This window comes from Amblyomma americanum, chromosome 2 (genome assembly GCF_052857255.1).
Source record: "Amblyomma americanum isolate KBUSLIRL-KWMA chromosome 2, ASM5285725v1, whole genome shotgun sequence".
NCBI lineage: Eukaryota > Metazoa > Arthropoda > Arachnida > Ixodida > Ixodidae > Amblyomma > Amblyomma americanum.
In genome coordinates, this window is record NC_135498.1 from 101,769,988 (window position 1) to 101,841,548 (window position 71,561).

A 71,561-nucleotide genomic window follows, 5' to 3' on the forward strand; every position below is an offset into this window, starting at 1 on the left:
TGGCTTGATGCAAGAGGATGGCGTGATGCCACTCGCTACCGCTTCTCTGTGGTAGCGAGTTATGGCCGCCATGCTCGCACCTGCTGTTTGAATGACTTAGGAAGCAGAATTGAGTAACTTGGAAAGCAGCTAATCCTCTTCTCACATATTTAACAATATAAGTCCCCCTGCTGACCGCTACATGTCTGGCTGCTTTGGACCCTTTAATGTTATTTGCTGTCATTTGCTGCACACATCGCATTATTTCAACGCCATCAAGTACCTAAACAGGGCCGGCTTACGGAATTCTACCGTGACCTTTCCTGTAACGCGTCTCCTCGGTTCGTGATCTTCTAGGCGAGCTAAATATGCGCTCAAGCTCAGTGCTTAAAAAACACTTGGAACCCTGCGTAACTTGACTTTAGTGCTCGCTCCGAAAGTGGTGGCCAAAAAACTGTTCATATATGACTGACACGTCCGTGGGTGCATTGTGCTCACAAAATAGAGAACCTCAAGCTCTATAGATTGTAGTCCACCGTGCTCAGGAAGAGTGTGCATGGCAAAAGCGAAGGAGCTCAGGAAGCGATGAAAGAAATGGTTTTGCGAGACATTTGATCGACGGCACGGTCCCCCTGCTCTTGTCTCTCTGCTCTGTGGTCAGCGCTGTGATCAGGAACATTCACTTCGCTGAAGCTGAATGCTGAGGCCTTAAGACTTCTGACCAAGACTGTAGATGCGAGCTTTTAACGCTTATAAGTGAGCAGAGGTTGAAGTTTTCTAAACAATGAGATAATTGTTACAAATAACTGAATTTTTAAACGCCAAAGCCGAAGAAGTAGCTCTTAAGCAGATCATGCGGCGTGAGCCTTCGGGTCAATTTCTGTTGCCTGAGGTTCTTTAGGGAGCGCGAAAATATTTCACTCCTAGAAAAATGCGGCTGTTGTGGGTGGAACCGACCCTAAGACCTGATTGTCGCATCACGGTTGTTCGAATGGGGCTTATATTTCGTTTTCACTCCTTCTAAATCAAATAAGATAGTGACACATTTTGGTCGTAGCTCTTTTACTTCACTTGCGAGTAGCAGGCACAGAAAAAAAAAGCGCTGTGCAGTCCTCTGGTGTCATTTGTGATGGCATGCGTAGCTGATCGCTCGATAGTTTCAGGGCAACGCAGCCTTCTTACACGTCATGCTGAAGAGTGGCAATCTTCGCTCGGAGACGGAAGGCAAGAGTGGCAGGACCAGACGACAGTGTCGTCGTTGAAGTCGTCGTCGTCGCCACCGCTTTGATCAGTCGGAGCCGAGCTCTTTGGGAAATTCCCTTCCTCGCTCACTGCCGACAGCGCTGTGATCATTGAGAACTCGCTGCCTGACGTCGGCTCTGACTCCTCTTCTATCGTTACCAGCGAGGTCTTCTGGCTGACTTTACCCGGAAACGTAAACCGGCTTCTGAACCTCCTGAACGGCTGACCCGAAAACGACAGCCTCGGGAAGTACTCGTTAATCAAAGGTGAACTAGAGCGTATTTCGGGAGGGCTCATAGTTTCGCCGTAGGGCGTGGCGGCGAGGGGGACTCGCGGTGGTGGTGAGTCGAACAGAAGCGGCGATTCATGATAAGGCATCGAGCGCTCAGATATTTCTACGTTTTTGACGGTTGGCAAGGCGCGCACCTTCATCGCAGTCGTATGCTTGGCCGAGATGAGAGATGAACTGTCGTCGTCACCCCGCATGGATCCGTTGTTGACGCCGTCAATGACGTCGACGCTCTCCTCTTCATCGTCACTAAGTGGCAGCCTCCATGTTTTGCCGACTATAGGCAGACAGTGGCTGTAGGGTCTTCGTGGCCGGTGGACGCGGCATTGCAAAGCCGCCGAAGAAGCAGGTCTCCCGGACGAGTAGCAGAAGCTGCCGTCGTCGGCAAACAACTGCTCGCGAGATGCTTTGCTGTGCCTGTTACGTTTAGAGCGCGTCTCCTCGGCGTTACTGTCAGTGGCGCTCTCTTCGATCATGGTACAGAAAAAATGGGACAGCATCAGTACCGTTGGCAGAGCTACGATCAAAAGGGCGATCGCTACGGCGAGTGAAAGAGCAATGCCGAGCTGGTTGTGGAGGAAGTCGTCGCAGAAGAGGTCCAGCACTTTTCTTGCGGCATCGAAAAGTGGCTTGCAGTTACCGGCTGTCGTCTGGCGTATGGATAGATCTATCAAGCTGCTGGCTGCTCCGTGATTAGTCCTCACAGTTGTTGGCATTACAGTGGACCATGCCGACTGTCCCAGGGCTGCGATGGATCTTCCGCCACCGGAGCACCTCGTCAAGACAACTTCGGGATTGAGCACTGTGAAGAGTAGGCCTCGATCAGCGGGAGGCCACGCCATCTTTGCCAGCTTATTAAGACGCACGAATGTCGAACTCTTGTAAGGCGCACACACATAGCATTCTGCCAGGCATCCGACCGAGGAGCCTATCATCAAGAGAGGCGTGGCAAGGGAAAGGAAGAGCATGACGAGCGTTGCGATCGCCAGCATTGCCACAGTTGTATGACGAAGTGTTTGAACGTGCGCTCTGATTGAAGTCACGCAGCTCCAGACGCCAGTGGTAACACCGAATGAAAGTAAGGCAATCGTCATGCAGAGTAGCGTCATGACAACCGGTGTTGCCACCGAGTCGACGATGACTACCTTAGACCAAATTCTCGTGCGCCGTTCGAACCTGACAATGCTTGCCTCTAGACGATCGATGCTTGCTAGCGTGCGATTCAGCTGAAGCTGCAAGTCCTCGCGTATCACGTCCCTCGCGTCTGGAACCACCGCGCCGGGTAGGAACATCCTGGCAGGAATATTCTTGCAGTGCTTAACCCTGGTCGCAATTGAATCGTTTGCGAAGGCAGCGAGGCAGTTGATCGAAAAGACGCGAGCCACCGTCTCGTTTGGCATGACTCCGTAAAGGAAACTCTTCACGTTTCCTGACACTGCGGCATCAGGCCCCGCTAGTTCCAGGAGCAGCTCGTCCACGGTTCGGTTCGTGTAGCGACGCAATTCCGTCACCGCCAGTTGGAATACCCCCGGAAGCCTCCGCATCGCGTCGGTTAGCGTAACCTGCGAGGCCATCATAATGGTCAGGTCGGCTGAGGCGAAGAAAGCCAGTAGGCCCAGAAACACGCAGCCGACGAGGCAGCAGCGTGAACTGATGGTTCCCTTGGGAAACGGGATGCGGCCGCCGGTGCCGCAGGCGAAAATGGCGACGGGAACTGCGCCTCCTAAAAGAGCCACCACGCCAAGAAGCAGGCCGATGAGGAAGATGCGCAGCGTCGGATGCTGCTGGTACATTACATCTTGAAAATCGACGAGTCCCGTGCGCGAAGCGAGATTGGTGAAGAAGGCGCCCGTTCTGACGTCGTTGTAGCTGCCGGAAGGCTCGCCCAGGAAGTCGGCAGCGCGGACGGCGTATTCGCCCCAGGCAGAGAGGACGCCCATCCACGAACTGAAGTTGTCTCGAGGTTCAGCTGTTGTAGAGGACATCGGTGTCGACTGCAGGCGAGCACTTGCCTCCGAGTGCTGCCAAGAAGTGAGCGTAGAGTACGTCATGGCGCTTGGGAAAGGGGTTCCGACTGTCTTCTGGAGCTTCTTTCTCGCCTTCTAAGCCTGAAAGAACACGCACGTGCTTATTGATCTCTGCTCAATGCGTTCCGAAATGACGACAAACTTACGCAACAAAGGTGGATTGAAATGAGAAAAACATGTGTAACTCATAAATCATAATCAGGGATACAAATTTTAGGCTGTACGAAGTAACCCTTGCATCGCTCTGCAATCAAAATTAAAAACGAAGAAGTTGCTTAAACTTGAACAGGTTCTGTTCACGAATGCCTCTCTTCTTAGGCTAGCATTCCTAGACCAGTGTTCTTACATTTCGTCTGCGGAGGACAAAGAGGACTTGGAAGACCAGCTTAGTAGCAAGATCGAGGTGCAGACCGTTTCGTGAAATATGCATTCCGAATTTCGAGGAAAAGATGAAAGGCTAGGGCGAACGCCATCTGGTGAACATGGGGCGCGATGGAAGAAGCAATTCACGTGGCCGCGGCATGACCGGTCAGCGGGATATCAACCATAGCATGTACGGATGCGCAAGGGAAATTAGTTAATGGGGAATCAATTCGATGCCACGGAATCGCCCAGGCAGACGGGTCGGTGATTGCTTTGGCGTTGGTTTTCCGGAAGGTCTCGTGTGTAATTACGGACTCCAAGACCGCATGTCGTAGCTATACCGGAGGATGGATTGGTGAACACGCAAAGAGAATGCTCAGAACTAAAGAAGATACAGACTTTAAATCCATAGTCATATGAACTTCATGAATACAACTTTTGAGATTAATAAGTTAAGGGTACGCCGAATCGCACAAAACTCTAAACAGACAGAAAGGGGCCATCCTAACAAATTTGCAATAGAATACTTATATAAATCCCGTCAAATTCAGCTATATTTTTCCAAACTCATACGATCCGCATTGCACCTTATGTGGTGATGTGGCTAACTTATACCATATGGTATGGGCATGCAAGAAAAACCCAGCTCTACCAAGAATCAAAAACCGAACAAATGAGGGCAAGGAGGCGGCGCTGTCCAGCTGACATTCGGAAGACCAGATTTTTCTGGTGAACTGGGCAAGCACGGCGGCAAAAGCCAAAGGGCTCCTGGAATGAAGGCGCACCCAACGATTCTATGCATTAAACGTTTTCTCTCTCTCTGTTCACGAACTGTACAGTTGTGGAGGAATAAGCACGCGACACCACAGGCACGTCAATGCCAAGTCAGATATGGCGTTGAGACGCAACATAGACGTTGTGTGAAGAGCCGCCGCGGTGGCTCAGTGGTTATGGCTCTCGGCTGCTGACCCGAAATACACGGGTTTGATCCTGGCCGCGGCAGTCATGTTTCGATGGAGGCGAAATGTTAGAGGCCCGTGTACTGTGCGATGTCAGTGGACGTTAAAGAACCCCAGGTGGTAGAAATTATTCCGGAGCCCTTCACTACGGCGTCCCTCATAGCTTGAGTTGCTTTGGGACGTTAAGTCGCCTGAGCCTGAACCTGAACTTTGTGTAAAGAAAATTCTACGATGTTATTCTTATCAGTGCAGGCTAACCACCAAAATCTCTGTTATGTACTACGTCGTCTAGAGGAATTAAGTATATTCTTCTGTGTGCCATAGCATGCATGGATGCGGAAGGAAAATTAGTTAATGGCGCATCAAATTGATTCCAGAAAATCGCCCAAGTGGAGGAGGTGGCAGCTGCATTGCGATAGTTTGTCGGAAGGTCTCATGTGTAATTGCGGACTCCCAGACTACATGTCGGAACTATGCCAGAGGAAGGATTGGTAAGCACGCAAACAGAATACTCAGTACTAAAGAACACAGACTTTAAATCCAAAGTCATATGGACCCTAGGACACTCTGCACCGAACCCTGGCCAATATTCCACCTTGGGTATGTGCCATCGCTTAATAGGCAACAACAAAACAACGACGACATTCTGCGGATGTTGGAAACGATGACGCTCACGCCGCTGCCCGTGCGCTGTTGCCGCAAGTCTCCCAATATTCGCACGAACACCATTATTCAGCGTCGGTATTAGGCTATAGGGAATTGCTACAACATTTGAGATGAACAAGGAAAGTATGCGCCGAACCACAAACAAATTCTAAACAGGATACCAATTGTCAACCTAAGGCCGCGAGCTTCACACAAATGAAAAGGAAGAATGCCGATCACAGCGCGAGCTTGCACGACAAACAACAGCGAAGTGGAAGCTGAACCATGGCTCCAAATGACGTGTAAGTACCAGTCTTTAATTTTTGCATTCCCGACGTGACTAGCACCTTAACCTGCATGACAAGGACATCTACGGTGAAGATGCGGAGATGTTTGTACCGCGCAGCAAACTGTCTCTCAGCTGTATGCAGCAACGGCCACGTCCCAAAATCACTGAAAGCATCGTTAAACGTGAAGCGTGCTACTTATGATCTTGCCACTGTGGGCCGTTCCTCGTAGTGTCCTCGCGTTGTGACATAACCGAATTCATGCCAGTGCTGAAAGCCAGGCGAAATATTGCCTTTCGCAAATGTTCTCAAACACCAAGAGAGTGTTTCTTTTTTTACAAACGACATCTTGTTTTTTTTTAATTCTGTAATAGCTACAAAGCATAACTTATCGGAATGAGCATGCCGAAAATAAAACACAGACACCTATTCAAACGTATTTGCGAATAGTGAGTGATCATAATCCTAAATACCTTGAATAATATTATAATTACTTATATCAAGGCAGTCTGGCAGCCGTTTCGAACTTTTTAGGCAGCTCGTACTGCGTTGCTTTGTGCACTAGTTGCACAAGATACTCGTTCGACGTTTTAGGTGACGTGCTAGTGAAAACGTTGTAGTGACAAATTTATACGAGACAGAGCATCGCAGCATGCCGCTATTTTTTTATTTGGTTGATTCATTGTCCTCTTGGCAATCCAATCCATCCTGAAAAAAGGTGTTTTGCAGCAATTAAGGCAATATTTGCTCTAAAAAAGATACATGACATAAAAGGAAGCAACCCACGTTATTCCCAGTCGTGCTGTCTATTCTGAACAAAGGCGAGGTTCTTGATTTCAAGTTCCAACACTGCATCTTGGGCAGCTGTCCCAAGGACGTTCTATGCTTGCACGGAAAATTATTGCAGTGGCAGCTGCTAGAGCTTCGCTAGCTCCGAAGCTCCAGGAGTAGCTCCAAAGCTCAATTGAGGCGGGAGCATATAACTCACGTGGTGCGTGACATCACACTGGCTGAACCTTGCTTCTAGAGCTGCTCATTTCAAGCATATATTTTGCCTGTCGTCGCCAGCTCCGAATCTCAGCTGGGCATTGACGTCATCACATGTTCGAAAAAAATAAATGTCCTCAGCTTTGGTGCATTTCACTGGTGCGATAAATTAGAGAATACCTGTTTGCATCTTTCAGGCAGATACTGCACACACCCAGTAAATTTGTCGTATTGGTCCTGGTTCACCTCAGTCGATTCAGTCTGTGCCTAATTGCGGTCACTGGCTTCTGGTATTACGGGAATGCGTATATCACCAAACTTTTAATTTTCTGCCGCAGGCTCCTAGGTGCTTCATATCTCGTGCTTTTCTTTTTCATCAACAGCCCGTCCGTGCAGTACCACGAGCGAAATCAGCTGGAGCCATACGTGACGGCGGTCGTCACGGCCGTCGTCCTGCTGTTCCTCCTGCTGCCGCTGGTTATCCAGCTCCTGCAGATCAAAGGCGGGTTGAGCCTCCTTTGTATGGCAATGAAAAATGATAAATGCATGTGTAGAGTTAACAACTGCTCATTCTATGACCGCGGCAACTTTTCCACCCGGTTCCATATTGCACGGCACATTGCATTTTACTCTTCAGCACAGCGGGTTACTCTTCAGCACAGAGGGTGCTTCCAAAAAGCGGTTTACTCTAGTTTTCTTTAACACAGAAGTCTGCATCTCCCTATCACACTCAAGTGAGTCTTGGTATATTAGCTGGGTTTCGTTTAAACAAAACAGCGATTTACTGGTACCCGCTACGCCGCGTTGAGAAATTTAGTGCTATCGTATCCTGACAACCTCAATGCAGGAGGTTTTGTTGACGTAAAAGAAATGCTGGCGACGGGGGCAGGGCAACGACTCACGGACCATTTGTAGAAAAGTGTACCAAAAAAAGGGGCTGTACGTTCCCATCCAGTTAAGATAACATCTAAATCAAAAAATCTGGCGCAGACATAAAGGTGCCAAACTAGAAAAAAAAGAGTGGGGAAATTCCGGCACAAGCTCATGTTTTGTATTTTAAAATGATTTGCACGCATAAAGTCTACGCAGTCTGTGAGCCAAGTATATCATTTCGGTTTCTTCTGCATGCGGTCGATGCCTATGGGAACCCGATGCAGTAATTATACGACACCTAAATACAAGATAGTAAATAGTATCCGCCAAGTTCGAAGAGTGTGCGCCTTGTGCACCTGCTGGAAGCGAGCCGCCCGAGTTTCGGAGCAAAGGAGTGGGACAGAAGAATGCCCGAAAGATCATGCATTCTTCAGATAAGCAGGATAAACGTGCCTCTGTCGAAGCCACCTTTAAGCTTGGTCTAGCTACAGATGTAATGTGGGGTCGTACGTAGCGCATTGTCTCAGTGCTCTTACGGGTGTTCAGCATGCAGTTTCGTTTCGCATCACGTACAGATAGATAGATAAAGAGGAGGAGAAAAAGGCAGGATTGTTAACCAGAAAGGGATTCCGGTTGGCTACCCTGCACTGGGGAAGAGGGATTAGGGGACGAAAAGGAGGAAGAGAGAAGGGAAAAAAGCATAACACACACACGCACAACGCTGTCACAATTTGTCACTCAATCCAGTCGCTCTCAAGTAGGCAAAGAGTGTCTTGTATGCCTTGAGGGCAGTCTTTGTCAAAAATATACAGCCCAACGGGTCTGCTTCTGAACCGTGCAGCACGGCTCCTCTTGCATACTCAGAGACCCTAATCTCACGAAGGCAAGAGGAACTGAAGTCCTCAATCTTCCCAAGTTTAGAACTGTAAAGTGTGCTAAATATCCCCAGTACGCCTCTTGGAAGCGAACACTTTTGGCTATGTATTTTTGACAAGGACTGTACTATAGTGAGCATGCGGAAAGGTCGCTAACAGATATCTGCTCATATCATGCTTCTTTATATCATTAGTGGCGCCATACATTTAGGGACTTTTTAAAGGAGGCATTCAGTTCACGGATGTGATTTTACGCAGCAGTGCCCAAAGGGAAGGCACGCGTAAAAAAATAATAAGGGCGCCGCCATGTTCGAGTGGTGGTGGTAAAACTTATTGGATGCACTGGGGCGGGGTTTAGAGCAGAGGGGAGGGTTTCACCGCTCCCTTGCCAGTGTGATAGTCCACATTCCGGTACACCATTACGGTAGCCGCTGCCTGCGCCCTTTGAACCAGAGCCCTCTGGGACTCCATGTCCAAGCATCTGGACAAAGTCGCCTCCCAGCTCTCTCTCGATGGCTGATTTACTCTCTTTATTTGCGGATTTTTCTGGCAGGCCCATACGATATGATATGGATCTGCCCGCACCTCATAAAATTTAAAATGCCCAGAAAAAGTTGGATCTATGGGTCTAGGCCCTGCGTTCGAGTGCATATCGCTCTCTGGGCAGTGTAGGAAATCGGCGTTACTGTGCACGTGGACGACCTTATGAACTTGAGACCTGAGTCGCCGCAAACAGCTGCGTTCCCAACGACTCTTACATTGTAAGCTCAATTAAGGTGCAAAGCTAAAGATGAGCTACCGTTTGATCAGTGCACCGGCAGGTCCTAAATCACGTTGGACAGCATCCAAAAGGGCATTCAACCATCTCTTCGACGATGAGCGAAGTGGCCCTCGCAACCTCTGTTCTCTCCTTTCCTCCGAAGCTCTCCAAAACATTAATAACTGTATTGCGCTCTGAGGACGACGTTTCAAATTCTGGCCGCGGAGTTTTTGAGGAAAGGAAATGGCGCTGTAACTGTCTCAGATTTCGGTGGACACCTGAACCGCACCTGAAGGGAAGAGAGGAAGGTGGGAGTGAAAGAGGAAAGAGATAGAGGTGTCATGGTGGAAGGCTCCGGAACAATTTCGACCCTCTGGGGATCTTTAACGTGCACTGACATCGGTCATTCTAATGAGGCCGCCGCGGTCGGGCTCGAACCTGGTATACTCCGGCTCAGTAGCCGATCGCGCTAACCACTGAGCCACCGCGGCGGGTTTTATTAACTGCGCTCAGCTTGATAACGGCGATTTTGAAAGGCAGCTGCGGCAAAAAGGCACTGATGTTCTTTCGAAACGCCGCAGTTCTGACGGGAAGGCGTGCTTCGCTGCAGCGCGAGCGCATAGACAAGCTGCGTTCGCACCGCCTGGAAGAGAAGGACTCGCCGCCGGTCGACCGCAGCGGCATGTACCTGTGTTCGTCGGCCGCCTGCTTCGACACCGGTGAGTTTAGCTGACAGCTCATGCTCCGCTTCGCTTTTACTGCAGTTGTCATAAATGTAGGAGTGTATGCCGCTTTTGGTCTAAGTCGCCGGACATGGAAATCGAGAACTACCTTTCAGTCTCTGACCAATAATGTGTTATCAAGGCGGGTTTGAACCTTAAGAGCCCTATAGGCTGGGTAGTATATGCACTCTGGATGGCCATGTACATGGTACAGGTGGACTCGGCAGTGTGCTCTCTATAGAACCGAGAATTCCTCATTTTTGCCCCGTGATGAACGGAGGAAAAATCCAGAATTCGTTGTTTTACGATGACAGCTGTGAGGGATTGTCACGTGGTAAGCGGCATCTTCATATTCGCAATACATCATACCTTGAAAACTTGCGAGTTCTTGGGTGGTCATATGAAAATGCTATCCAGCGGGACATGGGGCTAGGGATGCGCGCATACATAATACCTCGTACTTTGGGGAGGAGAGGCACAGGTCTGTAGTACATGAGCGGCAAGCGTAGCAGGTAGCTCTGTTATTCGTTGGTGGCCTCAAGCCAAAACTGGATTCATGTGCCCTCGCGGTTAGTAGTAATATTGAAAGGATATAATTGTGTATGAAGGGTATCAAAGGATGCCATCTGGTGGCATACAAAACAATCTTCGGCCCCAGTCTAGCTCGAGTGATGGTAAATCCATCGCTGGAAATAGCGCCACATGTACACAAAATCTGCGCGAATACTCCCCAGTGTTCAGGCAGGGAATGCATCTTCGATGATCGGCAGGCTACTAAAGCTAGAACACCGACTACGCGGCAGACTCGAGAACGTGGAGCTCAGCTCACACAACTGTAGTTAAGAAAGCATTGAAAGCTTTCTAACATCATCAGAAGGAACGAGGCCTTCTGTGATAGCATTCTGTACACTAAAGGACACACTGTAATCCAAGCCATCTATGTGGGCCCGTTCTGCACTGTACATGTACTTGGCGATGCCTGCGCGTAATTGCTCATCCGATTCTTCAGAAACGGTTCCCTTTTTTCAGGGCGTGAAATTTCAGACTTGATCAAGTACGAGCGCACTCCCTGCAAGAAAGCAGACGCATTCCTATGCCAGATGAGCAGTCGTCCTTTCCTAGAGAACCAGAGACTGTTGCTCTGGCAGGAGCTGCTGAGGACACTTCACGGTAAGCGCCACATTCTTGTCTGGGGATTAATATTTTATAATTTCTTTATGGCGGCCCCAAGCTACCAAATGTCGATTTGAAACGCCAAGGGCTCAACATTAAGTCCTGTTAGTCGGCAGTTGATGTGTGTGATGTGTCAGGCACACCTTCTGCACTGGCGTTCTTTTAGCGCTACAGCGTCAAAGGCTCCGTTCACCAGAAAATTCGGTGTCGGCATTGTGAGCAAAAAATCGCGGGTATTGCAATGGCAGGTGGTCCCCAGAGAACAACCTAGGTGGCAGGTGGGCCACTTAGTCAAGTGACCTTGCGCCGTCATCACAGCCTACCCACTGAATAATGATCAAACTGCCAACCGTGACAGGTGACAGTTAAATGAATGACAGGTCACCCGGGAAGAGCAGCCTGGGCCGCACAATTGGCCCGCCGCTGGGAGCAGCTGCCATCGCAGGACAGAGGCGCATCGCTTAACCGCTGCACCAGGAATCTATTAATGTAGAGAATGACCTTCTGTATATATGATAATTAACCCCTTACACTATCGCGTCCTAACCCTTAAGGCGGAGCTACGCTATTTCTCCATTTTTTTTCCACGTTACCTTCACCACAGAAAAATTTAATGTACGCCAGTAGTGTTAGGTCTAGTGGCAGTTGTTGAGAGGAAGGAGATCTAACGCGAACTCTTGACGACCTCATAATTTCTTCTTCCTTCCTTAACCTTGTGCCTAGCTTTGTGCCGAACTCGAAAAAATGTGACACCCCTATCAGGCAGTATGGATGAAGAGGGACATAACGCCTTGATCAGCTCTCTGCAACTTGTCACTTTAATGTATAGGCCTGCCTTTTTTGTCACTTTTCGAAACAATCAGGCGTCAACTGCGTTCTGAAACGTGAAAGGGCATCTACACTTCAAGTTGTGATGTCCTGCCCTTGGAAAAACGATATTTTGTTCTTGTCCTTGTATTACAATTTCTATTTGTTTTCGATATTATACACATGCCCAGAAGAACCATGTAAAAGCAATGATGTAACATTATGAACAAACTTCGCATTAAAAAGTAGTGTGAGACTCTGAGACTCTGAATTTTATATTTCTTTAACATTTCTCCCACAGACTTTGGCCGTTCAACGGATCCCTTCTTGATGAAGATATATTCGCACTTTCATGTCTGCAGGAGTCACGGTATGCGTTCTGTATTATAACTGCCTAGAAAAATATGGCTTTTTACTTTTTGTCTCTTATTTCGAGCAATGAGCGGTGATATAAAGAGCCTCTCCTTAAGAATATTTTACTCTGCTTAATACCATAATCGAGGCTGCACAATCCGGGTACCTATCACAATCGCTGCAAGCAGTGCGGTTATGTGTTACCTTAACAACCTTTGTTCAAGGGGACTTTTTGTACCGCTCTCGCCATGTTTGCGGCATTCATACTGCCATGTTGCTATGCTGAAGAAACGAAAGGAGCTCTGTTACATTCGGGCTGTTGCTCACAAAAAAAAAAGAACCCACAAGGAGGAACAACCAACTGCAACCGTTGGGTGGGACATGAAAGCATTTTGTGCATTCATTTCGCGATTCGCCTTTGTTCACGCGTCAGCATATCACGACCGTCAATGAGGTGATGACCAATTGACTGGCCAATTGCGCTCATGGTCAACCTAATACAAATTAAAAACTACGGTCTCTGAAACAATAGTCTCTGCTTAATTAGAATGCTATATTAGTGGAACTTCCCAAGTACACTTCTTCATTAGTATGACGCAGCTCTCACGTGGCTGTTTGCTAGGCAGCAAGCAACACTGTCATGCACGCGCAGTCCGAGTAACATTTGCAATCTGCTAGGAACTGTGGTTATTCGATACCTGCATACTGTGAGAGCGTTAATTTCCTCGGTTAATCTAGGGAACGAAACATATGGCCCTCATTTTTATATTTGATACTTCTTTTCGTAACTTACTGCGTTGAAGAACACATTCAGCAGTCTTTGAGGCCGAGGAAGTCATGTGGGAATACTACTAATTGTTTTTATTACGGATGTTTTTGTTGGTGGAAAATTAAATAGGGAAATATTTAGGTAGGAAATAATTTAGAATAAAGAAGAAAAGCGATCCACACGCTTCTAGTGGGATAGGAACCCACGACCTGCACATGTCGCGCACTTTGCGCTACCAAATCCACTACAGCGGCGGCTGTCTCGCCTTTCACTTTCTAAGTCCCTAATGTTAGGTGCAGGTGCACCTTCAGAGCTCACCTGCACCGAAACCAGCCACAGTTGCGGACGCCCTGGTATACAGGAAGTGTCACGTGTATACTGATCGGATGTGAGCAGCGGCAGGTCGGCGAGAACGCTCTTATGCTGCATACCGAACAATTCCGGACATAAGCATTTTTGAACGAGAAAGAGTTCATGAGCGCAATTTGCTCATGTATTGTAAGATTTCACTATAATAATCAATACATCAGCAGATCTCCCGCTGGCAGGCTTCATATTTTTGCTATGATTGTTATTGCTGCCGTCAAAAGCGTTCCGCATTGGTTTTCTATGGCAGTCTCAACTGCTCAATGCGAGCGATGAGAAATCTTTAAGAGAAATATTTTGCTGCACATCAGAGAATGGACCATTACGTTCAATATTTCTGTACCAGTACCTTACAGGTTTCCGATATGTAATATTTTTGCCCAAGACTGTTGGGCATGTTTCGCATCAAAACTGCCAGAACCGATCGTCTCTCTATGTTACACGAGCAGACATGCATATAGAAGTTGAGGACCTTGTTAGCTTATTGTTGGCGGAATAATATATGTACAGTTATTTACAATGAACAAGGATAGCGGCAGCAAACGTAGACACGAGCAGTTCCAGAGAGAGAGGGAGATCTTTCTCATCTCCGTACACCTCTACTCGTCGCATAGGCAGTATTCGTCGTCGTATGCCCGTTGAAATATATCTAGAAAGAATCCAGCAGCCTTTGAGATCTCAACCATGTGAGGCATAGGGCAATGTTACTTTCTGTGCTACGTTTATTATCGCTTTAGCTGATAGCCGAAAATTAATTGATAAACTACCTCAAAGAAAATCGCGGTGCCATTTTGGACCATTCACGCACTAACTGGCTGAGCACAGTCCTCAGTACACATCTTAAACTAAAGGCGAAGACGTGAGTACACGGTGTCATGAATGTGACACGTCTGACATAAGTGTAGTACGTACTGTCGTGTCAACAATTGCTATATTAACTCGCTATGCAACTCCTGTAGCTAGGATGATGCCATTTTCGATGCACTCGCGGTGAGAGAGTTCTTCTCAAAGGAAACAAGCGATAACTTTTGCGGTGCTCGATTACGCCGTACGAGGTCGATCCGTCACAAACTGCATGCCTACCGCATTCCATGCCTGACCGTGCTGACACTTCTCCCGCGGCAACGAACGCAGCTTCCCACTCGACCGAGCAACCAGTGCTGTCCGAGGTCGCGCAGAAACGCATCCCGCAGCCTCTAGGCCTGGCCGAGTGGCCGGTGGTGTCGACCGCCGCTCTGCCTCGCGTATCCTTCTCGGCCGCCAAGCTGGCGCAGATCTACGGCAGCTTCCCGCTGGTCAGGGTAGCCCTGAGGCTCAAGGAAGACAAGCGCTACATCCAGGTGAGTTCGACCACGAGGAACCGGCTTCAACCCCTCAGAAAATGGTAGTTACGGCACACTGCCTACACCCCTTGGTCTTTCAGAGTCCTAAATTGTGATGACTGTGCCTCTATGAGCGCAGGCCAAGGTTTGCGAAGTAGCACTGCGAGTGGTGCCGCCGGATTCAGGGGTGTTGCCGCAAGTGGTAACACTTGGTCTCTTAGTGTCTATAAGTGACTGTTTGGTTTAATTTTTTATTAGAGGTCTATGCCCCACCTCTTTTGCGCCCCCCCCCCCCCCCAGTGCTGGATGTAGAACGTGATGGGGAGTGAAATGATAAAATAAAAGCGACGTTATTCAAACCATGAAATTCGCTTCTGTGACATTCCTTGTGTGTGCTACGAGGTTCCGCGTTCGACGGCGCGGCGTAGACGGAGACCCAGATGACAGCAGCATCATCAATTACCCAGCCATGCTCTTTGAGTGACGACCAGAACGAAGGGGTTTAAGCCCAACCGGACCCAACCGGACCCGCCGCCGCCGCCGCGGGGAAACGTGCTTTATCCTCCCCAATTGGCGTGGCGGTTCCAGGGGCGGCCCTCCCGAGCACATTCCAGGACAAGGGAACTGTCAGCGGGCCAGAGCGCGCCTTACCTTGAGGAGCGAGTGTCAGTTGATGGATGGAGAATGGAGGCCGGTGACCCGCGGGAACTGTCAGCGGGCCAGAGCGCGCCTTACCACAGCCGACGCTATGCGCTACCTCGAAGACAACCTTCTTTCCCTCGGACTCAACACGTGAGGGGGGCGAGACCATAGTGCGGTGGTATGTTTGTGCGCCCAAGAGAAAGCCCTAGCCCCCCTCCTTCCCCTCCGGCGTGGGCGTCCTCACCCTAGGGAGTGTGGAGAAGAGGATATAAAAATCGACAAGCAGTACGGAAGAAGGACGCTCAGGACGACATCGTTCGCCAAGAGGGCCTTCAGCGCCGAAGCCCGACGGCGTGCAGCTTCTGCCAGCAACCGCTCGAGCCCAACTCCGGAGCCACTCCATCGCCCCCATGAAGTCGTCGGCACGTAAGCTCGGACGCCCCAGCCTCTGATGTATAATCTTAATCATGTGTAATTATTGAATATATCTGTTTGTTTAAACTGAGCCATACGGTGTCTCTTTGCCTCTCCGTCCCGTGTGGACCTGCGCATTATGGGGGTCATCACACTGGTGTCAGAAGTGGGGTCTCAAAAGCAAATGTCCTCTGAATGCTGTGACATTCATGACTTCAAAATTGTAATCAAAAGGGAATCACGGGACTGATCGTGGGACTTTTACCCCCATTTGAGAGGCTTGAGGCACTGGAGGGCTTGAGAAAAAAAAAAATGTCTATCTGAGGGAGCTCCCACTCCACAGCCGTCGCTCGGAGCAAGCATGCTGGCATTAGGAAGCGTCATTCCGACGTTTACGGGAGATAAGACAGGGGTTCCAATCTGCGATTTCTTTTCCATGCTAGAAGAGATTGGGAAAATGGGGGGATGGTCCGATGCTCAAATGCTGGGAATGGCGAGGTGTAAGATGGCAGGAGCTGCTCATGATTTTGCCTGGCGAGACGAAAAAGTAAAATCCACAAAATCATTTGCGGAATTTAAGAAGCTCGCGTTTGAGCATTTCGACACTGAACCACGTCACGTGCGGCTACAGAGGTTCCGTGACGCCGGACAGATGGTAGGGGAGGACGTGCGAACATTTGCGTCGCGGCTTCAGCGCCTAGCACGCGATACGTTAAGCAGGGAGGAGGAAGGAGACCAGCTAAGGAAGAAATACGCGGAGGATCTACTTAAAGAGGAAATGACCGCTTTGTTCGTGGCTGGTCTGCAAGACCCCGTGCGCCGGTTCGTGCTCTCGCGCAAGCCGAGCAATTTCGACCAAGCCGTGGAGGCCGCATTGGATGAGGAACAAAATGAGGCGTTAACGACAGCCGCAGCGAGAGTACGCGTCATAGAGAGAGCGGTGCTCAACCCTGAGGTTGCTCTCTTGACAGAGCGGTTAGATCGCTTAGAACAGCTGCTATCTCAGCAGGTAGAATGCCAGGTTGAAGCGCGCGCCCAACAGCGCCCATTCGCTGGAAACCGGAGACCGCCACAAAGCTACAGGCGCGGTATGCGAGATTTTGAAGAAATCGTATGCTTCGCTTGCCAGGGTCGCGGACACATCGCCAGGTTCTGCCAAAACGTGCGCCGTGGGGAGCCACAAAGAGAAGCAGGCGAGACACGCCCTAAGCAAGCCTACAGCGGGGCTCCAGATACCGAGACAAAAAACTAGTTAGTCCTCCCCAGCCTGAGGAGCGTGGGGAGGGAGCAGTAGATGATGAGGTGGTGGTAGTTTGTGTGGCCGACGAGGCATGCCCTGTTGTGCGTTGCAAGTTAAATGGTTGTTGTATGGAATTGTTGATAGATACGGGGTCAAAGGTGACATTGCTTAAGGAGAGCAGTTTTAACACGCTTCGAAGGAAGGGGGACCGCGAGGTGTTGGAAGCGTCTGGTGGTATGGCAACCAAATTTGTAGGCATAACGGGGGATCCTCTTGGCATAAGTGGACTCTACCGGTTACACTTCTCTCTCGGCGGAATTGCATTGGAGCACCCCTGCTACGTATGCCCGGACACGGTGTCTCTGCCAAACGGAGTGTCAGGTATATTAGGGCAGGATTTTTTGAGAAAAGGGAAGGTAGTAGTCTCATTCTCTGAGGAAGAGGTCAATGCGGGCGGCTCAAAAGTTCCGTTTTTGAACAGGAGAGGGGCTGAGATTCGCATTACCGATATTGACACCCGTCAAACAGTGGGATCATTGGAGAAGGTATATTCGCGGGTTGCCGTCCGGCTGGTCGAGGAGGCGGTCGTCCTTCCTTGGTCGGAGCACATTTTGTACGCGTTTGTGCCTTCAGATGTAGAGAGCGGCGCCGTGGGAGTGCTTGAGCCGGTCGACTCTCTCAGCAATGGCCTGAAGGCAGCCACGTGCCTCGTGACAGTTAATGACGCCCACAGAGTGCCCCTACGGATGGTTAACTGTAGCCAGCAGCCACTGAGCCTTCCCAAGAACAAAACATTGGCTTTCTTCACCTCTGCGATAGAGCAACGTGAGCCCACCGATACGGTACTCGCAACTGTAGAGCATGCTAGTCATTCGGCTGCTCCAAAGGTGTCGTTCAATCTTTCTCACGTAAAATCCAGGGAGAGGGAGGCTCTGGCTGGTTTGCTGAACGACTACTCGGAGGTATTCGCCGCGTCCAACCTGGATTTGGGCTGCTGTGGCGTTATAAAGCACAGGATAGAAACCGGCACTTCATCGCCCGTTTACCAGCGTGCGTACAGGATTCCTTACTCCCAACGTGAGGAGATGGAGCGGCAGGTGCAGGACCTGATTGATCGCGGCATTGTCGAACACTCAAAGTCACCCTGGGGAGCACCAGCACTATTGGTGGAAAAGCCAGATGGCTCGTATCGATTGGTAGTGGACTACCGCAAACTAAATGCCGTAACTCGCATCGATCCATACCCCATCCCCAATATACAGGAGACGCTTTCTCAGCTAGGCTCTGCCAGGTACTTCACGGTAGTGGACATGGCGGCGGGATTCTGGCAGATAGCAATGGATCCGGCAGATGCCGAGAAAACGGCATTCAACACGCCCTCGGGGCACTATGAATGGAAAAGAACGCCGATGGGTCTGGCCAACAGCCCTGCTGTCTGGCAGAGAACCGCTGATGTTATCCTGGCAGGTCTTCTGGGGAGGCTGTGCTTCGTGTATATGGATGACATTATCATATACAGTGACAGTTTTGAGAACCATTTGCGCGATATTGAGCAGGTTTTGGTGCGACTAAGAGGAGCGGGTATCAAGCTGAAGCCCTCTAAGTGCAATTCCTCAAAAACGAGGTGAAATACCTCAAGCACGTTGTTTCAGCTGACGGCGTGCGACCGGACCCTGAGAAACTAAGGTGTGTCTCGGATTTTCCATCCCCGACTAGCGTCCGCCAGGTCCGGCAGTTTCTCGGCCTGATCGGTTACTACCGAAGGCACATAGAGGAGTTCGCCAAGCTCGCTAAGCCGCTCACCGCCTTAACAGCCAAAAATGCCGCCTTTCGCTGGGACGAAAACGCGGAGGATGCTTTTGGGGCCCTGAAAAGGAAACTAATGAGTGCACCGCTGTTGCGCCACCCGGATTTTAATTTGCCCTTCGTTATGGCCACAGATGCGTCAAAGTTCGCAGTTGGTGTCGTGCTATCTCAGGTTATCGAGGGCAAAGAACATCCCATTGCTTTTGCTAGCCGACAGCTGAGCCCCACAGAGCAAAAGTACGGAGCTACGGAAAGGGAGTGCCTCACCGTTGTCTGGGCAGTAAAGCACTTCAGATGCTACCTTTACGGCCGCAAATTCAAGCTAGTCACAGACTGCCATCCTCTGAAATGGGTGATGAGTGTCAGGGACCCTAGCTCGCGACTCGCTAGATGGAATCTACACCTGCAGGAATACTGCTTTGAAGTTGAGCACAAGTCAGGAAAGACACATCTGAATGCTGATGCACTCAGCCGCACAGCTGCCGTGGCAGCTATAGATGAGTTTGTCCCCGTAGTCGACCCCGCCGAATTACGCACAGAGCAATGCAAAGATCCTGACCTGAAGCGAATAATCGAAAGCTTAGAGGGCGCACCGTCTCACCCCGAACAGCTAGGTTATTTCATTGGCAAAGACGGCACCCTGTGTCGGCGCACGAGGCCAACCAGGAAAGGGAGACCAGAGAAAACCGCTTGGGAGAGAGTCGTCATACCTCGGTCGTGGACAGAAAGGGTTCTTCGCGCGTTTCACGATGCGCCATGCGCCGGTCATTTTGGCGTAGCGAAGACACGCAGGCGTGTGGAGCGTTTGTACTTTTGGAGTGGCATGCGACAGGATGTTAGAGACTACTGTGCGAAGTGTCATTCCTGTCTCGAAAGAAAAACACCCAAGGGACGAAGACCAGCTCCAATTCAGCCGTTCCCTGAGGTTTCGGCTCCCTTCGAGCGGACAGGTATGGACATAATGGGCCCATTGCCCACGACCACTTCCGGAAACAAGTACATTTTAGTATTTGTCGACCACCTTTCAAAATATGCGGAAGCGGTAGCACTCCCAGATCAGAAGGCAGACACGGTTGCAAGAGCATTTGTCGAACAGATCGTGCTCCGACATGGACCCCCGAGGCAACTCTTGACAGATCGGGGAACGAACTTCGTGTCGCAGCTAATGAGGAGAGTTTGCGAGCTGCTTAAGATCGCTAAGAAGCAGACAACACCGTACCATCCGGCTTGCAACGGCGCGGTGGAGCGACTGAACCAAACCGTGGCCGGGTTCCTGTCGCATTTTGTTTCGCGCGACCAGCGGGACTGGGACTTGTGGCTCCCGTATGCAATGTTTGCCTACAATTCCGCAGCACACGAGAGCACGGGCGAATCGCCATTCTTTCTTCTCTACGGCCGAGACCCGGACCAGCCTAGTGAAGTGCCAGAGGGCCCCCGTCGTGTCCCATACGCTTCACTGGACGACTATAAGGTTGAGCTAGAATCGCGCGTGCAAGTGGCGAGGGACATCGCAAAGGAGGCCTTAAAGAAAGCGGCGAAGCGCAGGAAGGAGGTGCACGATCGCAGTGCTAGAGACGCGCCGTTTAATGTGGGGGACAGCGTGTACATTGAAAACTGCCAAAGGCAGATTGGGCTAGCTCGTAAGTTCCAGACGAAGTGGAGAGGACCGTGCGAGGTTGTCGAGAAGCTTTCTCCGGTAAACTTCAGAGTCCGAGACGTGAACCGGCGCTTGATAAGGATACACGCAAATCTCCTCAAGTCGGCACCGGTTCAGTATTCACGAAATGAGGAAAGGGAAAGCGCGGATTTTGATGGGGACAGAAGTGAAGCGGAGCGCGCAGATAGTTCGCAAGAAACGCCCTCTCCTGCATTTGTTCGGCAGGCGCCAGAGGTGACGGCCGGAATGCCACCGGATTTACTTCATGCATTGCTAGAAGAAGAAGCGCGCGAGGTTGCCGCGCAGATAACGCCAGGAGAGGCTCCTGCCACGAGCCCTCGCGAGTCCCAAAGCAGACAAAGGGTCACAGACTTACTTAGTATGACTCATGAAGGCCGATATCCGCTGCGAAATCGGAAAGTAAAGTCGGACTAATGGCGTAAACAGAGCGGAGTTTTGAACTGGTTAGAATTGTGTAATGCCACAGCTCATAAAATTGCTATGTGCTTATGTGTTAAGTTATCGGAGTTGGTAGTTAAACCTTTCTGTCATTAAGTAACACCTTCACAGGAGAGCATGCGGAGCGCATGCAGAACCTGCCCTACTTCCTTTCGTTATATATATTTTTGTCTGTGCCGTGATCGTGCTAGAAGTGGGAGCTCCTTTGTAACTGTGGTAAATTTATTTCGTCCAGTTTGGACTAGAAAGGAGAGGCTTGGGTGCTGAGTTTCATGTTTATCTGTAAAAGAAGATCAGTGCTGCCCCTGGAGACGCCAGTTATGACAGCGGAGGCATATGGTGTTGTGCAGTGGTGTTGAGTGCAGCGAAAAGTGTTCTGTCGGACGCACTGTGCGAGGCGATTCAGAAAGACAAGGGGAGCTGCGTGGACTCAAATGTTCGGAGAACATTCTTCTGGAGGGTGAGCGAGTGTGACATTCCTTGTGCGTGCTACGAGGTTCCGCGTTCGACGGCGCGGCGTAGACGGAGACCCAGATGACAGCAGCATCATCAATTACCCAGCCATGCTCTTTGAGTGACGACCAGAACGAAGGGGTTTAAGCCCAACCGGACCCAACCGGACCCGCCGCCGCCGCCGCGGGGAAACGTGCTTTATCCTCCCCAATTGGCGTGGCGGTTCCAGGGGCGGCCCTCTCGAGCACGTTCCAGGACAAGGGAACTGTCAGCGGGCCAGAGCACGCCTTACCTTGAGGAGCGAGTGTCAGTTGATGGATGGAGAATGGAGGCCGGTGACCCGCGGGAACTGTCAGCGGGCCAGAGCGCGCCTTACCACAGCCGACGCTATGCGCTACCTCGAAGACAACCTTCTTTCCCTCGGACTCAACACGTGAGGGGGGCGAGACCATAGTGCGGTGGTATGTTTGTGCGCCCAAGTGAAAGCCCTAGCCCCCCTCCTTCCCCTCCGGCGTGGGCGTCCTCACCCTAGGGAGTGTGGAGAAGAGGATATAAAAATCGACAAGCAGTACGCAAGAAGGACGCTCAGGACGACATCGTTCGCCAAGAGGGCCTTCAGCGCCGAAGCCCGACGGCGTGCAGCTTCTGCCAGCAACCGCTCGAGCCCAACTCCGGAGCCACTCCATCGCCCCCATGAAGTCGTCGGCACGTAAGCTCGGACGCCCCAGCCTCTGATGTATAATCTTAATCATGTGTAATTATTGAATATATCTGTTTGTTTAAACTGAGCCATACGGTGTCTCTTTGCCTCTCCGTCCCGTGTGGACCTGCGCATTATGGGGGTCATCACACTTCTGTATCCGATTGATCGAAACGTTTCATCTACTGTTTGCCGCTTGCATGTGCTTTCTCATGGGTGGCATCAAGAAGCCGCCAACCTTTATTCTTTATTCTTTACTCAATAATTACTCCGCATTGCCCGAAGGCGTTACATTAGCGGGGTTATAAATTTGCAAAAAAGACATATTCATGCGGATAGGCCATGTAAACACTGTTTATGACACCATGTAACCAAAACCAAGAAGACGCCAAGGCCATGAATACACCAAGGCCATGGGCACACAGAAGGTCATGAAATAGCTCTTAAAGAAAAGCTACTTCGTTTGGGTACTTGACGGGTAGCAAGACGTCGTCCTGCCTGTGGATGCGCCCATGATACCCTATGACATGACAACTCCCATGCGCATCGACTTTTCTCGTCCTTCCACAGGACTGTCATAGGGGAAGCGCTGTTTTTTATGGAGTACTGTGGTTTCATGCAGCTGTTAAGCAAGTTTGTGCAGCGTGGTCTTAATGCTGACAGGCGTCAGAAGACCTAACCAGGGCAAGGCAGGGCTCGAGAATCTCTGTATAAACCCTGGACTGTCCTACAAAGTAAGGCACGGTTGGAAGCTGCGTAGTTTTATATGAACTTAGCTTTCAATTCTGTAAAGCAGAGCTTACACATTTGCGTAGAGTACTGCGTGAGCACTTGAGTAGGAGCTTGTCAGAGCTTCGCATCAATTATAGAAACAGGACTCAATGACTATGTACTGATGCAAGCTAATTTCTCCTAGTATTACTAAGCGTTCTTTTATACTTTCAGAGGATGCTCTTTTATTACATCAAATAGCTTTCAGCCTCATTGCATGCTTTCTTTAGGCATTGCTGAGCTTTCTTTAGTGCTGTGTGGTTTTTTTCTATATCGAATAACCTATTTTTATCACATTACCCACAGCGCCTGTTAATGGAAGAACTTCAGCCTCAGTACATATCTGCGTTTCTGCAGTGCAACCCATACTTAGATTGCTGCGCTGCGGACACACTGCAATTCCTGTTGTAATTATTTAAAACAAAACGGACAGTTAGGTTTTGGGCTTTATAATTTGTCAATATCATTTTCAGTTTTAGGGTCCATACTGTGCATGCGTACTCCAGTATAAGCCTTACGTTAGTTGTGCATAGCAATTCTTTAGTTTTTGTAGGAAAACACTTAGCATTCCTGCGCAAGAAACCCAAAACTCGACTTGCTTTTGCAGTTTTGTAATTAATGTTCCTATGCCAACACAGTTCATTAGTTAAATACACACCAAGTTATTTGTATTCAGTGACGGACAACACATGCACTTAATTAATGTTGTAAACAAAATTACTAGGTGACCTTTTTTTAGTAAACCACATATAGACACTTCCTCGCAGATTAGTAGTCATGCTGCATTCATTACATTGTCAGCAATTCAGTCAAGATCACATTGCAGAGCATCACGGTCAGCAGGATTAGCGACAGGTTGGTATGAAACACAATTATTAGTGAATAGTCTTAAAGTGAACGATACCGTATTTATTCGAATCTAGGCCGATAGTTTTTTTTTTAAATAATCATATTAAAAACTCTAGGGTCGGCTTAGATTCGAGGATTTTAAGAAACGCGCCAGTTTTTCATCGAAACTGCTAAATATGGTGCGTAGCTAGCGCCATCTAGAAAAGTCAGTATCGCAGCCGCTGCTAGCCGTGCCAGTAGTCAACCGTACACAAGCGAGGTCGCCATTTCGAACTGTGCCGTGTCGACCGTATCGGTGTGCGGCGTGGTGTTATCGCGATGGCACCAAGCAGGAAATGCCACTACAGTGCCGCTTTCAAGCGAGAAGTTGTGATAGCCGCAGAGGCGTCGTCGAACCTTCAAGCCGGGCGGGACTTCGGCGTCGACGAAAAAAACGTCCGTCGTTGGAGGTGACAACGAGAGCAGCTTTTTGCGTGCGCCGCAACGAGGATAGCATTTACCGGACTAAAGAAAGGCCGTCACCATGAAGTGGAGACAGTTTTGGCCGACTTTGTTTGGGCGCAGAGAGCAGCTGCCCTTCCAGTGACAACAGAAGTGCTCCAAGCGAAAGCTAGGGAACTTTCGGGGGAGCGAGGCCTAACGCCAAAGTATTTCAAAGCCAGCCGGGGCTGGCTTCAGAAATTCATGAAGCACTTCGGCTTCAGCCTCTGACGTCGCACTTCAATCACCCAGAAGCTGCCAAGCGATTTCGAAGAAAAGCCGATAGCTTTTCGGCGCTACTTGCTGAGAAATAAAGAGGCAGGCTACAACCTTGGGCAAATCGGCAACGCCGGCCAGATGGCTGTTTATTTTGATATGCCAGTGGCGTACACCGTGATTGAAAAGGGTGCCAAGGAGGTTAAGGTGCGCTGTGCGGGCTACGAGAAGCACCGCGCAACTGTGATGCTGTGCGGCACAGCTGATGGATATATACTCCCTTCTTATATGATATTTAAAAGGAAGGCACGGCCTGCTCGAGAAACTTTCCCAAGAAATGTCATTGTGCGGGAAAATGAGAATGGGTGGATGACGGGTGCGATGGTGGAAGAGTGGGTTGAGATTGTGTGGCGACGGCGTCCAGGAGCCCTTTAGACAAAGAACTTGCTCCTTGTCGTCGACTCTTACCGCGAGCACTTGACCCACAGCATGAAGGCTGCGCTCGCCCAAGCGAACACGGGCCTCGCTGTCATACCGGGCGGCATGACGGGCCAGTTGCAGCCACTTGATATCTGCATCAACAAACCTTTCAGGGATCGTCTGCGGAAATATTACACGGACTGGTTGACTGACGAAGTCCACATGCTAACTGTAACGGGCCGCATAAAAACGTGCATTGCTATCGCAGCTGGCGGGCTGGGTAGCTGCAGCGTGGGACGACATCCCAGGCACTTTGATCGTGCGCGCCTTTAAAAAGTGCTGCATATCTAATGCGCTCGACGGTACCGAAAATAGTGCACTGTTTGAAGAGGGCAGCGACAAGGAACACAGCGACGAGTCTAGCAGCGACGACGACGTTGAATGAGCTCTGCACGTGCAGATTCAATAAATGCTGTTTGCATTTTGTGAACGCTGTCCTGGCTTTTTTTTGTTCGGCCTATATTCGAGGTAGAGAGAGAGAGAGAGAGAGAGAGAGAGAGTGTGTGTGTGTGTGTGTGTGTGTGTGTGTGTGTGTGTGTGTGTGTGTGTGTGTGTGTGTGTGTGTGTGTGTGTGTGTGTGTGTGTGTGTGTGTGTGTGTGTGTGTGTGTGTGTGTGTGTGTGTGTGTGTGTGTGTGTGTGTGTGTGTGTGTGTGTGTGTGTGTGTGTGTGTGTGTGTGTGTGTGTGTGTGTGTGTGTGTGTGTGTGTGTGTGTGTGTGTGTGTGTGTGTGTGTGTGTGTGTGTGTGTGTGTGTGTGTGTGTGTGTGTGTGTGTGTGTGTGTGTGTGTGTGTGTGTGTGTGTGTGTGTGTGTGTGTGTGTGTGTGTGTGTGTGTGTGTGTGTGTGTGTGTGTGTGTGTGTGTGTGTGTGTGTGTGTGTGTGTGTGTGTGTGTGTGTGTGTGTGTGTGTGTGTGTGTGTGTGTGTGTGTGTGTGTGTGTGTGTGTTAGCTCCGGACTTTAGAGGGTCTGCCTAGAATCGGGGCAGCCTAGATTCGAGTAAATGCGGTATATCCGCGAAAATGTCCTAGAACCGACCCTTGCGCGACACCTGAGCTTTGAGCCTGCCGTGCTTGGTGATGACGTACTTAAACAAGTATAGTTCATTGCGGTTCTTCTTCGCACCTTTCTCGCGCGTGAACACTTCAGTGTTTCTGCTTGAATGTCGTCGCAGGTGACGGAACCGGACACCATTCGCGACATGTTCGAAATGGATAAGTACCGCTACAAGGAAGAAGCTCTGCTCGGTTTCCTGGAGAGACTTGCTGAGAGAGACCCAGGTGCTGAGGAAGCAGCGAATCCACCGAAGCGCATGGCCGTGTTACGGGGCGCTCTGGGCGTCGAAGCCAAGATCACGCAGGTATGTGCTACGAGAAAAAAATCCCACATAATCAATGCGATTCTAGCGGCAGAGAGTGCGATAGCATGTGGCACGTGTATAGACCTCCTTCACCATGCGACGTCACGAAGACACGGTGGCGCTGATGTCCGCAACGACTTTTGCATTGTAGGCAACACAGGTACGCCTGCCCGTGCCTGCGCACTGCAGAAGCAGCATGTTTAGTGACCAGCTGCGTCACTGTTGGATCGGCGTAGTAGCATAAAAAGAAATTTAAACTATCCGCGACATGTTTCTCGCTGATAAATACCGCATTAGGAAGCTGGCTAACAGGGAATGGGCCGCGGTAGTAAAGCGCGAAGTCTGGGAGTCAATCGGCACTGCCACGTAATGTACTTAAATAACATGCAAGTTGCTGTGTTGATTCACCTGAACATCAGCATAGTAGGCTTATAACTGCGCCAGGAAAAAAAGCACATATGTAGCTGCACACGTATTTATCACCTTGAGCCGGTGTGCACAGGGCGCCAGCAGGTTCACTCGCCACCAATTCGTTCTTTTGTTAACTGCACAGCATGTTTTGATGGCTCGTTTTATGGCATTTATTATTTACTTGAAAGTGTTTCTTCATATGACCGACGTATTTATTTGATTCAAGTAGAAAAAAGTCTGGTAAGTTGTGTCAATCATGCGCGGTCACGTTGGCGTGCTTAGAATAGCGTACCTTCAGTGTGCTAAAAGCCATATGCTTTTTCATAGCGACATGCATGTGTCATAAGCTGTTTCATGAGGTAGTACATGACCGCGCAGCTTGTTTGGACAGAAGCAGCCGCAGCCGGACTGCTAACAGAGACACGTAGCGAGGTTGAGAGGGGAAATGGCAAAGAAAAGTGCTTTCGTGTGATATATAACTAGATTGGGTGCTAATATGAAATTGCTATGCTAGTTTCAGTAATGCGTTTTATTTTTAGCTATACCTGGTGAAGTTGAGTATTTATAATTAACACCCTCGTCAAGTCACCCCAAGGCCTTAAATGATTGTGGAGAATGGGCGGAAATTTTTTTACGCCAGCATGTTCACAAAGCCCTGTTCTGTATGATGACGCTATTCTTTTTTAGATGATCAGTACTATGCATCCATATAGTTGCATGAAAACGTTTCTTACAAAAATAACTAACATATATTACTGCACGTGTAGGAAAAAAATCGAGATTTATTACACCCCTTAAAGGGACCCAGAAAGGGGGTCTCAATAAAGGTGCGATATCTCTGGGATGTTAAAAGACGATGGTTCATAATTATCCACCAGCAAGAATTAGTTTAATACGTTTTGTGGACGCTGAGTTATATGCAGACAAAATTTGAACTTCCGCGACTTCGCGCCTTTCCCTCTCCTCTCGCACGCCAAACCGGCGGCGCTCCTCCGCCGGCCCCACTCACTCGGCCCCTCCCCTACCTCCGCCGGCTGCGGAGCGCGCGGAGTGGCCGCGGCCACGGCAGCGCGTGACGTCTGCAAGAGTTGGTCACTGTGAACCAATGATAACCCCCGGCTGCGGACGTCATTTGCAAGACGTGACGTCGTCTGCCAGGTTTTCGTGCGAAAGTCCGGCACCGCGCGTCGCCGCGAGGAGCGAACGCGGGAACTTTCAAGAATGTATTGTAAGTTTCCTGCCTGGTTTTGAGGTCTCGTACGCGGCATGGACGCTCGGTGGCCTGTACTCTACATAGTGCAAGCATTTTAAAGCCGAGCTCAAACACCCCTTTCTGTGGCCCTTTAATGTCTCAGGAATCTTTTGCGACAATGAGAATTGTTCTATTTTATTTGTTACGAAATTACGACGGGGTGAGTAATGCTAATCGCAGAAAATGTGAAAGGTTAGAAACAAACCTTAAATTTATTCCCTCGTTTATGGCCTCTTCGCCTTCGCTTTGGTCAAAGAAATACGGCACTGAAATCAAAGAAAGCCTCAAAGAAATCAAAGAAATTACCTCACAATTTTCGGCGACCACACATCTAAAAAGCGTAATTTATAGAGGTCTCTAGTGAATATTTTGCTATAATTTTTCGTCACGAAACAGAAGACCGCATGCAGGGATAGGGAAGAAAATAATTCCGGAAATCAAAAATTTCCACCAAATCGACCAGTTTAACCAGAGGAGAAGCCGGCCTGGCTGGTGCGTAATCCTGCGGCTAAAAACAACGCATAAGCGAGACAGAGGATATCGGGGATACAACGCTGTCCCCACTTTTCGCACAGTGCGGCACGTGTGTCAACAGACGTTGAGCGCACGTCTGCTCCGCCGAAACAACGCCAGAGCTTCCCCTCACTACTGTTCCGAAGTAAAATCATTCCGGAAAGTGCAAAGTGTCAAAACCTTTTCATTTTATTCAATGTCTTGCATAGAAAAATCAGCAGAAACGCATTCTGTTTAGCTACTAACCATATATACAATACACATTGGCGAATTATTTCTCTGAATACGCCCCACGTGGCCAATGCGAGCACGTGTACTTAGAGAAATTACTAAGTTGAAAGCATCAATTATTGTTGCGATTCGCAAAAACTGAAAACGCGCCTACAAGCCTTGAATACCCGCGCTGAACACCTCTCCGCGACGCCACCCTCTGGCGTTTTGCCTATCGCGAGCCCGCTAGCGACTGCAGTGCCACCTCGTTTGTTTGCAAACATGCAGGAGGTCTATACATGTGTTCTCCAAGTACCGCGCATCCTTCGCGGAACCCAAGCGGTGGGAGTCATTGTTCTCCTTTCCACTTGTACACTCCCTCTACTTTCTTCTCCACTTTCCACCCCGTCCACCCGCCTCCCTCACTACGCTCCGACAGAGCTTTCCTCCTCTCCGCCCGTTCTCCCCTCTCCTCTTCTCATATTGGCCGCCGCGCCTCTTCCCCTACCCCCTTGGCAACATGCGTGTTCGCTCGTTCTTTGCATACTGCCTTAACACAACGGTGGGAGTGATTTCTGAAATAGACATCGATATAAAGACATGGACTTGGTGAGCCTATTATATTGCCCCGTTAAAATCTCTAACATTCACCTGTTTGGCCAATCCAGGTGTGTGAAACTAGTGAAACATGAAGGTGGGACTTGTGAGGCATCCAGTTCGCCCTTATGTGCCCCGCCCTCTGCAGTGCCGAAAATTTCAGAACCTGGGACACGTGACTGCTGCATGCGCGAGCAAGAAAACCTGCCTGCGTTGTGGCGGAGACCACAACGGGTCTGCATGCAAAGTTGAAGTGCCCAAATGTGCAAACTGCAAAGGACCTCATAGGGCAACCTCGAGGGAATGTGCGAAAGGAAAGACAGAGATGAAAATTTTAATGAAAATGGTCAGAGTTGACTCTTTTCGCCGAGAAGCAGAAAATGCGGTTCACCGCTCGGGAAAGCGAGCGCGGAACCGGCAGGAAAGCTCGAATACGTCAAATAAAGCGGCCACAAATCCACAGGAACAAGACCACTCTGCTGTGCACAAGTGCCAAATATTCCGACCACTCATGAGTATACTGCAGCATGGCCACCTCTGCCAACGCATACTGTAATCTGTGAGGCGCGTCCGCCAATGCGTCCACCGGTCGTGTCTACCACCGATGACCAAATCACAGTTATGCATAAGCAACTAATACGCACCCTATACGACCAATCATTGCTGGTATGGACACACCCATTCCTAGGGCAGCTGTCCAAATTTTAGGCGCTGCGGAGCTGGCCCTTGCAACTCTTTAATAGAAGACAGCAATTGTGACTCTACTGTCGTCACCACCATGACTACAGGAGAGAATTTCTTGATCGGCAATATGTCAATGGAATGCGCAAGGCCTGCCAAGCCGCCTTTTGGACTTCGTGCAAAGGATATTCCGCTACCAGTTTCCGGTGCTTGTAATATGTGAGCCTAATATCGCATCTCATTTCCGCCTGTCCGAATATAAGCACAGGCAGGAGCTTATTGGTTTACGATTTTCTTATGGCAGCTCCACCATACTTTTTTGTCCGAATATAAGCAATTTCTATCCGAAGCGGCTGGACATCCCATATTACAGTCAGAGATTTCAATGCACATCACCATGACTTGGGAAGCGCGGTAACGAACGCTCGTGGTCGGGATATTGCCACATTCTTGGATAATGCAGGCCTTGTTCTCAATGACGGGACGCCGGTTTTTTTTTCGCGGGACTGCCTACAGCAGCTGTCTGGACCGGGCATTGGTATTGAGGCGTCTCTCATCATCCGCAACTTGGTATGCTGATGTCAAAGCTTGCGGCAGTGACCACACACCAGCATATGTACAGCTTCGCTGCTTTGACCGTCTTCCACGTGCCAAAGCTCACTGCCCTGACTGGAATTCTTTCTGAAGCGTTTTAGAAACTAGCTGTGAGTCCCTTACTACCCAAGTAGGTGTGGAGCAGTGCATGATTGTGGCTATGCAAGAATCATCGCGTAGCATCTCCTCACCAAATCCCATAACACCAGTAGATGTGCTCTATGCCCGGCTACGTGCGATTCGGCGACGTCTGGAAGGAAAATACTGGAGGACAAAAGATGTCTCGGATCTCCGGGCGTGCACAAAGGCAAGCGCTATTTGAAAAAACTCGGTAGGCAGCGGTGCTGCGATGATTTTGCAGCAAGGTTGATCCCCGAAAACCATTCTCGAGAATCTGGCGGGTCATCCAAGCATTGCCGTCTCTTGCACAGCGCCAGCACCTTTTCCGCGCATTGGCACTTCTCCAGCGCCGGAAAGCTCTTGAGGTTGCGGAGGATTTCTGCGTGCGAATTGCTGGAAGCACACCTTTGGTCCCGCAGCATCGGTGTGCCCCTCCTACACTGAATTATTGTATAGAACTTCCATTCATGCTGCACGAACTGAAAGCAGCGCTTTCTGCTTGCAAACATTCTCCTTCCCCTGGACCCGATGAAATTACCTACAGTGCGCTTCATCACCTGGTTCCCAAAGCATAAGAAGTCCTTTTAAACTGGTGTAATCACGCTTGGATCACTGCCAGTGTTCCACATGTTCCAGAAAAATCGCTACGTAACATGACATCATACAGACCTGTAGCTCTCGCAAGTTGCATTGGCAAAACAATGTAACGCATGATATTACCGCGTCTCAAATGGTTTCTGGAAAAGTGCAGCCTATACCCAGACGCAATGACAGGGTGACGCAATGACAGGATTCCGCAAAGATCGCCCAGCTATCGACAGTGTAATTGATCTGGTGTCGACGGTAGAACACGAGAAACGTCGCCACAGGCTGGCCGCGGCTGTCTTCCTTGATATCGAGGGTGCATTCGACAGTATTCAGCACGATGCAATTCCTGACGCCCTCGAGAAATGCGGAATGGGCGGACCCCTACATCAATTAACTGCAAGTTATGTGAGGAACCACGCAGTCTACACGGTGATTGATGAAGGTGACATGGCAGATCATCTTCTCACGAGTGGTGTTCCTCACGGAGGAGGGCTTAGTCCAACATTATTTAATCTCTTACTAATCGACTATTCAAAGAACTACCGAACACAATTTCGGTCTCCGTTTACGCAGACGACATCTGCATATGGGCATAAAGTGTCAAGCGTCCCCAAGTGCAAGCGAGATTGAGCGTGAAGTGTCCTTTGTGTCTACGAACTTGCGTCTTTAGGGGCTGGAGCTATCGCCAACTGAAAGCGTCATGTTAGCTTTTACACGGAAGTTGATGGCGTGGTACCCTGTCACAATTGACGGTCCATCCATTCCATATGTGAGACGCTATAAATTCTTACGTGTCACTATAGACCGCGACCTGTTCTGGACGAAGCACGTCTCCTTGCTCAGAAAAATCTGTACAGTTTTACAAGCATTATAGGGTATATAGCTGGAAAATCCCGGGGTCCGCCTGAGCAATCTTCACTTCGCCTTTATTAGGCGCTGGTGGTCGGTTATTTTAGGTACAGTGCGCATGTTACTTCGGGGATAAAACTGATCGCCTTGCGAACACTGGAAAATGCTCAGGCTCGTGCACTATGGGTGTGCTTGGGATTACCAAGCAAGGCTTCGACATGGGGCACATTTTATAAGGCCCGCGCCTGCCCATCCCGCATTTATTTCGAGCAGGAGCTAATACGGGTGCATTTGCGACACTTGACCAGGCATCAGCGCCACCCCTGAAAATATTAGTAGTGCGCGTCCAGAAGCAGCCTATTCCAAAGCCATCAAGACGAAGCGAAATTTGATGCCTACAAGCCACATGCCCCACCAGATTGCGGAGGTGCCATTATAGATAATTACAAATCCGAACATGCGCGTCACTATCCCAGGAATACCAAAAAAGTCGCAAATTGCGACAGTGGGACTGAAACAACTGGCGTCATTATATATCTACTCCACTAATGCTGACTCTGAACATGTTTTTGTCGAAGGGTCAGTGACTAACACCTCTTCAGTAGCAGCGGTTATTGTGTCTGGCAGCGCCTTCAGCCACCTCTTCAGGCTCATGCATAGACCGTCATCCACGTCCACCAATTGGCAGGCATACGAGAGGCCATCCGCTACATTGGTCAGAAGACCGGAAACCACAGGAATATATTCTTCTACTCAAGACCCCTATTGGAGATCATGAAAACATACACGAAACCACGCACCTGCTAGCAGCTAATCGGACAAAGTGTACTTTCGCTAGCTGAGGCGTTCCAGCGCGGCCGCACCACCAGGCTTCAGTGGATACCCAGCCATTGCGGTATAGCGGAAATGAGAACGCTGATGCGCAGGCTAAGCTGGCTCATATGGATCGGGCTTCCGTCAAAGTCTCCTCAAGAAGTGACGCAGCAGCCTTACTGGCTCATGCAGTGCAGGCTGCCATGCAACAGCGCTGGAACGATGTGAACCACCAGCAGGGCCGCATCTCTCAGCTTTGTGCTGGTTCGCGACTTCACCTACTATCTAATGTTATGCGACATCAAGGAACTCTGCTCCATCGATTGCTGCTCGGTGTAGCCTACACTAAAAGCTACCTACACAAGATTGGAGTTTAAGCTAGCCTGAACTGCTTCAAATGCATCCATTCAGAGACAATCCATCATATTATTCGCGAATGCCCTCACTACACTGATGCGAGGAGGGCCTTAGAAAACACTCTCAGACAGTTGGACAGACGCCCTTTCTCTGAGGAAACTATACCTATAAGCGCCAGGGCGAACCTCACTGACGGCAGGCATGCAATGAAGGCTGTTCTCACGTTTTTGTCTGAAATAGTCCTCGATTCCTGTCTCTTACACTTGCGTGTGCTGCGCTCTGGGCGTCTACACGGTGTAAAGTACGTAACGTGCTGTGAGTGCACACCTGTCTGTGCCGGGATGTGAGAGTGTGCATAGACAGCCCTTTCATGCAACTTCGCGCGGTGCATGCATGCGTGCGCTCGTGTGTGCGTGCGCGTGTGTGTGCGTGCGCGTGTGTGTGTGTGCGCATGTCTGAGGAATGCATGCGCTCCTTGTGCTACATGTTGTCACGCGAAATGAGTGCCACCCAGTGCGTGCGTAGTCTCCTCAAACCCAGAACACTCCAAGAATTCATTGTATTATGACATCATCGCCCTGCATTCGCACCCTCACCCTTCTTTTACTTCCTTTTCCCCTCCCGCAGTGTGGAGCAGCAGGCGAAGGGCATCTTACCACAGGCTTACCTCTTTAACTTTCCTTTCATTAAATAACCTTCTCTCATTGCGCGGCATCCCACATCAGAAGAATAGTTTTTGCTTACATGGGAGCAGTCATAGTAACGCAATAAAAAAAAATGCAACAGATAAATCACTAATCTGCGACTTCGCTGTTGTATACTTGGTAAGGCGCATAACAGTAATTCAATGTTCCACCGTTTTTCTTGAGCGGTAGTCCACGCATCAACCACTCGATCATACAAGAACTCTCACTTAGCAAACCCGCAATTTTATCGTAAAGCTACGACGGCAACTGGTACAAGTTTCAGAGGGAACTTACGATGTCTTAGATGCTTAGAGTGCGAAAGCATTTGTGTCTCACCGCCAGCTAGTAGTAAACTTTATTTGTTTACTAATTACTGCTAGTTAGTAACTATAGTCTGATACAACTCAAGAAAAGAGCAGCAGATGCACCTCAAAGAGGGCCCTCCAGCCAATGGCGTCGACCAATTTTCGTGATGTATCCGTTAATCCGATTAAGCCGTGGTGATTCGCCATTCCTCTGCCCCCGCGACTTCACACTAGCAAATCCAAGGTGAGCGGTCAAGGGGTAGATGAGGAGAATCGGTAAAGGGGAAAAATCGGTCGACGCCATTGGCCGGAGGAACTCCTTTTAGGGGCATCTGCCGCTTGGTTCTTGACCTGTATCCGACTATAGTACGAACGTCTCAAAGGCCTTTAGAAAAAATAACGCGACAACCGCGTACAAATAAAGCGCCGCTTGAACCAAACTGTATGAACGTGCCTGCGTGACCTAGGAAAAGCATGTCTGACACTCAGCTCAAGGGTCGGGAGTGACTTCGCTTCCGGCTTTTTCACTTCCGGTCCAATGGCGTTATTTCCGGTCTTCGCTCGCATGGCGACTTATTAATGTTTTCGGACCGCTTGGGCTGGACAAAAATTTATGTTATTGCAGTTTTTCCACAGCATTAGAGTAGCGTACTGCCTTTCCCAGTGGCCAGGTGTTTTGTTTTTGATCCATTCATATGCTTCCGGCAAATCTGTCTTTTCATTGGTGCAGGTGATGACAATGCAGCATCACGAATCGTTAAGGGTTATTTTTGAATTGACGAGCAGAAGTCAAGCGGTATTTCGAGTGCATTTAGATGTTTTTCGTGCATTAACTGATAAACGTTGGGGTCACTGTTTAGTGTAATTCGCATGCCCCACTTGCCTCGGCACCAGCTGCGAAATGCCTCGTGTGCACGTCCTAAACTGGATTTTTTTCGCAGATGAAACACTCTGACGAAGAATTGTGCGCTGCCCCTGACTACGCTGTGCGCAGCATCAAGGACATCGCAGACAGCGAAGTGGTGAGCTAAAGGATGGTTCCGGCTTCAGTCTGTCAGTGCGTACTTGAGGAAGAATAGAACGCAACCAGACGAGACGAACGGTCGAACGCGAGCCATAGGGTTCACTAATAATGGAGTCGTGAACAAAGTTAGTGATATACAGATGTACAGCGCAACGTGAGCTAAATACTTTAAGAAACTGGCACAAACGCGATGCTAGAACACAGGGTAAATCAATATTGCATTTAGTTATCTTGAGCAGGCGCGCAGTTTTGTTTTATGATATATCAGCAAATATTTTGCTAATACTAAGCACGCAGCTTCAAATATCCAGGAGGACGGTTAAAAGCGCCCGTTGGGAAGTTGTACTTTCCGATTAATTGCGTAATTTTCTTAGACGCAAGCATACTGCAAAAAAGTTTATTGTGCTCTTAACGAAACGTAGTATGGTGGAAATGCGATAGAAAGGCTCACACTTTTTCCAACGTACTGTGCAGAGAGCGGTCTTATTTTGTCTTTTGTAACGGGGCGCCAGTACATTCACGTCCCAGCTGGCGATATGGCTTCAGAGCGTGCAAATGGCTGCAGTGTTGTACTTCGCCGGGCCGCGCGCGCACGTCTTTCATGGAGTAAAAGAGAAAAATATGCGCTCTAAAAGCAGCATGTCTGCTGTATATTGACTTCTCTATGCTACGTAGCTTTACACGAAAGAAATTTCTTTCACATGATTGCAATTTCTGTGGCAGTTAAAGCCTAAGCCATTTTATACAGGGCTCCTTAAGATGCAGGCAGCATTCTTCACAGATAGCAGTAGAGGCACACAGTTCGAGAAGATAACAAAAGAGGACCACTTCCCGACCTTCCTTCTTCCTTCCGTTTTCTTGCAAAGGTAGTGTTACAGCCAATCGGACCTTTTTTTTGCTTCATGCTTCGCCTTTCATAGCGGAGCCAGCAAGATGCCCGACCCTTCCGACGTTGCACAACGGACGAAGCAGGTCGTTAGAATTAGAAGGCAGATACGCTGTTCGCGAGGTCACTGGCTCTTCGGCAGCAGCTACCTGCTAGATTGCTTTCCTGTGATACATGAGGAAACCTGTTCCTGCACCTTAAATGCTTGGAGAATTCGCGTGGTCAAGCCGCGGACTAAAAACAGAGGGCTTTTGTGAACAGAGAAATTACCTGTTTTGTGACAAGCAAACTGGAAGCGTAAAATGAACGTCTCTGGTGGTCAGATGTAGTGATGACATGTGATAAGCACACCAGCAAGCTTTTAGTTGTTCTGAATGCAGTTCAAGGCTTTCCGTTCTGTTTCAGCACAACACAGTGACATTTGGATTCACTGTTAATTTATTCAATGTCTTTCTAGTTAACCGATGCGAGAGTTGCAATATAATAAACTAAATCCTACTCAGAACTGATCCCAGCAGGCGGGATGGTCCACTTTTTTTCCCGCAACAGACGTTTCCATTATACCTTTGTTACCCTTTCTGTTGGCTTCCTGAAGAGCCAGCAGCCAGAACCAAGCAACATAAAGCAACCGAGGGCTTATTATGCGTCCAGAAAAATAAAAAAGTGCCCTTAAGCAATAACTCTGCAGTTTTGTTTGACATAGCTGTTCATTTTCTTTAGATAAGCCACTTTTAATTCTAGACGAAACACTTAATTTTTTCTATTTCATAAGCTGTCACTGTGGCCTGTTTTCACAGTGGGACTGGGAGGAGTTTCTGCGCATCGTACTGAAGAACATCAACGAGGAACCCATAACCCCAATTACGATTGTCCTTTTCAAGAAAAGGTTTGTCAACGACCTCATGGAGCTTCTCCGGAAAACCAACATGTGAGTGAGTCTTTCAGGACCCTGGCAATAGATCTGAACAAGGTAGTCACAGGTGCTCGTTTCGGCATGAGCCATTGCATAGTGATCAAGGAGCGATATTTTTCTGAAGCCTAGCACGAACGTTGCACACTAGGGCATTTGGTTATTAGCATGCAAGACCAAGGCACAAAAGCCAATTCCACAGTTTCTGTAATAGCTGCAAGCGTCTAGGCTTTTTTAATTAGGGACATAATGCCCTGGTTCATAGCAAAGCTTTTTGTGTAGTTGCACGGTAACTCTGGAAGAATAATGAAGGTGCAGTAACGTGAGATTTTCGGGTCGTTTCCAGTGGTAATAGGCACGCGTTTTAAACAAATAAGCTTTTTATTGGTTACATTTCGTGGCCTCACCTGCTTGCACGAAAGAAGGCTCCAGTAGATGGTAGTTCATAAGAACAACTATTAAGGACAAAGACTGAGCACAAAGAGTTCACAAAACTCCTTGCTACTCGGTACTGATTTTCAGGAGCGAGCATTTGCTTGTGACGTCAACAATAGCTGTGCGACGCTGGGAGGATCACGTCGACTAAAAGATCCACAAAATTAGCGGGAAGAAACCTCGGGTTGACACGCCAGATCCGTGCACATAAGAAATACGTCGCATTGGCGTCGGTGTCCACTTGTTCAGACGTGCGCACATGACAGACATTTCCTATGCTCCCAACGTGCAAACGCACTAAAAATATGATCAAACTGGCCACCGAACCCTGCCGGCTTTCTCTGCAACCGAATGAATACAACCAATCAACTCTGGCAAATCTTCGGGAGGGAGGCAATTTGTAGCGCATCAAAAGAGAAGGGACGGTGAGCGAGATGAACACACGGCGACGTTATTAAAGTGTACAGGGTGTTTCACCTAAGACCACACAATTTTGAAAAATAAGCTTTTTTAGTTAGAGGCGCGCTTTTTTTAGGCGTAGCTTTTTCAGCGGTGTAGTACGTCAGAATACGGCTAAGACGTGCTAACTAGCAGGCTGCTTAACTAATATTGAGTGATCAACTTTTTAACTTTTTACTGTTAGGCTCCGTAATTACTGGCGACGTGTAGCCACCGTAAGTAATACCCATATCAGTTTTTGAAATTTAGAAAATGGGTTCACCCCGGCACAGTGGCCGAGAACATTTTGGCTATATCGCGTCAAAATACATGCACTTTCGAGAAGCTTGCAGGCAAAGCAACCCCTCGTGTGCATGTAGCTCGTCGAAATACCCAAAATTTGTTGTGCCACAGCGCCGAGAGTAACCGCCATTTTGAAACTCTAAAACTGGTGTGGACATTGCTTGCTCTCAATAATTAAGGAGCGTAACGGTAATAGTTAAAAAGTTAAGCATTCAATATTAGTTAAGCACCCTGATAGCACGTCTTAGCCGTATTTCTATGTACTGTACCGCCGAAAAAAGCGCCCTTCCAACCCAAAAAAGCGTACTTTTAAGAACTGTGTGATGTTTTAGGTGAAACACCCCATATGTATGTACCTGTCGCCACCCTTGCCGGTTTTCCTTCCCCAGGACGGACGTGATGACGTTCCTGGGGATGCGAGCAACGCTGTCCGTGCTGCCCACCCTGATGGGCGACGCCCGCGACGAGCCCTTCCTGCAGGACGTGCTGGCGCTGCGCTACGGCGGCCGCCTCGAGCACTTCTGCGCCGAGAGCACCTTCTCGCTCTTCCGCTTCCACTTCCTGGGCCTGCTGGCGCAGCGAATCTCCAACGGAACCGCGCACAAGGTGCGAAACGGCACTCCGAGCAGCCCAACATCGTCCCGGTGGAATTGCACACGCAATGCGCAACGTTAGCTGCAGAATGAGTTCAAACGTCGGAACTGCGTTTTCGAACTTCCGACGGCTGAGAGGCATAGAAGAGAAATGACGGGCGTAGCACTGACAGAAGAAAGAAATCAGTGTGTATTACAGTTGGAATGTAATTCAGCTTTACATTACAAAGTACCAACAGGAGGAATGGAGGTTAGGCGTTGCTATAATTTTTTTTTTCAGTTACCTTCTTGGCCCAGAGGGCATTATAGAGGGGAAGTTTTTTATAGAGCGGAGCCGATATCCTAACTGGGAGCCGATATCCCATAACCGTGACAAAGCATGCATAAAGGGTCAGGGAGCATTATCGACGGTGGCAGGGGTTGAGTGAGTGACACACAGGTTGAAATTTCCTCAGACACCTTTACGGCAGCTAGCGCAACACACAGGATCGTGAGAAATTCGTGAAAGGTCTTCGTCTTTCGGTTTACTCAGTTGAACTGATGATAGGTAAGGTTAAATCTTGTGAAGCAGACCACGGGCGCCTTCTGCTTTGGCTTCTAAAGCACCGATTTCCGTTGTGAGAACTTCTGAATCTACGAAATCTTTGCTCGATAAGACAAGTCACACAGCATTTACGGTTGCCTGGAACTTAATGTGTAGAGATGCGCTTCTCTGCAGTCTTAACAAGGCGAGAAAGCACTAAAACTTACACTCTTCCCGCGCTCACTGTGCTGTTGTTACCAACACTCATTTTACTGAACCTTTTGACCAAGATAATCCTGGTGTTGAGAAGTCCCGTGCTAAGAATAAAGGAATGCTGTTTTATTATATTTTTTGTATCGAATACGCCCTCAAAGTTAAGCAATAATTGAACAGAAGAGTGATGATTATAGCTAAAAAGGCTGCAATAAATTTGTAATGCAAAAGTAGTAGGTTGCACCAGAATAGCAAAGATCAATAGTCATAAGAGTGGGAGAAATAAAACAGTATTCAAGGGCGAAATTCTTAAACAAGCGAACTACTGCACGAATCGCAGACAGAACACTACGTCTTAGATAAACCTCAACAGAGGAAGATTATGAGCGCACCTGAAAAATAATTACAAAGGCACACTGAAAATTTTCAGTTATCAAGAAAGGCACAAGCCCCGCCGCGGTGGCTCAGTGATTAGGGCGCTCGGCTACTGATCCGGGGTTCCCGGGTTCGAACCCGACCGCCGCGGCTGCGTTTTTATGGAGGCAAAACGCTAAGGCGCCTGTGTGCTGTGCGATGTCAGTGCACGTTAAAGATCCCCAGGTGATAGAAATTATTCCGGAGCCTTCCACTACGGCACCTCTTTCTTCCTTCCTTCTTTCACTCCCTCCTTTATTCCTTCCCTTACGGCGTGGTTCAGGTGTCCGCCGATGTATGAGACAGATACTGCGCCATTCCCTTTCCCCCAAAAACCAATTACGATTATTATTATAAGAAAGGCACGAAGGAATTCAAGATAGAAGGGAAAAGGCGCTATGCATGTTAACGGGGTGGCCAATGTCAGTTATGCGCCCGTGGACTTGCAAACTGCCATTCCTGCGTGGGAGTAGTAGTCTACAGTGCTCATTAGAGCACCAATGCATTCTTTGTTAGCTTTGTTTAGGTTGGTATCATCATTCTCTTTCTTTTTTTTCGCAGACGGTGAATGATATAAAAAGTGTCTACTTATCCTCCATGCTGGACATCTTCCGTAAGGGGATTGATTCCCCTCAAGCGTACGAGATGATGCAGAAAAAGGTAAAAGCTTGGCTAATGCGCTTATGGCGTCTTAGTGTGGCGCCGCTGTGTGCCCGTTAGAACACATCGGTGCTTTCATATTTCGTATAGAGAAATCGAAGCTGGGCAACAGCTAGAACTCTATCTCAAATAATTCGTCATACAGTTACCGTTTTATCAAGGTGACCACACAGCACTGCTTCAGTTTCCCACCAGTTCTGAATTTTTATCTGCATGCTTAGCTTATATTGCAAGCAACATCTTTGGTACATATATGTGAATTATTTGTGCACATAACTGTGATAACATCAAAGCCGAACCTCTTAAGTGCCACTATAATTCGTTATTTTCCTAAGTCAGTCGAATAAAAAATTATGGAATAAAAAAAAACTGACGGCCGATCATACGATTTGATGCGACATATGTATGTTGCCAAGGACCATATTACAGAATGATTTTATAACAAACTTGTCTAAAACAGATCAATTAGTCTGCTCCTATTGGTCGGCCGTGACCAGCGGCCATATTGCTTTTTGTGCGCCATTGACGGCTGCCGTTTAGGACACGGACGTGGTAGAAGAGATTATGTTGTCCACCTAATTATGCAGGCACAAACTTTTTTGTGATCGCCTCGAGGCGGTCTACTTGACCGTTGCGTTTGTGATCGTAGATGGCAGCGCACATGGCGATGGGACTGAGGCGGTTATGCCAGCGCGAGCAACGCCGAAGGAGGGTGCACGAAGAGGTGTCTGACTTGCCTGACGAGCTGTTTCAATGCCCGTTTCAACTCGAGAAGGAGACTAGGCGTAAAAAACAATAACAAGACGTTTTCGTGCAGGTCGCCATAGTCAAGTTTTACCAACGGCAGCGCACCCCTGCAGCCGCAAAAGTTAACAATCAGCAAATTTAAATGCAAAACTTTATATTCTCATTGTCTTACTTGCATTTTTAGCTTAAAACACAGTTTTTGTCAGAATAAAAAATTACTTTGAATATTTAGCAGACGGCCCTTTTCCTGCAAATAAGTGTCTTCGGGGCGCCATTGTGCTGTAATTGGCTGATTCCTCTTTGCGTCAAGTGGTGACATCTCATCGTTTCGTCATTTTGACGTCACGGCACAAACTTTTGACCCGATTTCATATCGTTCTGTTATGCGGGCACAGTATTAGTTTTATAATTCGCTTTTACACTTCTGCTTTTGCAATGATTGCCTTCCCATTTCATGTTCGAATTTCATTTCGCCGTCGCTTTCTCGTTTCGATCCTGCGTGGGTTTCCTAAGGGTGGAGATAGGTTGGTGGGTGACGGGTGCTAGCTTCGTACCAACACACAGCGGCGTTTTTGCCGAATGAGGGCTATGTTGCTAACGCAGTAATATAGCGCAATACTGAACGCATCAGAGGCGCCCAGTTTACTCCAGACCACATGACATAGTTTGCTGAAGAAAGCGTAGTAGTGGCAAAGAGGCTATTTTGTTTGTAACATACGCGTACGTCTGTTTACCTGTAGTGCCAGCTAAAATGTCTGCTACAGCCTTCCAAATTCAGTTCAGGCCTCTTACGTGTGCACCACAAAAATTTCGCTAAGCGCCTGTGGCCAATATATTCTGCGTGACTCTTTGAAGCACTATTCTAACCCATGGCGAAGCAATAGGCGACATTTTTCGTTCTAGGTGTTTTCAAACTCTCACTACAAATTTTTACAGATGTCCGACCTCCGTATTAACATCGGTGGAATCGAAAAGACCTGTTCGAGTAATTCAGAATGCGCCAGTTTGTATAAATACGTGAGTACCACCATCCGATAGCAGCGCGGAATCGCACGCCATAACGTTGAGCTAGTTTCGCACTCAACTTTTCTTTTTCAGGTTCCCGTCATGCAAGAGCCTGACAAATACAGTTTAATCACGATTGCTCTCACAATGGTGTCGCATGTCGAGCTTAAGCTTACGAAGGAGCAGCCAGGGTAAGCATCATAACGACCGGAAGAATGGAAAAAGTCCCCTCCCACAGTTTCCATAGGACTGATAAAATAAGGCATTTTTGCAACAGGTCCGGAATTTGAATGCGAAAATCAACCTCGCTAGGCTGGTCCCCGGCTGTGGTATTAAATGAACGCAACAAATGACACCGCAGCAGTAAATATGCCGGGAATAAAGAAGATTGCTTCAAAACATGGCCCCTGTATCGTGTCCCTACAGCAACAAACAACCGCTGGGTTTCGGCAACACATGACCACAGCCATGTTTACTTTTATCGACTTCAAACTCCTCTTCTTCTGTCTGCCTGTCTCAGCGGTTTCCAGAGTGATCATGTGTTCGATATTTTGAAAACTTACGCTAATCTTTGTGGAATTCTGAATTATTATTGCAGTGAGCGTCTGTATGCCCCTTTTTGTTCTCACTTGGATGACTGGGGCTTTCAAGAAATATGTTGCCCATAAAAACTGTACTCTTTCTACAAAGATCAAACAAAGAAAGGAGCGGTTTATTTTATTACGTTGTGCTCGCCATGTCTCCTGAATATTTTTTTAATAGTTGGATATTATCTTCTCAGTCCCACCTTTATCCCTTCACTTACGGCGCTGTTCAGGTGTCCGCCGAGATATGAGACAGATACTGTGCCATTTCCTGTCCCCAACAACCAATTTTAAATTCTGGATATTACCTTTCAGATGGAGAGATGTTAGTTTCACTATTAGAGGTTCCTTGGCGTACGACACAAATAATTTGTGTAAGTTTATTTTTGCTCTTTTTCGAGGCAAACATTTGGGAATTTTTCTCTTGTGTGAAGTGTAACTGTATAACTGTAAAGTATAACTGTAAAGTGCAAACGGGACGTATTGTTTTCTGGCTCTCAAGGCGCAGAAGTGAAGTTGACAATATAACGGCGATTAGTGAGTGGGAAAAGTTGTTATATAACTATAAGGAAATAAAAAGCTGGTCTTGATTATTAGTAATAGAATATGTTACAGCTGTCGGTGCAGCTCAGTAGAAATAGCTATTGCTTTCCAGATTTTGGTAAGCAATCTGCACGAGGTGTTTGATTCGTATATTTTTCTCTATAAGGGGGCATAAACCCATAACTAATGAAGTTTTGAAGCATTTAGATTTCGTGCGAGAAAAAAATACTAGTCCTTCTGGTATATTCTGCCTCGAATGAAGCGATGCCCCTCGAGAAGGATGTAAAAGTGCACGAATGCCTTCTTATATCTCCACTTACAGACTTTCCTGTACATCTTGTTAACTCTGCATTCGTTGGTGAAGAAAGGTAAAGTATCACACTCGTAATGCATACAATGTTTTTGACCTTGACGAGAACTCCTTTTAATCAAGCACTTTTGAGAGGTTTCTTGGGCATGTAGCTGCGTTTAGGACATTCATACTGACACTGATCATCTACGTAACCACTGAAGTCAACCCACTAATTACAATTCCACTTCGACACTCAGAATCTGGGCGCGAAGAATTCCACCCACGTGCATTTTTTAAACATTCTACATTTTGTTCAGTGGCTATTGTAGCGCAAAAATTTTCAAGAATTGCATGTTCTTTGGCTGTGTGGAGAGCTTGTTTTACCCTAACGTGCATGCGCAGGCGCAGTTGAAAACTCAAAACTCACTCCTAGTGTGGTCCGCATGCAACCTTTGCAAATTTGGGTTCATTTTTACCGTGAAATTAAATGTTATAGGCATGAGAGGCTTGTGCAGCGGGCTACTGAGCGATAGAGTTTAACGGGCAGGCTGAAAACCTGCATCTGATTCGGAGTATTCCGATAACCCGCAGCGTAAAATCAGAATTAAGAACATTTGGAAACTAACTGCTGTTCACAGAACACCAAAGCATACGCAAATTTTGAAAGGGATGTAGGGAATCCTTAATGACTTTTAAAATCCTTAACGGCTATTAAGCTGTGATCTAATTGCATACGCGGTATAGAGGAAAAAAACGAAGTACAGGGACCAATGTTCTTTTGTAGTTTCATTTTTGCTTATTTGTATCCTTAGAATTTACAGTCCGTGCTTCGCTCTTTCTCCCAGCTTCATGCACATCGGCACGTTCGGAAAAGCAGTTCTTGAAAGCCTCCTGCCTGCGTTTCTTCATGAAGGTATGAGCAAAAAAGAATAACTGGCCGCAAAATCTACGCATGAGTGTGAATATTCGTGAACAGCAATTTGGGGCACCTGCTCACAATTTCCCTTTGACGCCTCTTTGCTGCGTTACTTGTGTAACTCGTCGAAAGCCTGTTCATGATAACGTCTGTTCAGCTTAGTAGTTAAAAGCCCATAATTGTTTCCTCAGAGTGACTTGGCCAGAACACGTATGCTTCGAAAATAATGTTACGTGGCGGCCAGCCAAAGAAAGAGACGCGATGATTGATGGCAATGAGGTGATTTAATGACCGCTGGCCTAGCGCGAGCGCTCCTGCCCACGCCACTGCACAGTTCGTCTTGTTCGTCACACTACCCGGTGCCACCGAGCGATCGTCCCGATCGGTGACAAAGAGACGCGCGAAGTTGTGATGGGCTTCAGAAGATGGTGGGACAGGAAGGAGAAAGGGGTGAGGCGCTGGCCGCCATGATGAAAGAGATGACCATAGTTCACCAGGAGCCGACGGCCGAGGCCCCAGGACGCGCCCAACGGCCTGGGCAGATGAACGGTGTCTTCAGATGTAAGCGGCGTCTATGGTCGGTGGGGTCGGTAGGTCAGGTCCTTGAGTCGGGTGCAGTTCGTCGTGTTGAGTGGTCTGGGCGGGGGACGGGGCGGGGGGGGGGGGGGGAAGCTCCAGGACCAGGATGCCGATGATACCCGGCAAGGTCCACCAAATGTTACGTGGCGGCCAGCCAAAGAAAGAGACGCCATGATCGATGGCAATGAGGTGATTTAATGGCCGCTGCCCTAGCGCAAGCGCTCCTGCCCGCGCCACTGCACAGTTCGTCTTCGTCACAATATCGCGCATGTCTCTATAGAGCAACGCTGTAAACTGGCCAGACGCTGCTTCAGGGGAGAGAGAGAGAGCAGTTACTCTCTTAATACTCCCCCGGGTTCTATCGCATATAAGCACATCAGCTACGAGTGTTAACATGCACCCTAAAGTTACATGGGTGCCGGTCCTGAAACCGGCGCCTCGAAAACTCGCTCTAAATGGTACGAACGCATTGCGCAGGTCAAGATGCGTGTGCGTGAGAGAAGGATAAAATTTTATAAGCTTTTTAAATGTAGGACGAGTCAGGTGGGTAGATTCCTTAGTGCAGAGCTCCGGTGGCTTGCGCTGATGTGAGAATTGCAAGTCGGCTTTGGTATACTGTGTTCGTTGCACGTGCACTACGTCTTGTTCGCGCAGGTCTGGCCTTTTACCGGAGAGGCGGCTTCGGCTCCCAAATGGACGAGGCGACGCAGTCTCGGTGGAACCTGCTGGCCGAGTGCATCGCACGCGGGTTCCGGGGCTTCCAGCGTTCGCCCAACGTGGTGCGTGCGTAATTATTTTCTCAGAAAGAATGCCTTCCCAGATAGCCCCGCGACGTAGTAACAATGTAGGTTGAATGTTTAGGGGAACACTTGAAGGTGGAGCAGACTTGTAATAAGGAAGTAATTGCTCTTAAGCATCAACCCAAGCGCTGCCATACGGCTACAAAGGAACGCTATACAGCCCTCCACAGAGACTTCATAGTTAAAGAAAAATTCGTGATCTCACTCTTACACAGTTCCATAAAAAAAACTCCGCAACAACATATAGTACAAGAATTTCTTGCACTCGAAGAAAAATACAGTAGTTTCACGCAGTTTTATACAGATCGTTCAAAAACGCACGTTTACGTAGGAACCGCAGTGGCCCGAGGAAAGTCGGACAAAAACAGTACGACTTCCACAGTGCTCATCCATCTTCACTGCAGAATGTTACGCAGTCTGTGTGGCCGTAGATAAAATAGTACACGATAACCTCACCAACAGTATTATTTACACAGATTCTGTCAGTATACTTACAGCTCTGCACTCTATAAATGCAGTCATTCCGATTCTTGGTGACATCATACACAAGATAACAGCCACAGCTCGAGGACAAAACATAAATTTCTGCTGGGTTCCCAGTCATGTCGGAATAAGAGGCAACGAGAGGGCAGATTTCTGCGCTGCTAAAGCTCGTGGCAAAGAAATAAAAAAAGTAAATATACCTTTTAAGGATTGCATAAACTTAGTACAGCGTAAATTAAGAGAAAAATGGCAGTCGGCATGGAACGGCGAAGTGAATAATTAACTACACTTGGTAAAACCGGTTTTAGGTGAATTTTAATCATGTGTTCACCAGGAACGTTTTAAGGAAGTTATTTTATGCCGCCTCCGGATAGGCCACACGCACCTTACGCACAACTTCTTGCTAACAAAACAAGACAGACCTGTTTGCGAATGCGGAGATGATCTTACTGTTAATCACATTTTATTTTCATGTGTGAAACTTGAAGCACTAAGACAGAAGTATTTTACTCAATTTTATAATGAATGCGTTCCTTTTCATCCAGCACTGCTCTTAGTTGATATGCCATTTTTAACAGACCTTCCGTTTTTAGCTTTTTAAAAGATGCAGGGGTACTTGAAAAACTGTAAATTCTGAACCACTGGTTCGCTTTGTTGCATGATACACCTCAGACACTTTCTCATTCCTGAGAAGAAGGCTGACGCTTTTTATTTGATTGGTTGGGAGCCTCAGGATCCTTTCCCAGCCAAGGATAGCCGGTGAGGCTACGTTACCTTCTCTGGGGCTTTTACCATTAGCTATTTCCAGATTTCTTTGTTTTTTACTAGGCAGTTCAATATTTTTAGGCTATCTACACGTGTACATCGACGATTTTTCCTATACCTAAACATTCTACAGAAACCCAATTCTACACCTTGAGCTTGGCGTATGATGGCCTTAGCTGCCTATGTGCCATAAAACTCAACGCAACCCAACACACAAAAATTCGTCCTGGTATGGGCTTTGAAACAGGGACCGCCGCCTCACCGAGGAGCCTCTCAACAACCGAGCTAACCGGGTCGGCTGACATATGGTAAGGCGAGAGCGAATTGATTGAGTGAATGATTGAACTGGGAACAGTGTTGGTCCATTGTTCAGGTGAATCCGCCATGGGTGGAGTAGATTTTCAGTGAGAGATAATATGAAGGAATAACGGATAAGAAAAATGGTTGTAATAATTTCTATTCAACTACAAACTTTCTGTCAGGGCTACAGCTTTCCTTTGTAGCCGATTGGCTGCGCTTGTATGATTGATAATAACTGCCCTTTTCTCTACAAATAAGTAATTTTCTCCTGCGAATGTTTTGATAGTGTTCTGTAATTAGTGTTTCGTACTGTAATGCCGCAAGAAAGTGCAATAATTTTTCCTTGCACAATCAAAAAATCAAGATCGCTCATCATCACTGTCTTCTTCTTCTGCTACTACTCCTTTCTCTTCATCTTTCTGTTCTTTTAAGCTCACCTGGGTAACATGAAAAGCCTATCCTCTTTCCTTACTGCTATATGTTTTGAGCGATACACCAAGCGGGAGTAGATTTCACTAAAGGGAGGAAATACTCATAAGCATGCATGGGCTGCGCTGAAGTGGGTGCTAAATGAGGACTTTACTCCCTTGATTTTACCCTCCGGTCGACACGGGCACGTATGATTGCAGAGCATGGGTTTAAAAATATGGGTGGTCTCTGTTCTTAATTATGTATGCTGATCCGAGTTATTGTGTAGGTTGGTCCTACCGTGTGGACACAGAAATGTTTCCTCAAATGTGAACACATAGTTGGGTGAAAGCTAGGCATGCCAGCACTGATATATATATATATATATATATATATATATATATATATATATATATATATATATATATATATATATATATATATATATATACCTGTACGTGATGCCCGCTGAAGATATTGTGGGTAACACTGCCGTTAGGATCTGACATTGGACATCTCTCTCTTAGACCGACCCTTGGCCGAACAGGCGCCCTTTGATGCAAGTTCTTCTTCTGGAGACCGCGTACAAGGTGAGGGTGGTCTTCTTGATTGACTCGACACAGACAGCGACGAGTGAGCGAGAGACGCTGGATTAGTTCCACGTCCTTGTAATGCGCGCCGAGGTCTCCGGAAAATTTAGTATGTCTGATCTCCGTCGCGTGCAAAGCTTCGACAAAACTTTATTCATCATGAATGAATCTGTGCCGAGCTAGGAGAGCAACTAAAACATGTTCCGCAAATAAATGCGCGCAGTGTAATGCTTCTCCCAACTAAACGGACGTTTTTTTCGAGCTCAAATTTCGCACAAAAAAGGCATTTGGTCGGCAGAATTGTTTTATACCAGATTTTTTCAGGGCACTTGCCTGAACTAAAAGAGAATGTCGGGTGTTCACATCGCCTGCGGCAACGACGAAACGAGAACGGCCGCGTTCCCATCGATTGCACCGGTGGTGGCATCTCGTTTCTCGGCTGAAGAGATTCGGCAAAGGAGGCGGGGGAGTGTCTTACGGGAGGTTTGATGGTGTTGTCCATGAAAGTCTTGAAACTTTGCAGTTTTGGACCAACTAAGCTTTTTGTGATCATTGATAAAGCAGTTGGTGAAGAGTCTTGAAACCTCCAGCAAAAGACCCCCCCCCCCCTTTTTTTTTTCTTTGCCTAATCTCCACGGTCGACCAACGAGATGGCACCACCGGTGGAATCGTTCGTTGAGAGAACGGCTTGATTTCCTTCGTCGTCGCCGCAGACGATGTGAATATCCGATTTCTCATTCAATCAAGTAAGTACTCGAAACAAACGTAGTATAAAACAATTCTGCCAACCAAATGCCATTTCTTCGCGAAATTTCAGCTCGAACAATACGTCCGTCTAGCTGGGAGAAGCATTCCACGGCGCGCGTTTATTTCCTCAACAGTCGGTATGGCAGAAAAATGCTGTTTTAGGAGCTAAATTAACATATCCCCTGCATAGAAATTCGAGCAAATGTTCGTGTCCTTCATGACTACGCTGTCTGCATGTTTCTGCATGGCTGCTCTCTGTTCCGAAAGAGGTAGCTAAAATTTTCCCATTGGCATTCGTTGTTGCAAAGCAGCAAGTTCTGCAAGTTGGCGATTGCTCATGACGAAAAGAACTACTGCGCTAAAAACACAGGCAACGACGTAAAAGACAGGACATGTATGTCCTGTTTTCACGTGGTTGTTTTGTCTTTGTAGTCCAGTTCCATTCTTTCCGGCATTTATTGTTGACTTGAAAGCGACTCGCATGAGATTTATCAACAAACGGTGACCTACATTCCATAGCCAGGTCTTCGAACTTCTGTGTGCAAATAAAAAATAAATGAACGTATGCTTTTCCTTGCTGCAGCCATTCGAACCTCAATCATTATCGAAATAAAACGACGTACTCGCATGTCTATTCATCAGTGCTTGTTGATGAGAAGTTGTGTCACGCGCACTGCTATGGGAGGACGAGAGTAGAGGCTAGCACCGTCAACGAATGGCTTGAAATGTTTTTAATTTAGGTATTTATGAAGAAGAGAAAGAATAATGTTTCAAGCCTACCTTTAGGCCTGTAAAAAAATTATGCTGAATTTTGTTTTCTTTCTCGCGTGTTTTCTTTTCTACTATGCCAGACATTTTATTTCTGTTAAAGAATTTTCATATTTAGACCTCCTTGCTCAGCTGCTTTTCAGTAAATGTGAGAGGAATCGAAAATCAGTGCGTTTTGATGATAACTGTATTTTGGACTATGTATGTTGGCGGAATCTGTAGACAGTACTCCTCATCTACCAAATAGCGCAGGCACAAACAAATGTGCACCTCATCCCTTGAACAAACTTTTCTGCTTGAAATTTTCTTTCAGGGAAACGAGGTAAACTAATTTCCACTTCATGCGCGCTGTCTTTTCGCGTCGGTATCCTTTTCTTGTACAGGTTTACCACCGACTCCTGAGCAGGCTCAAAGGACGGAACAAGACGTCAGAGAAAATGCTGCGCCTCAGTGATTCTGTTTTCATCGAACCGGACCAACTCTTCTTCGTCCTTTACGGATGGGTGAGAAACACCGCATATGCATTGTACGCAGCTGTGTCACTGATGCACTGCTTCAACTTTTTTTCGAATTGAAAAAAAAATTAAAATAATGCCAGATTTTGATAACATCGTCGTTATGGTGTATTATAAGCACGCTTTGGTGAAGGGGCCTTTTTGTCGAGTGAATGTCACACGTATTGACTCGTGGAAAAAGCTTTAGCGAAGCTTGGCTTCACATCCTCTAATATGAAAAATTACATCTTCCATAGCTCAAGAAAAGTGCTGCCTTCAAAAGAGGGACAGGACGGGTGGGAGGAAGACGCACAATCTGGAGGAAGCGCTTCCTGACGACCTAGCACTTTTAAAAAAAGAGACAGTGGAACCAACCCCACAGACAGAATAGAACTGCACAAATCAGTTAGTCATATACGTCGGCGGTAGTTGATTAAAACAAATACCTTCACCTGTCCGTGCACTTCTCTCGCCGCTTAACCTCGGCGGATATTTTCGGTGTTTCTGCGAAAATTAAAAGCCGAGTAATCCGAAAAAATTTGCAGCGAAATGAAATTAATTCATTGACGCATCAAATCGCCGAGTCGATAACGTTTTGATGCAACTCGTATCGCAAAAACAGTGCGTGAAGACGAAGTGTCACGAATGTTACTTACAACTTGGGCAGTGGTGATATACAGACTCCATGTATGTGACCGTACTGCACGTCAGCATTTTTGTCGCGTGAAGTGCCCGCTCCTACAGCATCATGATCGTATCACAGAGTCTGTCCATAGCAGGAAGAAGGCTCTTCCCTGTCCATCGCAACCCGCAGCCATCCACTCTAAAATTTTATAACCTCCTCCACCTCCGTCACTCTCTCTCACCCCCTGCTTCATTTATTTCTCTTGGTACCCAATCTTACCCCAACATACCATCTTTTTATTGGTAACGGAATTCCCTCATTGGTCAAACTCCTGATGACCGGATTGGGAGCAAGCCGGCTACCGTTGGCAAGTTGAATGCAGTTGCCAGCTGCCGGCAGTGGCGCTGCGCATGAGCCTTGCGGTAGCTCAGGAAGAGCAACTCGAGTGCCAAACGCCTCACCGGTGGCTGCATTTGAAGCGGCCACCTGCCAGGCCAGTGGCCGCTACGCTTAACCGCTGCACCACTGCGCCAGTTGGGGGGGGGGGGGGGGGGGGGGGGTATGAGGACTTCGCGCTATGGAGTGTTGTGCCGTCATCAACACCACGTGACCATCAGTGGCCCAGTCACAGGGCTTCGAAAATTTGAAATAGTGAGGACCCCCAAAACTTTGAAGTTGGCCCACCTTTCAAAATTTCTGAGAATTCCCAGAATTTTGGAAATAGGTCCACCCCAGAAAATGGATTTAGGTGGATTAGTGGATTGGTTAAGTATAATTCCAGACGGTAATCCAAATGGAAGTTACTCAAACATTCCAGAAGGTAATCGCTCTTGTGTACCATATAAGGGAAAGGAAACAGGTTCCAGACACAGTGGTGGTGGGAAGTCACAAAGAATTTTAGACACTAACCTAAACACTATCACATTTTCTTTTTTAAAAATGTGGTTAAAAAGGCACCCAAATTTCTTTTCCATTTGCCACATTAAGTGCCTCATTCAAATTTATTTTCTGCATTTCCGCTTGGATGTAAATAGCTCGAATTTTTTTCTAAGGTACGCTGCTCTTTGAAGGTGTGTAAAGTTATTCCTAATATGCGTCTCAACATGTTGTTACCACATATTGTCCAGAGAGGTGAAAATGGGATAAATAAACGATGTGCAAAATAGAGGCAATGCTGACTATAACCTTTGTCCAGTAGTGAGGGCAGCGCATCATTTTTTTTTTCTCAGGTCATGCAAACGAATGCAACCTTTGCCGTATTCAGCGTAATCCACTCACAACGAGTTGGACGACAACCTAAACCATTTCGGATATAGTCCACAATTTATTCGAACCCGTGTAATTGATAACATTTTTTAATAGCTTGCAATACGTGACCATCGGCACCTTCCAGGCGAACCAAACCAAGTAGCAGAGCTCGTGCATATCAAATTACAGTATAAGAACCCTCGAAACGCCTACGAAAGGCATAACAAAAGCTCTGAGGAATACATAAGCAAGGAAGTTTAGAACCCCTTTCGCCAAAGTTCTCAACATACTCGGTTTGAAATTCTGTGCACTTTTCTATTACTTTAGAGATTTAAAGAAACATTCTCTCTTCTCATTTTCTCCGAGCACTGCAAGCCGACGATCAGGGCCTTAAACAGTTGCATGACAGCTCGCAAAACTTTGAACCAGCAGTCAATTTTTTGCTGCTGGAAGCAGAAAGTAATCACTGAATGCAAGATCAGAACACTTAAACGAATAAGCATCGAATAAGTTCTATCAACTCCGGGAAATTAACAGTGACGTTGGTTACGTGCTCTGACACGTTTTGACGGCGCACAATAGTCCTCTGTATTTCCCTGCTTGGGTCGCCGTTCTAGCCTCTCGAGGGGACCTTATCACAACTAATAAAGCCATAAGCAGTACCGGTGTGAGAAACACACCCAAAGATGTGGCTATCGAATATGACTTGTTTTGTACCATTGAACCCCATGACCTTTCGTCCAAACATGACGAGTGAAACTCCAGTTTTGAAACTATCTTATACCTCTGGAAAGTTTGCGCAGTATCGTGGACACTGCCGCCGATCTATTGCACAGTGCCGCTTCTGTAAATGTCCCTCTACTGTTTCTATGTACAATTTATCAACATCAGCAATGTTTTCCTCACTCAAAGGAGTCGGCGGGTGGAGGCATCTCTTCTTGTCCTGCCGTGAAATGCCGCTTTTACTAAATTTTGACCCGCCGTGGTGGATCAGTGGTTAGGGCGCTCGGCTACTGATCCGGAGTTCCCGGGTTCGAACCCGATCGCGGTGGTAGTGGTTTTATTAAAAATAATAGTAAAAAGGAAGGAAAAGATTTTTGCTAGCCCCGGCATCTGCCATCGATATTGAAGCACCCGAGCTGGGGCAGCGGAAATAAAGGATAGCAGGCAGAATGGAGAAATGAGATGAAAGAGCTGAGCGCCCATGTGCTGTGCGATGTCAGTACACGTTAAAGATCCCCAGGTGGTCGAAATTATTCCGGAGCCCTCCACTACGGCTCCTCTAACTTCCTTTCTTCTTTCACTACATCCTTTATCGCTTCCCTTAGGGCGCGGTTCAGGTGTCCGCCGATATATGAGACACATACTGCACCATTTCCTTTCCCCAAAAACCAATTATTCAGCAGAAACATTTCGCACTGGAAGCAGAGAGGCACCTCAAGCACGCTACAAACGCTCAAATTATCAGAATTTTTACGCAAGTTCAGCAATTTCTGACAAAAATTTTGAAAATTGGAAAAGTATAAGATACCTTTATGGTAAACTGATGAAGGGTGGTAATTTGGGCCTGTTGGTTCATCACAGAAAAGAAAAATATGCAGCGCAAAAAACACAGACGACAGAAGGAAGACAAACACAGCGCTGACACTACCAACTGAAAACCTTTATGGTAATACTGAAGGCAGGATATGTAGCAAAATCTTTATTTTAAACTGTTTCCACAGGTCGCATCGAACAGTTAAGACTCCCACAGAAAACTATTGCAGAAGCCGCCTGGGAACGCTGAAAATTCTCCCGATTAGTCATAAAGGAGGCCGCCTTTGAGCAGTTTTTTTTTTTGCTTTGGAAAGCTTGAATATTACAACAGCCTCGAAGCTTTCATAGTAACCCTCGTGCACTTCCTGATTGTAGGCCAGGTGTTATGCACGCAAATTTGAGACACTAATGGCGTCGTATATAAATGTAGTTCAAATTATTTATAGCCGTGCAACTAAGAAAATAACTCCAGTTTTTTGTTTTATGTTATCGATTATACCCTTAGCGTAGAAACATTTCTGAGGGGAGCGCGCGAGATACGAAGTAATAGATATGCAAAGCAATAAAATGAAACCGTGCAAATTAGAGGCGCGGTCCATACTAAATGCAATTCTATATGTAAGTGTGCTATACCTATTTATGCGCATGGCACGCAACAGTTTGAAAACAATTTCACAAAATGAAACTGCTAATTTCGCTGTGACATTTCTAGGTATGCCTGCATTATGAATGCGAAAAAAAAAATGCGTATATAAACACTTGCAAAGGAAGGATAAGACCTAACGTCATGCACTACTAAAGCTCATTAACCTGCTATATACCGTACAGCAGTGCCGTAGCAATTAAATTAAGGACGAGTGGCAACGAAGAAAAATACTTTCTTTTTGTCAAAGATTCTGGCATGCAACAAAATCATACGTTAAAATGAGGTTTGTTAGCTCCTTCTTTTTGCCTTCAATAATAAGTAATCGACTTAACCACTTATACTGCACACGTTAACGTTGGCGTGACTCCTAAAAAAATAAGCGTTAGAAAAAATACTCTGGTGGTGAGGGCCGTGGTCGAGGTATCGTGTTTTTTCTCTAGCAATAGACACTCGCGCGGAATACAACGTTCCGAAGCAGCTTTGTACGCTTCCACTCTCTCAGCTTGCACGCACTGCACGACATCCAGATGCGGCAAACATATGTCGAATTGTTACGCTGGCAGTATGTTTTCAAAGTCGATATATTCAATGTTCAGTCCAAAGTACCTCATATACCTTATGTTGATAACCCTGACTCATTCGCACGTATACGATACAAGGGCATTAATGACTGTCGCGAATGTAATACCCCCGGGTTTCACTGCATTAGCTTTAACCTATCTTTCATAGTTTTCAGTGCTCTAAAGAGATCTCTAAAGGATATTTTGTCCTTAGACGCACCTTAAGAATAACCGCACAGATTTTTCAACCAGGCGACTGAGGCGCGCTACATTGGTGCTTCCTTGCAGAGCCTGTGCCAAGGCGACAGTGTTGGTGACAGGAGCATTTCTCGTGAACACCCGGCTCGATGGAGGTGAGCTCGAATTTTGTTTTCCTCTCACTGCTTCATTTTGCGGCGCTATAGGTGCTCTTAGACATCTCATTTTAGTTGCCTGTTTTTTTCTTTCAACTGATTCGTTACACATTACACTACGTGGATCTCCGCGTATTCCCTACGACGAATAAATAATTTACAATTGAAGTTTTTCACGCTGTTTCGGTTTCATCAACCGAACAATGGCCCTGACGTGTAGCTGTTTAGGTGACAAAGCACAAAAATACTGCAATATATTCGCTGATACGTGGTTTTAATTCACCACAGCACTTAAATCAGCCTGCTTCAGCTTGAAGGACAACAATCAACGTAACAGCAGTTCTGATAACGTTTTTTTTTTCATGTGTCACGTGATCTAAACATCAACTGCACGTCACTTCCGTCGTTCGCTTGATGAAGCCGAAATTTCATCAAAAAAAATTGAATTATTATTTCGCTGTCGCAGGCAAGTACCACGATTCATGTATTTTAATGTATAACGCATGATTTCAAAGAATAAAACAAGCAAGCAAACTTTCGCGCCTATACAATGTGTCCGCACTCCTTCGATGTCTATACTCCATTAAGCACGCATATTGGAGTTGGCTAGCTTGTGTGACAAACCAGTTAAAGTCAGCTTTCAGTGCGGGCGCAGAATAATGGCCGTTGCTAGAAAACACAACTGAATTCCGCTTTGCAAAACTATTTATTATGATGTTTAACTACACTCCCATTTGCTATTAGCACTATGACAGGCAGAGTCAGTAAGTGGGGTGCTGTTGTCCGCTGCCATGACTTCATGCCCAGTTGAATAGGTATAGGTTTGAATGCGTCAGTATATGGGATTATGGCCCATTCGGTTTGGCTGTATAGGATTGACGTATCAAAGCGACTCAGTCGCGGGTTCCATAGTCTTATTTCTATGGGGGCGAAATGCTAGACGCTCGTGTACAGTGCTATGTCAATGCACATTGAGAACACAGCCGGAGCCCTGCATTATATACGGCGTCCCTCATAGCGTGAGTCATTTTTGGACTTCAATCCTATAAAGTCAAACCAAATGTGCCGTACTCCTATTTGCTCACCGATTCAAACCTATACACACGGATATGTGTTTCGGCTCTCACGGTGGCCGCATTTCGACAGAGGCAGAGTGAGGAAGCGACCATATGGTGAGGTCAAAATTTTGAAACCCAATGTCGCTAAGTTATAGCGAAGTCTTTCGTTTTAGGTCTTGCCTGGTAGCTCAGGTGTAGGACTGCATGCAAAAATTCATGAATTTAAGATAGCTTGAGGAACATCACCTGCCTGGTTTGAAGCGAGTGTTCAGAGAAGGAATCTGTCCGCTCGTCGCTCTAGGACGCTGCAAAAGGAGCACGTGTCACACGTAAATCTGTGTGACATTTGTTCGTAGGCGTACGTGGCCTTTCTGGCTGCGCGGTTTCGTACGTGCGTGGCCCCAAAATTCCTTGCGCCACAGCGAGGACAAGAATGACATTTTCAAATTATCGAAATTGATGTAGATAATACTTAGGCTATGCTATTAACTCCAATTAAATAAGGAACCTAACAGTAATAGTTAAAAAGTTAACTATTCAACATTAGTTAACCAGCCTGCTGGCTAGCGCACCTTTGCAGCAGCAGCACCATTGTAGCAGCAGCTGTGGCTTAACGGAGCAGGAGCAGCACCAGCCGTCGAAGATGATGACGCCGAAGTGCAGTCGAATTGAGCTCGCTCCTCGTGCCGGTGTCACGCGCCGTTCGGTTCCACGTCATCGGACGTTCTAGCACTTCAGCTAGTGAATCAATCATTTCCTTCATCGTGCCAGCCTCATACTGATTGGCGCGACACATCTTCCACGTCCCCAGTATTACTGGCCAATTACTCGACTGATGGCAGCAGCTGTCCATCGTAGCTAGTCTTATAGCTATACGGTGTATTGATGCACTTCCTTTGGTAGGGTGTTAACATCTCCGCCATTTTGAAGCACGGGCTCATTTAGCCGCATCCAAGTATTTTCCGGAAATCAGTACTTTCATGTCCTTGACTAGCGCCCAATACTGCTTCCAGACATCAAAGTCTTGATTCAAATTAAATTTTAGAACCTTCCTCTCGGCGCGAAGCCTGTGATTCGAAATGGCGCCTCCTGCCACCGTTTCCCGCCTTGAACCTGTGTACCGGCGGAGCGATAAGAGGATGCCATGCAGTGAACGTATGGTGTGTTTGTGTGAGGCGCACTACAGATTCCACGCTAGTACTTAAGAGTTATGTGTTGCCCCCCCCCCCACCCCCCCCCCCCCAAAAAAAAATGGCGCAAAGTTTAGATGTCACTCGTGCGAGACCAAGTAAACAGACAGTCATAAACCACGGATACGACAAAACTGAAGACATCATGATATAAATCTCGAGCACAGGCGTTACTCGTAATTTTTTTTTGCTTTTATCTTGCAGTATCCAAGACCTTCTGGAAAATAACCGCGCTTTTCAAAGCGCCTTCCGCTGCCCTGTCATTGGGAACTCCACCGCATGCCTTGCAAGCATTTTCTGATCTCCAAACAGCCGACAGTGCTCTTACTTTCGCAACGTAAGCATGCACTGGTACTGATAAGAGCCCAGTCATGAAAAACGAGACATATTTTACGCCTCCATTCTGATTAAATCACGTACGGATCCCATATTAAAAATAAAGATTTGTTCCTTGCACAAAGGGCTCACTTTGTTCTTGTGGTCTTAATAGAGAGAGAAGAATGATGTAACACGTGACGCACCTGTATATAGATGTCAGTCATGGTGCGATTCAACACTATGGCTCAACGAGCGAGTTGGTGATATATTATTAGTGCAACAGCGTAAAGGCGCGGACGATAGGGGAGAACACAGGGCGAGCGCTGGAGAGTACAGTAACGCAACAGAAACACATGTAGTGTCTACGACAAAGTCCGCAAGCGCATCCTTGGAAGCTCTTTGAAGCAGACAAGAACCAACAGATTTCACCAAAGTTCGACTCCGCCGATGTTGCCATATAAGTAACAACTGTAGCCGTTGGGAGACTCGGAATGAAAGGCATGTTTTCTTTGTCGACAAGCCATGGTTTGAATAAAATTATCGTATTCTTCTGGAAACATGAAATTGCAACTATAGAAAAGAATTTGCAGTTGTTTAAAGTAGAGGCTAAAGATCTGCATACTGTGTTTGCCTTATATGTAGCATACCTGCAAAAAAGTTTTATCCTCTGTGAGCTACAGGTGAAAAACAATATGTAGGCCGTATGGCCCTTGAGAACATAACAGCAAAAAAATAAAATGCTGCTGATTGCAGGAGTACTGAGGAGTACTCCTGCCAGGATTTTTTATTGGAGTGAGGGGGGGAGGGCTACCAAACAAAATTTTCTTTCTTTAATACTGAGGAAGAGGAAGATCTTTGCTAACGCAAGCGTGAATAAACTAAAGTTTGTCTCTGGCGCATGTGAGGTACGCCCCTCAGACGAATTTTCATACTCTGCAATCGTTTAATAGAAGGTGGTCGTATATACAGTGAGATGAAAAAAGCCCTCAAGTAAATGCGGAAACGTCAACTACAAAAGAAAGAGCTTCCTATTCTATTTCAGACATAATCGTAACTAAATTGTTTAATCTGGCTTCATTAAACTTATAATAGTACAGGAACGAAACAAGAAACAGAGCGTCATTTCAGTGTGGCGTTGTACAGTCGTACACAGACCTGTCTAGAGCGCTCGAACTCAGTGCCGTCTGCGCTCCGCAGCGCGCAGTGCGACGTCTAGCGGCAGCGCGCCTGGTTCGAGATGGCGCATGTCTGATGCTCAGACGACGCTCAAGGATGCGCAATCGCGAACCAGGCGCTACCGCTAGATGTCACTCTGCGCGCTGCGGAGCGCGACGACACGGAGTTCGAGCGCTCTTATAGGTCTGTGGACGACTGCACGCACCTTTTTTACTATCAGCGCTAGTTACACAGAAGCAGCTGGTACGAAGCATATACACACCATGAAAACTAAACACAAAGCTTACAATTAAACGAAGGAAAAATACGCAGCATTGTACACATAACACTAAATATTCGCCGCACAGAAGGGACACTTTAACGATATATGCACTGCTACAAATAAACCCTAGCATCTGCACCACTACATCTTTATGTGAGTGGCCTTATATAAATTAGAAAAAAGCGCTGTATATGACAGTGTTTTTTTTCTTCACAGAATTCTACTTTTGGTTTGGGTTGCAATATCATTTTTGTCGCGCTGTGATCCCAAGTCGTCTTGGTTTCGCCATTATTGCCGAAATAATTTCGGCAAGGTTAACTGGAGTCCGATGAATTAACATCAGGGCTAACTAGTTAAGTAGCTGTTCAGCTGTTAGATTCCGAAGGTATGTTTTAACCTTCTTCAAAGTAGAGAAACTGCGTTCTGCAGCAGCGGTAGTCAATGGTAGCATTGCTAAAATCTTGAGGAATGTATGAACAATCGGAATTAAGACCCTGTCACAGTTCATTAACGCGTCAGTGGCGTAGCGCGGCGTCTGCTCTACCTGTTGCTTCCCATTTTGCTTTCCACATCTGCCACTCTCCCCTTATCGCAGGGATGTGAGTTGTCTGCATGTCCTGTATGTGAAATTCCAAAGCCGGCTGCGCGGACTCAACGTTCCCTTTAAAGACGTGTGTTGGCAGAAAAAACTGAAAACTACTTAAAGCTGCGCTGTGGTTTCCAAAGCGGCACTCAGGAGAAGCACTGAGATCGTCCATATAAGGAATAAACGTCGCTCGGCTATAGTGTTCCTTAGTTGAATTCGGAGAGTACTTATGCACTGAGGACTTATGCAACGTCACACTCCATTCTTCAGCCGCCAACGCCAGTTCTTCCCCCATGGAAGTTTGCACAGCTCAGCGACAACAAGCCAACAGATAATCGCCGGCCAACATATGCTCATTCGGCATCGTTGCTTCTCCAGAAATTTGAGGAACAAGGTGCTTGCCTGCCTGAAGGATCCATTGTTGTCTACGTAGACTCAAGCATACAAGACTGCAAAGCAACAACAGCTATCTACTGCCCGTGCAGACCTGCCCTGAATCAAACCTCTTGGTTTCAGCTTACGGAACCCCCTTCGTTTTTTTGTGCTGAGCTCGTTGCAGTTCAAGAAGCACTCTGCTCCGTGGCCGACATAACTATGCTCCCTGCGGCCCGCGTTGTCATCCACACTGACGCCCTTAAAGTTGTCCGGCTGCTACGACGTGTTAGCCGCTGTCCAACGATATGTCAGGACATCCGCCGGCTCGCGGCACGCATCCCGCAGCCAGTACGTATTGAGTGGGTCCCACAGGATCTGCTGACCTATAAAAGCCAGGCAGATTTAGCGACCCTCCTTGCGAATACGAACTCATCACCGCCTCGGCTCCTTTATTTGGACAATTTTACCCCCCTTTCATCAAGAAAGGAACTCCTCCGGCGCCGCACACGTGCTCTCATTCCTCCGTGTGCGGTATCCCTCCCCCACGGTCTTACCCTTGCAGAGGAGTTGTGCTTAGGAGGATCCGGGTCGGGGTTGCCCTCACACCAGCCATCACTCGGAAGTGGCCTCAGTACCGAGAATTGTTTCCTCGTCCAGGGTGTCCGATATGTAAACACGAGGACATTGAGGCCGACATTCATCACTTAATCTGGGACTGCCCAGCTCTCAAGCCTACAAGGATCCGGCACCTGATGGTAGCAGGTCTTTCACCAAGGAATCCTGCTTCAAACATTGCCTGGACGCAGGGACCGTACCATCGTTCTCTACTGGACTTCATCAAATCAGCTAACATTTTTCCATTCACTTAATCTCTACTACATCATTCATCACACCTTCACCCATCATTGATGCCCTGGGGCAATAAATTTCGTTTAAAAAATTCGAAGAGTAATTTGGCCGATGCTTCTGCGGTCGATTTTTGCGGTCAAATTTGGCCGATTTCTGCATGCCGTGCAGTAGTGCTGCGTTTCACGGGCTTGTGACGGTGCAGTCAAGTTTTCTTTCAGTCGTTTGGGAGCGTCACTTTTTGATTTCGCACCAGGCATAGTAGATATCTGCGAGAAGCCTCTCAGTAACGTGGTAAAGTTGTGTGCTTCGTGTTGACAAGCGAGCACTGTGACTATGTGCGCGCGCGTTGGTACACTATGGACATGAAACTCCACCGTATGGTAAACTACTTAGCCACTTCCCACCCATGCAAGACACGGCATGACGCAAAGACGGCACAGACTCGCGAGACGGCGGGTCGCAGCGGTGCGCTGTTTCCTGGATTGACGAATGGTGTTCTCAGCGGCCGTTGAAAGGCGCTTGCATCGCGCTAAAAAAAGACACTGATCACCACTAGGTGGCTATCAGTGAAAAGATATCTCTATATAGGTAACAGAGTCCTCTGTCATTGCAGAGGAGGAGGAGGAACATTTATTTCCACCGAATATGGCGCGGCAGCTACCTCCGGGCCGCGCACAGGCGTCCGGAGAGGCAGTCTGTCGCACCACGGCCGGAAGCTGTAGCTTGGCTGTAGCTGCTGCTCGGGCGCGCCCGACCTGGGCCTTCCGGCTCGCCAGGTCAGAGCAGCCGAGCAGGGCCGCCTCCCGGGTAGGTTTGGGGATAGGTGTGGAGTTGATTGGTATGCCCGCAGCATGTGGAAAATGTCCGAATACTTCTCCTCACAGTGTGGGCACTTCCCTGTGCACGCGGGGTCGAAATATTTTAGAACTGCCTGTTTTACTCCTTTCCTTAGAGAAGCAACACTTACCCTTTGCTAACCCCAAAGGGAGCCCCGAAAAGGACTAACTCTTGTGGCAAATCAGTTAGCCCCGAAAAGTACTGAGCTCTCGCCCCCTTTCAGTTCCTTTTTTTTCTTAGATTGTGGCACAATCTGATAGCTCAGTACTCCGCCATTTGTACTTACGCAACCATCATGAGCAGCCAAGTGTATACCGTAACACATTACGGACTGCAGTGCCAGCTGCAAAATTACATCATCGGAACCGGCGCCAACAGTTCGCGGTTAAAATATGCCAATATAATCAACGTCTCAGATTTTATTGGCATGGATGTTTGCGGTGTGAATGAAAGGTGTGGGCATGACTGTCTAAAAAGCAAAGCTCAGAAAGAGCGAACTAAAGATGGGCCCATTATCGAAATATGATGTCAGTTCCAAGGACTCCGTCCGCAACAAAGCCGGTCGCTGCGAAAATGTTCCAAGAATGTTCATTTGTAGAAATGCTCGAATTGGACGAACTGGGCTGCGGTTTCGCGTATGCACCTGCGGGGACGTCGGCACGCGACGTCACGGGAATACTCCACGCGCCGACTCATGCACTAGTTTGAAGATTATTGTCTTGTCGAAAGGCCATTGAGAAAAATTGTCGCAATCACCGGAGCAGAAAGTTCGAAAGCCAAGAAGATGGCGCCCTCAGATCGCCGGAACCGACAGGATGTGTGGAATGTGTAGCCAGACAACATACTTTCGTCCCTCAGGATCTTGACAGCGTCGTGGTTTTTTAAAACACTGCTCACTCGCAGGACGTCAGCGAACCGACAGGTTGTCATGCCGGTTGGGTTCATAAGGCATGGAAGCAGGATTTCGACAGTCTGGTCCTCGGTAGCCAGTTCCGAAGCAAGGCGGCTGCACACATCGGCACTACTCTTGTTAAAACTTGCCAAGCTTTCCTCAAGACCGTCCAAATTTCTTTGAATTGCGCAGCTCCTTCTGGGACTGCGTCAGCACCTGCAGCAGCTGCAAGGTCCGCTGAGTTGATTTGGGCCGCCGTGGTCGCTCTTGCGCTGCCTCGGGCTAATGAGTCTTCCTGCTCAGATATCTTCCCTTGGATGTTGGGTTCTTTCTTCGAATATGAACCAATTTCCAAGCCTGTGTGCACTTTCCAGGACTCTGTGTAGAGCCCGGAGGCATTTCGACCGCATCAGTGAGGCACAGCAACATGCTGCCTAAAGAAGGCAATCCGTTTTCCCGGACGTCCGCGGAAAGAGTATTTTCTGACATTAGAAGTTCGGCAGGGGCGCTTGAGCGCCCGGCGATGTTGCCTAGTGAAGCTTCCTTGACCAGCTGCGGACTTGCTTCCAGAGATAACTGTGTCGCAATATCGCCAGTCGCGTGCTCTTCGGCGCACCTGATGGCGCACACGACATACAGATGCTTAAATCTGTCAAAGCGTTCTCTGGCACAGATAGCTTGTTCTGCACAGAGGCGTCTCCTATTGCTCCACCCGATAACGCTTTACCGATTGCAGCAGCCGTCGAAACTGGCCGAGCCTTTGAGCAGAAAATGTTGTCCACAAAATTTCGTGAAACCACATGAACGGACTTCGCCGAGACCACGGCGTTTCTTAACGAGGCATTGCTCACCATGCCCTCGCTGTCGTCGGTTGCAGAAGCGGCGACTGCTGTCGTATCGGTCAGAAAATTACTGCGACTACTGCCCCGAGCACTGGAAGGAGATTTTTTTGCCAGTGTCTGCCGAGTTCCATGGACGGTGTGAGCCACATCGCTCAGAAGTGGGCCGTTTTGTAGCATTTTTCGCTTGTCTGCGGCAGTCTTGTCCACGACGTCTCCTGTGCACATCCGCGCTAACTGTTGCGACGGCCTAACAGCGCTTTTTGGGCGTTTATGCGCGCCATGCACGTTCCGAGTCCCGCTGCGCCTGTCTTCAACGTTCTCTACTTGGTCAAAGGCTTGCAGCGCCCTAATCGCGGCAGGAATGCCGCCAACTTTGAAGCCGACACGATGCTCCACAGCTTGCCATCGAGCAAGCAGACGCCCGCACTTTTTACAGCTTGCTTGGTTGTGACTGCAACATTCCAGGAAGTGCTCCTTGAGGTTTCCCAGAATTCCTTCAAACTGGCAGCCGCGGTCAGCGTTGAAGAAGCGCACTGAGCAGCTTATGAATTCTTGATCGTCGATGAGAATCTCAGCAGCATCCTCGATGCAGATTTATTTTACGTCAATGGGGCACCTCGTGTCGATTAACTGAATCCGGGTGCTACAAAAGACGCCGAAGACGTGGGAGTAGGGAGCAAATTTGGCACGTCTAGAGAGAACGTCGCACACATTACTGGATGGACGGGGCCCAAAGAACTGAATAGGCCTCCAGTCCAAGAATTCGCTGAACCCTGTTCACAGGGCAAGAAAACCTGCGTTTCCTTCGTTGGTAGCCATCTGGCGTATGCGCAGCCTCAATGCCATCATGTAAGACCGAGGGGCATTATATATAAGTGCGAGCGGAAAGGAAAAAGGTCCCGTGCTTGGGCGGTTGCGTCAAGTATTGCATCATCACTGGTAAAAGCGCCCAAGTTTCACAAGTTTATCCTGAAAAAAACTTAGCACTGCCGAAATTCACATCGCACTGAGCTAGTGCCGGCGTGCGCAGTGCCATTATGTCGATATCAAAGCGGCTGTAGTACAATCGGATGACGCTCATAAAGTTGCATGGCGATTTCCCGTGCGATGCATGATCATGACTCTCAGAATAATAATAATAATAATAATAATAATTGGTTTTTGGTGCAAAGGAAATTGCGCAGTATCTGTCTCATATATCGTTGGACACCTGAACCGCGCCGTAAGGGAAGGGATAAAGAAGGGAGTGAAAGAAGAGAGGAACAAATAGGTCCGTAGTGGAGGGCTCCGGAATAATTTCGACCACCTGGGGATCTTTAACGTGCACTGACATCGCACAGCACACGGGCGCCTTAGCGTTTTTCCTCCATAAAAACGCAGCCGCCGCGGTCGGGTTCGAACCCGGGAACTCCGGATCAGTAGTCGAGCGCCGTAACCACTGAGCCACCGCGGCGGGGCACTCTCAGAAGGTCACTGCTTGTTATCGCGCTCTAACTCGTAACTGCCGTCGTGCTGTCAAGCGACGTTCCTGCAATGCCTGGAAGTGCCGTACTCGCGTTGGTGGCGCTCCGCCAGCTTAGCAGCCAGTAATATGAAAAAAGCGCGCGCAGAGCGGTTGCATTTAGCGCGTGGAAAATCTTAATCGCACGGCACGTTCGACAGGGAGCTACCGGTTAGCGACAGCTGCCTGCGTCATGCGATACATATGACCATAACGACGACGCGCCGTCCCGTTCAGCCTCCGCCTAGGACCGCTATCACACTTCGCCTCCATACAGCAATGCCTCAGTGCTGCTAACTCATTCTTTGTGCTAGGCGTTCTAAACAGAAATTAACCAAAGAAAGACCGCTATCATGACTGTCACCCCTGCGCGAAAATCAGGATGATCTGCACCCACGCGACGCTTGTTAGGTGTCGCTATAGGTCTAGCGGGCTTCACATCACAGCCTAAGTGGACGGTATCTGCACTTAGTCGCCGCTCATCACAATATGCCTAACCCTGTTAGCAGTTTACCAGTGTTGTGATCGTACTTCTGGCCGCACGGGCCGGAACAAGCGACATTGTCTGGGGGAAAAAAAAAAGGGGGGGGGGGGGGGTCCCTCGACCGCACCTCCTGGCCACTTTGACGGGGAGGCGGAAGCCGAGTCCGTGCATTGATAAGAAACACCTGCGACCACCTGCAAACCGTGGTGACGTCACTCGTGGAGATACGGCAGCCAGAAAGGACACAATAAATAACGCTACCATTAGAAACATGGGAGGCATGGCCATCGCCGAACTTACGAAGTACCTAAACGAAATCTGGGAAAAAGTAATCGTGCCGGCGGAATGGAAACAGGCTGAGGTAATTATGACAGCCAAGCCGGGCAAAAGACTACAAATCGAAAACATCAGACCAATCTCCCTAACCTCCTGCCTAGGGAAGGTATACGAGAGAGTGGTCAATGAAAGAATCACAAAATACATGGAGGACAAGGGATATAACCCTGATGCCATGTTTGGCTTCAAAAGGGGACTGTCCACGCAAGACGCACTCCTACAATTAAAGGAGGAAGTCCTCACTGAAATACGAAGAAATGGAGAACACATTGTATACTAGCGCTCGACCTAAAGGGAGCCTTCGATAACGTGGGACATGCGGCCATCATGGAAGGTCTCAATAACATGAACTGCGGAAACAGAGCCTTCCAATCTGTCAAAACCTTCTTGACGAAACGAACGGCTACGATAGGGATTGAAAACACAAGATCTGAGAGCTTCACATTGCCAAGCAAGTGCACCCCGCAAGGCTCAGTAATATCACCGCTACTATTCAACGTATCGATGATAGGACTCACGAAACTACTGGACGAAATAGAAAACATCAGCTACACAATGTATGCAGATGACATAACAATATGGACAACCACAGGCTCCCTAGCGGCAAAAGAGCAGCTACAAAGAGCGATCGACGATACTGAACAATACGCCAGGGCCCGAGGACTATCGTGCTCAGCATAAAAATCAGAATACATAAGAATAAAAAAGGTACACGGAAATACGACTCCCAAATCACCCTGAAACTCGGAAACGAGGAAATAGAGAGCATATTGTTACCGTGTTTACGTTACCGTTTACCGGGCCCGACTCTGGACATCTGCGCATGCGCTGCCACTTACCGGTCCGCTAGCAGTTTACGGAATCTCTTTTAGTGTTGCGGAGAATTAGCGTTCGCTCGTAAATAAACATGGCGGCGCCCTGCACTGCCGCTTCGTACCAAATAGAGCACCACCGCCGCGTTCTTCGGCGCCATTTCTCGCTATACATGAAGGCATTCGCTTTTAATTTGCAAACTCTCACTCATACGTTGAAGTCTGAGTAACAACTAGGCCATGTTTTTTAGATTATTTGCCGATTTTTGAGCAGTTAAGCCAAACTTTATGTCGTGTACAAAGCCAAATAGCAACGACTACCTGCAGCTTTCTCAGTTTTGTGGCCGATTTAAAATGTTTGTAAAGTTTCGTGGATTTTTTCCTAGAAAAAAAGGGAGTGGTAATTATCTTGCTATATTCATCAGTAATTGCAGAAAATAAAGTTTCTCCGGCCCGGAGTAGGCGTGCTTTAACTTACTGCCACTAGATGGCGCCACTATTTCCATCCAAACACATAGAAGCGACGATACGGCACGACAAACAGGTGTCGTAGTTGTGCTTTTTTAAAGCGCTCAATGTGCGCTGTGTATGCAAGCTTACTGAGGTCTACGTAGTGAAATTGTCTACTGGCCAGGGCGGGCAAAGGTGTCTTCCCGGGCACATTTGAAAAGCCGCGGAGTCGGCTGTTAGCTGAAGTGTAGTCGGTACGTCTTTATAAAGAGAGAAAAAGATTATTAAAGTGTAGCATATCTCACTTCATAGAAATGATTGCAATGCATCCGTAAAGCTGGGCATCTGCCATCATCATCACTCGTTTTAGCCTCACGGTAACTTGTTACGGGAGAGACGGTGCGCTAAAACGTCTTCTGGCGTGCGCCGCACTAACCGGAAAGTCCGGCGTACGTTACATGGTAAACGGTAACGTAAACGTGGTAACGATATGATATAACTCTCTAATACCTGAGAAAATGGAAGCCAGAGTGCTTGGAATGTGGCTGCAAAATCTAGGACGATGTAGAAAAGCCATTGCCTCTCTTAAGAATACAACAGAACAAGTCGCCAGAATCGTGCGAAGAGTCAGCAGGAAAAAGAAGAGGATGAGAGAACAGGACACCCTAAGACTCATGGACAGTCTCGTCACGAGCGTAACGTACAGTCTCCCCTACCACCAAGAAAGTGCTCCTAATTTGGCTGTCAATGTCTGTCTTGTCTTCGCCCTCGCCTTCTGCCGGGTATCCTAGCTTTAGCAGTAGTGCGCGGCCAGTGGCTGTTCTTTTAAGTCTTTCGAGTTGAAATCTGAGCATAGTTTCACTGTGCTCCTCATAGGTGCCGTACACACCCATGTTCATTAACTTTTCTGTCGAGGCGCAGGTCATGACGCCTAAGGCTTGCTTATACGCCTTTCTGATGCATGTTTCCATTTTGTTCTTTTCCCCTTTATTAGGTTGTAGGTACGGAAGCGCGTACGTCATCCTCGGTATGATGAGCGCAGAAGTGATCCGTAACGCATCTCGCTCCTTCACCCCTTTTCTCTTGTTCGTAATCCGGCTTAACATCCTGCATATCTGTTTCGTGGAGTGTTCCAAGAGCTGGATGGTATGGTCTCGTTTGCCTTTCTCCTGCAGCCACATTCCCAAGATGCGAAGCTTATGTGTCCTTCTTACGGGTTGTCCATCGATCTCTAACTCTATCGATCCCCTGTCCTCTTTGTTTTTGTGAAGTCTAATAAATTCTGATTTTTCTGGAGAGCACTGCATCCCGCTAAATAAAGCAAATTGACCGATCTCATCCGCCCCTCTTTGCAGTATTTCTTGCTTGTGTCCTGTCGATCCTTTTGTCGTCCACACTGTTATGTCGTCCGCATAAATTGAATGTTCTACATCCCAACATGGACCCGAAGAACCACGAAGGAAGACGGGCGGCGAGATCATTGGAGTTGGACAGGTTCCTAAAGAAGAAACAGATGGTTCTGTATGTTGACGCGTCCAAGTACAGAACGAAGGAAAACGCTAGGGCGGTAGCAGTAGTGAACGCCAATGGGAAGATAATTACTGGTGCATCAGTGCGCACAAGGACAACACAAGCAGCGGAAGAGATCGCCATAGCTCTAGCCCTGACTGAAGCCCATCGGCAGGGACTGAGTTACTGGATAGCGACGGATTCTCAGGCTGCAGCGAGGGCATACAGAGATGGCAGGATCGGCCAAAAAGCCGCGAGGATTCTCTTCGCACAAAACCAACACAGACATGGATCAAACAACACACACATTCAACACACCATCATTTGGGTCCCTGACACTGGGGTTGAGGGAAATCTCATGGCAGACACCGTTGTCCGAGGGTTCACGAACCGGAGGGCGGGTTTGCCGGTCGAACCCTTCAGCACGCCAGAATCGTACGGGGAGGCCATGAAGGCGTTGTTGGGAGCGCGCAAGAAGTACTCGGCTCCGGCGGATATCCTCAACAGAGAGCAGGCCACCACGCTCAGAAGACTATAAACAGACACCTACCCAAGCAGAGCCATGTATCATAAAATGTGGCCGAACAGATATGCGAAAGAGTGCGTGTGGTGTGGGGGCTACGCCACAACGTACCACGCCACCTGGGGCTGTGAAAAAAGCCCTTTACTACCAAAGATAAATAGCCCTAGTCTAGAGCAGTGGGAGGCCCTCCTGGCTGACTCCGACCCGAGCACACAGCTTATGCTGGTGACGAGGGCCAAGGCAGCGGCGGAGGCCAACGGGATCCTGGACTAGGGAATACCGACCACTGCAGCTCCACTTCTATCTATCCCCAACACCCTACTCCCTTACTCTTCCTTCTGTGAAAATAAATGTTTTTACTACTACTCCCCTACCACGGACCAAACAAGCAAGACACTCTACAAATCGACACCATACTATGCAAAGCGTACAAAATGGCGCTCAAACTCCCAATGTCAACGCGAACCGGAAAGCTAATGGCACTGGAAGTATCGAAGAGCTTCGACGAACTACGAGAAGCGCAATGTAGTGCACAACTAGACAGACTCACTCAAACCAGAACGGTAAGGCACCTAATTGAGAAATCAGGGCTACCCCTGGGCACACAAAAAGACAAGGAACAGATATACCCAGACACATAAACCCCAATATACACCATGAAAGACGACAAGCCAGAGTCCGAGCACACAGCAGGGAATTCAGCGACAATCCCAGCGTAGTCTACACGGACGCAGCAAAGTACCGGTACCAACACAAAACGATCGCCGTTGTAACAGACAAAGGACGGAAAAAAATAACCAGCGCAACGATAAACAACCCCAGCATAGGGGCAGCTAAAGAGGCCGCCATTGCTCTGGCAATATCGCACGGCAACGCAACAGGACAAAACCTCACTATAGTAACGCACTCCAAACAAGCATGCGGAAACAACACAAGAGGCAAGATCGACAACATCGCAGTCGTATTCTACACATGACGGGAAGACACATAAACGCTAAACATAATATAGTATGGGTTCCGGGACATGAGGGGATGAGGGGCAACGTGGCAGCGGACGAGTTAGCTCTAGGGTACGACAACCGAGCAGACTCAACACTTTGCACCACGGGCACCTTTGACCCTGTTACCCCCACGTACTCAGACATACTCGATCATTACAGGGGTCAGCAGAAACGGTACCCAGCCCCACACAAAAGGCTAACCAAAGAGGAGGCAGTAGACTGCGCAGACTACAAACCGGTACCCACCCGCACCTGCACAAACTACACAAGATTTTGCCTACACAATACGTAGACGACTGTTCGTGGTGCCAGACTAAACCTACACTAGAGCATGTCACATATGGACCTTTTTTCCATCCATCCATACATCCATCCATCCATCCATGCTGTGTATGCCCGACGGTAGCCGATGCCTACCGCAGCTGCTGAAGCTACCGGCGGCTGCATCATGCCTGAGCACTGCAGAAGCAGCATGTATTGATCAGCTGCGTCACTGTTCGATCCACGTAGTAGCATAAAAGGAAATTTAAATTAGCCCCGATAGGCTTCTCGCGATAAATACCGCATTAGTAAACTGGCTAACGGGGAATGGGCAGCGGTAGTAAAGCGCGAAGTCTGGGAGTCGATCGGCACTGCCACTCAATGTACTTAACAGCATGTAAGTTACTGCGTTCATTCACCTGAACATCAGCATAGCACGCTTATAACTGCGCAAGAAAAAAAGCACGTATGTTGCTGCGCACGCATTTATCACCTGAGCCGGTGTGCACGCCCCCCCCCCCCCCCCCCGGCAGGTTCACTCGCCCCCAAGGAATCCGTTCTTTTGTTAATAGCACAGCATGTTTTAATGGCACGTTTTATGGCATTTGATATTT

At 47.9% G+C, this 71,561-nt stretch overlaps 2 protein-coding genes across 2 annotated transcripts; both read left to right on the top strand.

Annotated features, from left to right (window-relative positions):
• Positions 1–9,845: 9,845 nt before the first annotated feature.
• On the top strand, positions 9,846–39,610 carry LOC144119941 (uncharacterized). Its single transcript, XM_077652441.1, has 9 exons — positions 9,846–10,005; positions 11,038–11,178; positions 12,290–12,358; positions 14,612–14,817; positions 26,136–26,321; positions 35,239–35,319; positions 37,005–37,135; positions 38,683–38,899; positions 39,605–39,610. Exons 1-9 carry the CDS (start codon positions 9,846–9,848, stop codon positions 39,608–39,610), a joined length of 1,197 nt encoding a protein of 398 aa, XP_077508567.1.
• A 998-nt stretch (positions 39,611–40,608) lies between these two features.
• Positions 40,609–58,280, top strand: LOC144118881 (uncharacterized). Its single transcript, XM_077651664.1, has 11 exons — positions 40,609–40,696; positions 42,380–42,460; positions 42,542–42,639; positions 43,348–43,406; positions 43,898–43,943; positions 44,713–44,780; positions 46,017–46,141; positions 48,646–48,708; positions 50,607–50,726; positions 55,621–55,685; positions 58,138–58,280. The coding sequence occupies exons 1-11, from the start codon at positions 40,634–40,636 to the stop codon at positions 58,232–58,234; spliced, it is 885 nt and encodes a 294-aa protein (XP_077507790.1). The 5' UTR covers positions 40,609–40,633; the 3' UTR covers positions 58,235–58,280.
• Positions 58,281–71,561: the final 13,281 nt, after the last annotated feature.

What these genes read in the sequence shown, in the direction of transcription:
- LOC144118881 (XM_077651664.1), top strand. Translation starts at nt 40,634, where the DNA reads ATGCTGGACATCTTCCGTAAGGGGATTGATTCCCCTCAAGCGTACGAG. An exon ending in ACGAGATGATGCAGAAAAAG is followed by an intron (nt 40,697 to 42,379) that starts GTAAAAGCTTGG and finishes AAATTTTTACAG; the next exon opens with ATGTCCGACCTCCGTATTAA. An exon ending in GCGCCAGTTTGTATAAATAC is followed by an intron (nt 42,461 to 42,541) that starts GTGAGTACCACC and finishes TTTCTTTTTCAG; the next exon opens with GTTCCCGTCATGCAAGAGCC.
- LOC144119941 (XM_077652441.1), top strand. Translation starts at nt 9,846, where the DNA reads ATGTTCTTTCGAAACGCCGCAGTTCTGACGGGAAGGCGTGCTTCGCTG. An exon ending in TCGAAGCCAAGATCACGCAG is followed by an intron (nt 26,322 to 35,238) that starts GTATGTGCTACG and finishes TTTTTTTCGCAG; the next exon opens with ATGAAACACTCTGACGAAGA. An exon ending in ACATCGCAGACAGCGAAGTG is followed by an intron (nt 35,320 to 37,004) that starts GTGAGCTAAAGG and finishes CTGTTTTCACAG; the next exon opens with TGGGACTGGGAGGAGTTTCT.